Here is a 72,089-nt window from a genome sequence, read left to right on the forward strand (position 1 = left end):
TGTGGAACATGTCATAGATATTAAGCTTCATTATTTGTGAAACACATTCTTAGAGGTGGTGACCCCATACTACTGAAGCAGTTAGATAAATATCAAGCGAAAACGAAGTAACTTGTCAATGTAGTTTCATGTATAAGTCACACAACCTAGGCCCTATAACAGTTGATTACCTCCGCATCTCATTTCCCCATGAATCCACAGCATCTGTTGAATGCCTAATATGATCAAAATAGAGTAGGCTTATTTTGAAAGTACAACACAAGTACATTTTTGTGGAACTAACCCTGAAATGGAAAGCAAATCAATATAACCAATTGATTTGAAAACCGTTTGACTTATCAAAGAGCTACCCTCCCCCACGACCAGTAATCATTTTGTTCAGTTTTAACGGGACTCGTAAGTTTCAGATGAGCCCTAAAAAAGAAAACACTGTCTATTGTTCCAATAAAGCGCTTTGGACGGTGCAGTACCGCTGTTTCTGGTAGAGGGCACTGCTCGGCACTACGAGCTCGCGGCCTTACATCTTTTTGTCTGAGAACTGGATCCCGCTGCCGCTCTACAGTGTGTGCGATTGCTTGGAGCCGCGTCCGTAACACACTGTCAAACCACTCCAAACGAACACAATTGCGACCAAAAACTATTCATTTAACATCTATTACAATGGCACTTTTAGTTTGCCGTTAAAATCGGTCGTTATTCTTACTGTTTGTTTGAACTTACTGTGGGGTGAATCGGCTTGGTTTGTGTGTGCATCAGTCTTTATTAGCGAGCTGGCGCTCTTCTGGCTATCAGCTATTTCTTTAACTTTTTTAAACACTCAGCTTCGCGAATGACTGAGCGCAGGCGGAGTATGGGATCCTTGGTGTCTTAGGAAGCGAGTGAGTGGGGTTTTAACCGTTTTTACATGCAAAAACAATGGCAAATTCGACGGGAAAAAATTTACCAGATCAGCGAAGGAAAGGACTGGCTTTCCTGGACGAGCTGCGGCAATTTCACCAAAGCAGAGGGTGAGAATGGGGCGGCTTTATCCTTTAAAATATTACTTTAAACCTTCCTTATCTATGACTTATAACTATGTAAGGATATTATTGACACATTTATGTGTGTATTTCATGTTTTTTTTCTTCAGATCACCGTTCAAGAAGATTCCTATCGTGGGTGGGAAAGAGCTGGATCTTAATGCTCTCTATATCAGAGTCATTTCGTTAGGTGGATTTGCTAAGGTGAGTGGGACTGAAAGTGCATTTTCGCACTCTCTGTTTTCTGTGAAGTCTTCAGTGGACTGCCCGAGAACTCTGTTTCGGCATCCCAGAGAAGTATCTCATGCCAAAACGGTTGTAGGAAAGGTAGGATTGGGGTTGGCCTTGTGCTAGTTTGCCATCTATGCAATGTGGTGGCTTGTGTTGTGTATGGTTTGAATTGAAAGTCCGTACGTTAGCTGCACGGCTCGTAGTCTGAGTGCAGTTGGAGCGACTCAAAATTAGCGGCCACGTTTAACATCGATTATCGGCCCAGAGCAGGGCAAGGAAACACTTTGCTGCGGGAATTGTCTAGATTTAACGTTAATTTTGGGGAAGCTAGTTATTCGCCATAGCCATCTTAGCTTCATGGTTGAATACAAAATGTAGGCCTCACACAGGCCTATTTACTGAATACTGTAAATGTAAAAAATGACCCCTAAGACAAGTTGGTATCATTCACTCATATAGCATTGTTGAAGCGGGACATTAGTTGTGTCGAGCTTTGGTCCCACATTGGCTTGCCCGCTACTGGGCATGCTAAATAAGTCATGTTAGCTAGACTGCTAATATACAAGCCAATCCAGGGCAAACTGTTGTAGCTAGCTGGACTGTTGTTGCTTGCTATATGGCAAACATTAGTACAGGTAGATTCAATACAATTTTCACCTAGTTAATCAGGTAGTGAATGTCATAATTAGAGGCTTTGTTGCCATTTTCTAACCTCTTATTTTATTCCCCTACTTTTTTTACTACTGATATTGCCTAATTTATAATTCGCATATTGATTTGTATTGCAGGTTTCAGACAAGAATCAGTGGTCTGAACTTGGCGAAGATTTTAACTTTCCAAGAAGTTGTTCCAACGCTGCGTTTGTTTTAAAACAGTACTACCTTCGGTAAGTGGCATGGTCTCAGTAAGTCAGCATGCGGCAAATATTTACAAGTTGTAAAACGCTGTTAGCAGGATATGACCCATTCAGCAACTCAGCTTTGGTAACTGTTTTGAACTTATTGGTTTACTCTGATGTCAACCACAGAAGACACAAACACTATTCTGGACAGGCAATGCAATATCTTTCACTTGTAACAAAATCCTATGTATTAAGTAAGATAACATTTAGTCAAAACCTGGGATGAAATAGATCACAAAGGCAGTTTCATTATGTTTTGATGCAATGTGTTACCATGGGTTATTCTGTCATTTATAAGGCTTTTTAGCAGATTTAGAATAGAGTAGGCCACACTAAGAATGGGAAATACAAAATAAATGCTTTGAAATGAAAGGTTTTGGACTTCTGGTCACAGATCTTGCTACTTATTGAATGTTACTTGAACTAGTCTACCCAAACAATGTTGACATTGTAAATCAAGCCTCACCAGCAGTGCGTTTTTGTACACTGTCAGCTGGAGTCTCTTTCCCTCCGAAACGCCTCCATCATTACCACCTGTTTTATAAGGGATGGATTAATGCTCACTAACCAGGAATATGCCTGTGTGGTCTTCCCTGCTTGGTGGCTGCAGTGGCACATTTTTACAGTCCTGTTGCATGAATCAGGCCTATCTGTTAATCTCTGGAATGGTTCATAATGAAGCAAGAGGTCAATTTGAGTGTGTCTAGGCCCCAGCAGTCTGTCCTAACCAGTCAGGTGTACACAAATATATTGCATGTCTTTGGGTGTAGTGGATGACAAAACACAGGCACTGAAATTGTTGTGTTTCCAGAACTGTTATTCATGCATCTCCTTTCCAACTGGACCTGAATCTTTTTTACAGCTTCATTGGCTGTATTGTGTAAGAGAGTACATTTACTGTCTCTTTACCCAATCTAAATCGTTCAGTGTAAGTACAACATGTCAAATAAAAAATCCCAAACCATTTACTGTAGGCCTAGACAGCTCTCTGGCAGGCAGCGAGGGGACAACTCTGACTGGCATAGTAAGAGTGGAGCTGAATTTACTTTTCCATGTGCTCAAACTGCAGTTGTAAAGAGTGGAACTTATGTCATCCTCAATAGCACACACCTGTGAGGGTAGAGTCTTTGTTGCTGCAGAATGGTGAACAGACTCACAGTAAGACATCTCTCGCATCTCAGTACCAGAATGGCTGCTGTTTCTATGACAGGAAGAAGGTTACTTTATTGTACATTTTGGAGGGAAACGGAAATTGGTCTTTTTGCATACAATCCACCTGCCTTCGCCAAGTAACCTGTTGAGTAAAATGGTACTACAGTCATAGACGTTAGTAGCCCAGACAAATTCATCCAGTGCTTGATGCCCCATTTGAAGGTATGATTACAGCAGTTTTTCTAGTGCAACAATGACACCTCAACACATTTGGGTGTAGTGTCTGGACCTGCTGGTCTCCTCTTTATCGGCATTGGGGGAAGCAGTATTGTGGGTGCCTATGTAGGGCCTATTTACTTCCACCTGTCTAGTTGATGCCATTTGAGGTGAAGGAGACAGAGTTAATAAGGAACCCTCTTAAAACTATTTAGATGCAAACCATTATAGGCTATGATGTAACTTGCGAGAATAAGAGGCAGAGTAGCCTTACTGTTTGATTGTTGATAAGATGAGCCTTTTTCCTCCAAGTGCAGTCATTGTATTGAACAAGCAGCAGTTTCCTCATTCACACCTCTTGTTAGTAAGATCAGCTTTGGCACCTAAGCAAAGGTGAAATGCAGCCAGTGTTTCCAAACTTAGTCCTACCCCCCTGCCCCTGTCCTACCCCTGCCTCTCTGTGCTATGTCCCTGTGCTACCCCTATGCCCCTGTCCTGTGCTATGTCCCTGTCCTACCTCTGTCTCTCTGTGCTATGTCCCTTTGCTACCTCTGTCCCTGTGCTACCACTATGTCTCTGTGCTACCTTTATGTCTCTGATGCCAAATGGAGGGGGAAATGATGTAGGCCTACAACACTGATGTCAGTTAGCCATAGAGATTAGTCTGTAATTGAGATTAAGTGTTCTCCTGTTTATGCCATGTGCTGATAGAAGTTATTTGGATGAGAAATGATTCTACTTTCTAACGTTGTGGCTTGTACTGGTAAATGTCTGAATACTTAACTTTTTCATCCTTGGATGTGTTCAGTAGTCATCTGCTTTTATGAATGGAAAGTTCCCCTACCGACAGTGATGGGATGAATTGTAGAGAGGATGCTACGTATTATAGACGTAAGTCACATAGCATTTGCATTGGAGAAGGCTTGTTTTGATTCCCATTAACGATTAACGGCTGTGTTTCTAGTTGGCTTTCTCTTGTCCTTTCCCCTATGATTATTTCCTGATATGGCAAGACATGACAGGTGGAATGCAGTAGAAACCTATCTATCTATTCCTTTTATTGTCAGTGGTAATGAAGGAAAGGAGATGAGGAAAAGGGGATTGAAATTAAGACACATCCCTGCTGTTACATAGTTAGTATTTATGGTTCTTGTCATTGCTGACTGGAATATAGAAATGATAAAAAAATAATAATCAGTACCCTACCATAGCTGCTCAACAACTGTTTTCCCTGATATTGTTCACCAGGCAGTTCATGGTTGTACTACTGTTCTCCAAAGGCCTGTGCAGGAAACATTTGAAGTGTTTTTTAGGAATAGCTCTCTTCACTCCAAATCCTATTCCTAATCAACTAGGCTTATATGTTTTACCATTGTCAGGGATTTGATTCCTTCCACACATTTTAGACGTGGCCCACTTTGGCTATTGGACTTAGTTCAGAGCAGTGGTCTCAGCAGCAATCATTTATTTTTCCTCTATGAAGTAACAAGTGCTTTTTAATACACTGTAAAGGTCTACTTTTTTATATAAAAAGGTATTGTTCCCTACTTTGACACTAATTTTGTTTACTCTAAAAAGCAAAGTTATTTTAGTATTTCCAAAGCTACTAGCATAGCGACTGTCTTCTGAGGCTGTGTGTGGACATATTACCATATAATTGCTTTGAAGTTATGTTTTTCTATTTTATTTGAAGCTAAATTATGCTAGGGATGGGCATTTTAAATGTTTTGACTGTTCATGTACTTGCATGAGTTTTTTCAAGTACTCGTATTGAAAAAGAAAAGATAAACTGCAACTTTAACACCTGAGCTTAGTGGGAAGCACAGTGTGTTGAGCAGATAGACAAAGCGGAGATGAGGAAAAATCATTTGGTTCCCGCAATAAGCCAAACCATCAGCCAAATGAGTATCAAAATGTATCCAGATAACTCATTTGCTTTATTTTTTAGCCTAAGAGAAGCTACTAAAACTTCTAAACCAAATAAGAACAGGCACTAGTTAATGAGTTTAACTCACTAGTTAATGAGTTTAACTAGTTAGAAACACAACCAACTTTAGAGTAACAGCTGACTCTGTTGGGAGACAGGAGCAGCAAGGATGTGTGATCTGTGTGTGCACCCAGAGGCCGAGGGCAGAGGCATGACAGCAGAGAGGTGAGGAAAAGGTGTAGGCCTATTCAATACAGTGCTCTCTAAGTATTGGAAAGAGGAAACATGTTGTTTTTTAGCTCAATACTCTATACAGTTTGGAAATCAAACAATTACGTTGAGGTTAAAGTAGAGATTCTCAGCTTTAATTCAATATTTTCCTTTTTCAGATTGGTTTCACCATTTAAAAATTAAAACCCATTTTATACATAGCCCCCTATTTCAAGGCAACAAAAGTATTGGAAAATTGGCTTGACGGGTGTTTCTGGTTCGTCAGGTGTGTTCCGTCACATCATTTGTGCAATTGGTGTCTGTCAACTTAAGAACCAAAGAGTTGTCAATGAATGTCAGTTAAGCCCTTATGAGGCTGAAAAATCAATCAGAAACATTAGACATTAGACCGAAACCTTAGACTTACCAAAATAAAAAGTTTGTAACATCATTAAAAAAAGAAAGAAAACATGGGGGAGCTCAGCAAACAGGCTGGTAGGCCAAGGAAGACTCCTACAGTGGATGACTGAATAATGCTCACCACCTGGGAAACATGGTGGAGGGGGTGCTATGGTTTGGGCATGTATAGCTGCCACTCGAACTGGCTAACTTGTCTTAATTGATGATGTTACTGCTGACAGCAGCAGCAGAATGTATTCTGAAGTGTACAGAAACATCTTGTCTGCTCAAGTACAAGCAAACCCTAACCCTAAATTCAGTGGATGGCATTTAATACAGGAAGACAATGACCCCAAACATACTGCCATAGCAACTAGGGAGTATTCAGGGCCAAAAAGTGTAAAGGTCTTGACTGGCCAAGACAATATTCAGATTTAAATCCAATTGAACATGCATTTCATTTTCTGGTTATAAGATTTTAGGCAAAAAAGACCTCAAAACAAACAACTGAAGATGGCTGCAGTGCGGGCCTGGCATAGCATCACCAGAGAATATACCAGCGTCTGGTGGGGTCAATGGGTCGCAGACTTCAGGCAGTTATTGCATGCAAAGGATTGTTGACTAAATACTAAACATGAATACTTCTTTGAAAATTATATCATTTCTTTCCAATACTGGAGCCCTGAAATAGGGGAGTATGTTTAAAAAACATGTTGTATTTTCTAAATGATGAACCCAATCTGAAAAAAACCATTGAATTAAAGCTGAGAACCTCTACTTTGACCCCATACTAATTGTTTGATTTAAAATCCAAACTGTTGGAATATTGAGCTAAAATAAAACAAAATGCTTCCTCTTTCCAATACGTATGGAGGGGAATATATATTGAAGTATCAAGTCACTATTTATTGTAGAATGCGTTTAAAAAAAGAAAAATGATCTCCAAAGTAGTTTGATGTTGGCAGAAGTCATGCATGAAGCCAGAAGTTTTGGCTTCATGCATGACTTCTGCCAACATCAAACTACTTTGGAGAGTCTTGAGACTGTAGCTGATGAACGTGAGAGTCTCTGGGCGTCCTGAGAGTATCAGTGCTCAGAATGGTAAACATTGCATTCTATTTTCTTTGCCCCTCCTAAAACGATTTCCTACGTGCCGTATGACATTTCATACAGCTGCTTTCATAGTGCCCAGAGTCAAATGTAACCCTCCGACCCCCCTTCACCGACTTTTTTGCAACTGAGTCAAACTAACGTCACCACTCGGTGCTTCCTTTCTTGAGTATTTTTTTTAGCCAGCACTAGCAGCACAGTGTATTTAGTGACGACTGTTCTTAAAATAAATAAATAAAAAACACACTGACACACTTTCGATACCCAGGGATGTTTGGAAATTAAAATTAGAACAATGACATGGCCCCTTTTAACAACGAATTCTTATTTACTTAGTTTCTTGTATGTTTTCTTGCCCCAATAACTCGTGTTTGATTCATCTTAGTCCATTGAGTATTATACGATCTCAGGAATAAAGCACCTCTTTCCTGAGAATACCTTTTTTTTTTTTGTTTCACTGAGACCAAGGTCTCTGTTGTGGGTGTGCCAATAAGACATGATTACAAAACAGCACATTAAAAACACAACAAAATACACACATTAATGATTCAAAACAAGAACATATTTCTGTAAGCTGGTCCCTAACCAACGAGTTAAAAATAGTGTAAGGGACCAAGTCTTATTTAACCATGACAAAACACATTCCTAATCATAACTTTTTTTAGTTATCAAATATCAACTAGTTCACTATTGAAATCTGAAATCTGAAATTCTAATATGTTTTGGCGCACCTACTCTCGCTTAATCAGACTCTCGCTTACATTTTTTTTAAATAGAGTGTCTGACGGTGAACTGTAATGCCAATGGGGCTGGGAGACATTTATCCATCTGGTGAATTTCCAAGCACCAAGGTTTCGATGAATGGATTTGTGGAGCTGAAATGGAGGCAGGGATTTCAACCGTAATTTTCTTTCAAACAGGGAATTAAATGCATACTGCGCACCTGCAAAATGATGGCATCGAAAGCATCATTTCAAGCAATGCATGCAAGTCAGTTGTTAACAGAGGGCAGAGCAGAACGGGAGAGGCGTCGTCAACGGCTCAGCGAAAACTTTCTATCCCCAGTGTTTACTTCCTACGTCCCCAGAATCTCATTCGTTATTGGACCTCCACCAGAGTTTCCAGTAATGCCAGTAAGCCCAGTAATGGTTCACCAACTTTTGGGTCCTTGCATGCACTCATACTCCACCTCCGCTACATTGGGGGTGAGACGGCCAGTAGTGCACCACTTATTTGGATGATGGATTTTAAAGATTATTTTTGGTTAATTTTATTTCCTATTATTTAAGCAAATTATAGCTTAAGAAAAAGGTAGTATCTTCTCAAGTATCTCCCATGGTGAGAGGCCATGTGCCGCACTGAGCACACCTACCGGTTGCTGTCCACGTCCCACCTACCCGTCGCTGTCCACGTCCCAGTGCTGAAGCTCTGACATGTCGGACTTGGCCATCCATGGGCTTTCCGCTTCTAGGTGGTGCTGAAATTAGCATTTAGTGTTTAAATGGAGAAACGTTTTTTAGGGAGGGGGACATGGTTCTCTGACCTTGTGCTCCTCAGGCTACACTAAACGTCTAAACGTCTGTGTGTGTGTGTGTGTCTCCAGCAGGGGGAAACCCAATTCACACACTGAGGGACATCTTGGCAGAGAGTCACACTTGTGTCCTCTCTCCTGCTCTAGTTTGATCCGGTAGACCTTTCATGACATCAGTTATGAAATCATCCTTTTGCAGAGCTATCGCTTCAATGCATCGCATTCTAATAATCCTTGCATGTTTGTTTTTTACACTGATGGATGACATAAAGAGATGATGTCTTATGTCACCCTGATAAAAAATGAATGAAAAAGATATTATTTATTCTGTATTGTTTCTCTGTGACTCATTGTAAGCTGAGTACGTTAGATGGCAGGGGGAGCGATTAGCCTGCCATATATGAAAAGGGAAGTGCAGACCTGAGCAGCTGCAGCCCCCCCCTCCCTCTGCTGGTGCCCAGACAGTGTTTGATGACAGGGTGCGGGAGCCAGGGCCTTTCCAAACAGAGGCTTGGTGTATTTATAGTCCAGTGTGTCATGCGTCGCGGACGGGGGATTACCTTGGCCACGGCGAACCAGTGGGCCTCCATTCAGAAAGGGGTTCGCTCTGTGACTCACGGCAGCTCAGCCTCGATTAGCCGGGCCTTTCCACGCTACGACTGTTGAGGTATTTTCTTCTGCTGCTCCTGGTGTGTGTGCCTGTCTGTATGTAGCCTAGTATATGTGTTGTAGGGGTACACTAGCTGTTTTTAACATGCATTGGTCTGGTGATCCATAGTATTGTAATGCTATCCATGGCAGTCTCTGCTGTAAGACTGTCTAGAGCTTGTCTAGAAGTGTATTTGTGCAACACTGATTGAAATGACCTGATTGAAGGGTGCTTATTGTTTGAGTCCCACTACTTAAGTAGTAACTTCTTGGCTATTTCACTATACTCTTACAAATGTTTCTTCACACAACTCGACCTCAAGTGAACATCAGATTATAATCTTGTTTTTTGCTGCCTTAATTAAGAAAGGAAGTTTAGGCATGAGTTAAAGCTCTCCTTTTCTTCCCAAAATCATCTAGAATACATGATGGATCTAGAATACAGGAAAAAAACCCTGCTGTGGTTTCTATGCATACAAACAAAGTGAAAGATGATATCCTAACGTGCTTGTGTGATGTGTGTTAGAGACAGTGGTGCTAGTAGCAGGGGTAGGTATTAGAGTGTGATGTGCTGCTCCTGCCTCAGTGTGCGTGTGAAGGACAGCAATGATCGCTGCTGGTGACTCAATACATTATTTGCTGTACATTTTACTACACAACCAATCTCTTGCACTGTAAGTCCCCCTGGAATAATCCTGCCGACCTTGATGTACTGCAATCCAGTGTCCGGCACTGATGTTGTAATACAGCAGCCTCTAAGCTAGGCTTAGAGCATGGATGCAATGGTGAACAGAAGAAAAGGCTGGCTGACTTTTTCTCTGATACCTTATGATTCCTACCTGTTTGTTGAGGCTTTCTATCAACAATTGGGTCTCTGTGAGATGTGATATTACGAGGCTGCCTATCGTTGGTCCCCAAACTACCACAGCTTTATTGTCTAGGGGAATACACAGGCTAATTAAACTAGCCTTAGTGTGAATGCAGTATCACACATGATTGTTTGAATGCAGTATAGGGTAAAGTGGAAATGTATTAGTTTGGGTATCTGCCTCTGGTGAGGTACATGTCACTCTGGGGCTTGACAGATGTCTGTACTAGTAGTGTGCACCTTGATTCAGGCACCTCCCGCACTGAGTTGGTTCAATTGGTGGTTATATACAATACCTATGTCTTGAGGGAGACCATAATCAAAAGTCTGTGTAAGCAAGTCCATCCACTGAGGTCATAGGCCTAAAACAAGCATAGATAGAGTTTCTAGCCACAATCCAGGCTGTCCTAGTGACCCAGCAAGGGGGACGCCACTCAATGCTTTTCATATTGTAAACAAAGTGGGCCAGCAAATTCATAACTGCAGAAGGCACTTTTAAGGTAGCAAAACAGTTGTTCATAATCATTAATTTACACTTCTGGTCTATTGAGTAAAGTACTTGAAAATAAATGAATGTATTAAAATGGTTATGACGGTTATTGTTTTTTCTTCACTGTCATTGTCCACAACCATCCACGGTTATAGATTTACCTTGCCAGGCCTACTTATCTTATACATTAATTTGGGTTTGGGGAATATTGCCAGATCCATGGTGTAAGATGTGGACTTATCGACAATCGTGTAGGGACACTGCAGCACAGAAGTCCTCACATTGTGCTAGAGACTGAAGTAATTCATGGAAGCTTTAGCCTTTTTGTAATGTCAACAATGACCAGTACAATTGTTGGGTTTTAGGTTTTGAATGACAATTATTGCACATTGATACCAAAAGTGTGCAAAACTTATCCCTCAAAATGTATGAATTGTTTGTTACCACTGCCAAAGTGCTTACTGTGTGTTCGGCCTAGTTATGTACAAGTTATGGCAGTAGTGCTGTGAGTTTTGCTTCCTGAGATCAGATGGTTAATTATATTCTTTCTTTCTCTGCAGATATTTAGAGAAGTATGAAAAAGTCCATCACTTTGGCGAGGATGATGAAGAAGTGCAGCCTGGGAATCCTAAACCATCTCTTCCAATCGGTGCAATCCCCTGCTCTTACAACTACCAGCAACACACTGTATCAGGTACATCTATCCCTCCTACAACTACCAGCAACACACTGTATCAGGGAAATCTATCCCTCCTACAACTACCAGCAACACACTGTATCAGGTACATCTATCCCTCCTACAACTACCAGCAAAACACTGTATCAGGGAAATCTATCCCTCCTACAACTACCAGCAACACACTGTATCAGGTACATCTATCCCTCCTACAACTACCAGCAACACACTGTATCAGGGAAATCTGTCCCTCTCCTCACTCAGGCAATCTCACTGTATTGCTGATTTGCTTCAGTTACCTTTCCACAGGGCCATCCTCAGTTTTCACATGGTGACTTTTCTACCACAAAATGAATAAAATCATGCATTAAAACTTGAAACTGCATTTTAGTTTTTGTGGATGTAATAAGCACTTTTTACATGACAAACTGTTGCGATGAATTTGAACAATTGTGTAACCGTTCCATTTGGTGGGGGGAGTCTTGTGTGGTAATCACTCAGTCACCACCCTACATCACCTGAGTTAGCTTGTAGGGTGGTCACTGAGTGAGCTAGCAACATCAGCTGCGTTAGCTGGTTGCTAGCTATGCTATGTAGCTCCACTCATGGGGCTTAAACTGTTGCTTGTGACTAGCTACATTTTAGTAGTGGGCCATTTGAGGAATGTGGCGTGATTACTGATAGATGTTTAAATTGGACAGCAATAATAAACTTTGGACCACCTTGAGGGAAAGTCCTCTCAAATCTCATGGCTGTACTCACACACTCTGGTTGCTACTAATCTAGTTGATCATACAACCCCCAGTCTGCCTCTACAGGTGGTCTGCTTTGGGTTTCTGAGCTGTAAACTGCCCAAAAAAACATAAAGCAGAGGTCAAACAAGCTTTCTGAAACCGTCATTTTCATAACGTAGGCCATCCAAAAATCTGCGTTTTCAGTAATTTAATCTGCATTAGTCATCTTAATGAGTGGAATAGCGACATTTAAACAATTCATTCTACGTTTGTTTGAACTTCCATTTCAACATTAGTAGGTTTCATCTAACTTTGACTAGCTTTAATTTAACACATTCATGATGTTCAAATTCTAACTGGATGTTATTTTGTATTTGTGTCCAGACTATCTCCGCCAAAGCTATGGACTGTCCATGGAGTTTGCTCCACCGTGCGACTACAACAAACTGGTGCTCTCTCTCCTGTCGGGCCTGCCCAATGAAGTGGACTTTGCTATCAACGTTTGCACTCTCCTCTCCAATGAAAGCAAGCACGCCATGCAGCTGGAGAAGGACCCCAAGCTTGTCACATTGCTGCTGGCTCACGCAGGGGTCTTTGATGACTGTACGTCCGCAACACCTTTATGATCACAGTCCTGTCAGACCAGAATTAAACACAAATACGAAAGCAAGTCACCATTACTGTAGAGTTTCCAGTATTTGGTTGGTGCACTTCATTAAAGTTGGGTGTTAGTCTACAGAAGGGGAGGCTGGTGGAGGTCGAAATCGGAGGATGGGGTCATTATAATGCATGGAATGACGAATGGAGGGGGAGCTGTGCTGAAAATAATTATGTACTCTAATGGTATTCTATGTGACTTTACAGCACTTGGCAGCTTCTCGGCTGTATTTGGGATGGATTGGAAGGAGAAAACCTCCCGGGACTTCATGAAGGTAAAGATGACTCATGTCCTCCTGTATGTGTGGCGGTAGTGGGTCAGTAACCTGCCTGATGAGTGGTCTTGTCTGAGGATTTGGCTCTGTTGGCTTGTGGTGCACAGACCACCTGGGTTTAAACCTGTCATGTAGTATATGGCAGTTAGCTTTGTACACAGGGCATTGGCCCTTTTTATAATGTTATATATGCAACTGCATCTCTCCAGGAGAGGCAATTATATTAATCCATATGTGATTCCACAGTTCTGGAAGGATGTGGTAGAGGATGTTGAAGTCAGGGACCTCATTTTGGATAGGAGCAGTCCAGCACATGGTAAGCAATTATTGAAGCAAACATTTTATGTCTGTTGTCTATAGCCGAAGCATTGCTGAAACCAGCAAAAAAATAAAAAAATAATTCTTGCAGTGGGATCTCTCAAATGCTTTTGTGTCAGTGATGTTGTGAAGTAAACCGTTTGCATGTGATGCAATTGTGATCTGAGGTGTTTTAAACTTGTTGCATATTATATGCCCTTCTATCTGATTTGAAATATTATGGTTGTGTTTAAAATCTCCCTGATTTTGTGCACTAAGAAGGTTCTCCGAAATGGAATTGACCCAACCCTGCTCTTTGTTGTCATTGTCACAGATGGTACGTTGAGGGAAGAGCGTTTGCACACCCTCTTCCACCCTCCGCGTAACCTGGGCATCAGCGACATCGAGGGTCAGCGCGTCCTGCAGGTGGCCGTCATCCTCCGGAACCTCTCCTTCGAGGAGGCCAACGTCAAACTGCTGGCAACTAACCGCACATGCCTGAGGTTCCTCCTGCTGTGCGCCCACTGTAGCTTCATCTCCCTACGGCAGCTGGGACTGGACACACTGGGAAACGTGGCCGGAGAGGTGAGGAAGGCTGGAGACAGGCCTTATTGTTTTACTTCAATGTACTTTTTAAGTATGACATTATTTAAGGCAGAGGGGTATTGCACTACACTGATATGGACATTTCTGAGGGTTAGCTATTTCTCAGATCATGTCTAACAATATCCATAGCAATATGGAATTTTGGGGGAAAGCTGTACAAAAAATCTTTTGTAATTTGATCAAAAGTGAATATTGAAAAAACATTTTTTTGTTACAACTTTGATATGGACAAAAAGCCCTGTTCAACATTTATGGTCAACAACTTCAAATGAAGAATTGAATGATGAAATGGAAGAAATTAAACTTGAAAGTATCTTGTTTTTGCTCATATTTAACTTTACTGATGTCCAGGCAATATTTCATAATCAAATACCTTGTTGGTAGTGTAGTGTTATGACAGCTCCTCATAGGAAACTGGAGTCTTTTGAAGTAGCTTTTTATTAGTAAAGCCTGCTTAGTGTAATACAGAAGTTGTATGTGGTGCTTTTTTATCGGATTTGTGAGGAAAGGCAGTGATTTTCTTGTACACTAAATATTGCAAGGTCAATAGGTAATTGATATTGCATAATGGCTGCTCCAGACTCAAAGATGTGTGTTTATTTCTCTCCCCCTATAGCTTCAGTTAGATCCTGTTGATTTTCGAACAACCCACTTAATGTTTCATACCATCACCAAATGCTTGATGTCCAGAGACCGGTTCTTGAAGATGAGAGGTCAGTGTGTGTTTTGACTGGTTTCCCTTTCTGTTTCTGTTTAGACATTGAGACAACTTGCAACTGTAACTTAATTCCAACTTTACTGGAGTCACTAGAATGGAGCAATAGCTGGAACACTTAATTAGCAAAAACCAATGCATGTAGTGTAGTTGAATGAGGGGGTAGTGTAGAGGTGCGTGTACAGTACCTGACGTAAGTCTTTGGACTATGCCTTTTTTTTTTTCTTCTTCAGGCTCTAATCAGTCTGCATTTGAAATCAAACAATTAATGAGGTTTATGTACAGATTGCTTGCTTTTATTTGAGTGTATTTTTACAATTACGTTTCACCATTTGAAATCAACACTTTTTATACATAGTCCCCCTATTTCTGGAAACCATAAGTATTTGGACAGGTTAATATTATGTCCAAATTAAGCACTCATGTTTTGTATTTGGCCGCATACAGCTGCCTGTAGTCTGCGACCCATTGACCCCACCAGACGCTGGGTGTCTTCTCTGGTGATGCTCTGCCAGGCCTGTTTTGCAGCCATCTTCAGTTGTTTTTTTTGTTTTTTTTCAGCAAATGAAATGCATGTTCAATTGGATTTAAATCTTTTGTCAGTCGAAAACTTTCCACTTTTTTGCCCTGAAAAACTCCCTAGTTGCTATGGCAGTGTGTTTGGGATCATTGTCTTGCTGTATGATAAAACGCTGTCCAATGACTTTGGAGGCATTTGCTTGTACTTGAGCAGACAAGACTTAATTAATTCGCTGCTGCCGCCAACAGTAGAGCCCAACCGATACTGGATTTTTGGGTCCTATACTGATGCCACTTTATGGAGGGCAAATTCACAGATAAGCTATATACAGTACCTTTGGAAAGTATTCAGACCCCTTCACTTTCCCCACATTTTGTTGTGTTATAGACTCAATTTAAAATGGATTAAATTAAAAGAATTTGCCATCAATCCACACACAATGCCCCAGAATGATAAAGCAAAAACAGGTTTTTAGACATTTCAGTAAATGTATTAAAATTGAAATACAGAAATACATCATGGACATAAGTATTCAGACCCTTTGCTACGACACTCTTAAAATTAGCTAAAATGCAAAAATGTCATCAATAAATCACTCAATAAGTTGAATTGAGTCCATAATGAAAGGATAATAGTTCATGTAATTTTAGAATTAATGTCTTTTCATAGGGTCTCTGATTTGCATAGGAATCAATTACACACTGTGTAGATTAGGATGTCATTAACAACTCAGCAAATTTCATAATTTTCTCATGATCTTGACAAACTCCCCAGTCCCTGCCAGTGACAGACATACCCATTACTTGATGCAGCTACCACTATTCTTCACACGAGAGATGGTGCAGAAACTGCATTGCATGTGCTGGATTTGCACCAAACTTAATGCTTTGTAGTAAAACCAGATAAACACATTTACAGACACTTTCTTTGCTGCATCATTTAATTCATTGTTGCAAACACAATTATGGATATGAGAGATTATTTTCCATTAAGGGATTCTTTTTGGCCACTTGGTTTTCCTCTCCACCATTCAAATTTGTAGATGTTTGTATGTCTCCCCAGGCCTCAGGGTCTCATTCCTGAGCAGGTTTATTCCTCTCCATTTGCTCGGTTTGTAATGACAACCTGATCCACACAGTGTTCCTATGCAAATCAGAGACCCTATAAAAACAAAGAGATTAATTCCAAAATAACATGAACTATTATCCTTGGACTCAATTCAACTTACTGATTGATTTGTTGATGACATTTTTGCATTTTAGCTCATTTTAAGAGTGTCATAGCAAAGGGTCTGAATACTTATGTACATGAGCCATTTCTGTATTTCAATTTTAATAAATGTACTGAAATGTCTAAACCTGTTTTCGCTTTGTCATTCTGGGGTATTGTGTGTGGATTGATGGCAAATTCTTTTAATTTAATCCATTTTAAATTGAGTCAATTGAGTCAAACACAACAACATGTGGAAAAAGTGAAGGGGTCTGAATACTTTCTGAAGGCACTGTATCTGCCGAACATCTTTTTTTACAGAATTCCCTTTTAGCACAGTTTTAATAGGATTGTCAATGGCAAAAAGATGCTCTTAATGCTGATTGGGCAAAAATCTCAATTATGACCAGAAATGATCTCCATTGATGAACAGAACAACATTTATTTATTTTATGTGCAGTTACTTTTATGCCAAATGAGAATTTCACATTGACTGCATATTGATATCAGTGATTTGCTGTTCAATCTAACTTGTTGTGACACAGTTTGATCATCCACTGATTTTATCTTTGTTATACTATGTTTTATTAAAAAAAAAAAAAAAAAAAAAAGAACACATACAAAAATGTACTGTGTTTTCTTAAAACATAGTGTTAGAATACCCCCTGCACTTTCTATTTGCCAACCACTATAATTTCCAGTAATAGTTTATTCCAGCCCCCCCCCCCCCCAAGACAACCGTTATTAAATACTGCTCACTTCATGAGAGTAAACAAACCTGCGTCATGCAGTCTATACAGTTGATTGGAACTACGCTGCTTGTGACAAGTTAGCTAGAACGTCTGACTCTGAAATTCAGGGATCCTTGACTTTCATTGACACCTGGTCCTCATGTTGACAGATGCTAACAGCAGACTTCAAATGCAAAAACTAGAATCAATACTAGACATTGACAGTGCCCTGAAATAACGAACTAACAACTATGTATAAAAAGTGTTTGTTTTGGTGGTAAAACAATATCTATAGAAATGCCCTCAAATAAAAGTTAAAAGAAGAAAAGATACTTCACCGTCCAAATACTTAGCCCATATAACGTGCCCTCTGTGTCAGTTTTAGCCTTGCGGCTGAGATAGTACTGTAGTACCTCCAGCTTTTGGCTTGGTCCTGACCTGTGCTTGATGCCTGGGTGCCTACACTAACTATGATGTGTGTCAGTGCACTGTGTGTAAAGAAAAGCAAATTGATTTCAGAATTGAGACTCAAGCCATGAGTTGCTACAGAAAGAACATACACACGTACTCATGGCATGAATCCAAATTCAAGTAGTCACCTTCACAGACCCTTGTTTGAAATATTTACACAATGTTGGGCCTCTTGGCCAGGTCGTCCTTGGAAATGAGAATTGGTCTTCAGTTGACTTACCTGTGAAATAAAGGTTAAATTAAAATAATAGATAGATAACTTTGATAACCCCATGTCCCTCAGCCATGGAGATCCTGGGTAACCTGAGTAAGGCGGAAGACAACGGCGTGCTGATCTGCGAGTACGTGGACCAGGACTCGTACCGGGAGGTGATTGGCCTGCTGTCGCTGCCGGACCTCATGCTCCTCATGTCCTCCCTGGAGGTGCTCTACCTGCTGGCTGAGCTAGGAGAGATCCCCTGCAGCAAGATCGCCTCTGTGGACAGGAGTATAGGTAGGAACTGTGGACAGGAGTATCACATGTGAAAATAGGCATTGTGTACTTTAAATGTGTGTGTCTATGTAGTGGAGGGGGCATTTGAATAATGTCTGGGACAACAATTGTCGTTCTTGAAACATGAGGATGGGAAATGGATTTGGTGTGCAAAAGACCTGAGTTCAATCCCAGGTACCCAAAACCGGGCGGATCTCTGCTGCTCTGCTGAGGTCGAAGGGGATGTATCAGTAGTGATCTGGAATCAGGCTCTTGTGATGTGTTGCCCTTCTTCAGACTTGTAAACCCAAATGTTACTTTTGGCCCCTGAGGATCTCCTCTTGGTCTACAGGTAGAACCCAGCTGTACTAAGTTTCTGTCTTTTTCTCTCTCCATCGCTGGGCAGACCTGCTGGTGCGGCTGGTGTCAGTAGACCTGCACACGTTCGGGCCAGACGCTCTGACGGCTGTGAGGCTGATCGAGCACCAGAGTGCCGGGAGCAGCCAGGTTGCAGAGGTACGGCCACAGCTCGTGGAACAGCTGCCTACGCCACTGCAAGGAGCAACCTTACCTGGTGAGTGACTCATAATACCTGAGCCCTGATCTTCAGATACTCCATTCTGAATCACTTCAAAGCTAATGGAATGATCATAGTGCACATGCCAAGTATCGTCAGTCAACAGACACTTACATTCAAAACATTAATACCATATGACTATGGAAATTGAGTCGTCATATGGCAATACTGTTTTTAGATATGTTCGCACTAAAAGCTGAGAATTCCAGGGCTTTTCAGCCTCTGCTGTCCCAGAGGCAAAGAGCTCCCTTAAGCTTGGTTTACACTCAGTTTGACACAAGTTGCAACCATATCATGAACATTGTTGTTGTCTATGAATGTGAGAGTGATAACATTGCCTCAAACCTGACCCTCAGCTCAGCTTTATGTGGCGGGGCTGACATTTGTTTTGGAATTAGGGATTGTGGCTTCAAGGTTGTGTCTGAGTAAACCAGGCTTTAGCCCCATGTTTATGTGAGCCTGAGGGTGGCACTATCAGCATCTTATATGTTCTATTTCACTGCCATCTGGTGGACAAATTGGGATCAATACACTAAGCGCAACACACATTTGGGCTTTTTAAATTTAATTTAGTGAGTTGCCAGTTGTTTGTCACTCATGTTTTAAAGTCTACAGAAATACTGTATCAGCATTGAAAAAGGTCTCGAACTTCCAAAATATTTTAAGAAAAAGAAATTTCGAGAGACTGGAGAGTTTCAGGGTCGCAATGGTGAAGATTAAACTGTATTCTCTCTCTCTCCTCCCCCAGCTGCAAGAGTCCCTGTTCAATCCACTCCACCTGGTATTGTTGAACTAGATGGGGAGAAGTTTACAATGCAGTGGTGAGTCACACATATACAGTGTGTTTCTCCTCCTCTCCCTCCCTCTATCTCCCCTCTCCCTATTTCTCTATCACTTGTGTTCCCCCTCTTACACACAAGTGTTCCATGGTGTACCGGTGCTTCGATAGTACCACAATACCAGAATTTGAAATACGTTTTTAATTAGTACCGGTATTTTTTCAGTAGAGGTGCAACCGAACGCATCAAAGTGTCACTTAACTAAGTAAAAACTCCTGTCCACTTTGCACGCAAGACATTCCAACATTGTGACAAATGTTTTGCACATTCTCAAAGTTTGAAAAATTATTATACCATGGAGGTCAGTAAATGCCAAGCATTTTTATTGAACAATTTCAAATTTAACAACGCACATGCCGCTTTTCCATTCGAGCCCACTCCACAATTCTTTTGGGCCCAAGCACACACTTTTTTGGGTGTTGTGTTTCCACCAATCAGGGTGATTCCATTAATCTGTCAATAATTTGAATTTTTTTCCCCCCTTCAATTTCTTAGTAACATGACTTTGAAACTAGGAACGGAGTTGTGTGGTTGAATGTGAGGCATTCATTTAATTTGGAAATGTGCACAAAAAGCATATTTTTCAGTTAGCCAGCCAGATGAGCCAGTCACATTTCCCATGAAACTAAACGTGATTACCCTCAGCTGAGCAATCTTAATAGTGCATATAAATGCTTCTAAACTTGACTCCAAACCAAAGTAACTAATGGTTTATATCACTTCCACATGAAATGCTTGTGGCATGTGCATAGCCAATAATGTCAATGTTAATATCTAGGGCTGTGTACACCAAAAAAAAACGTGTAATGTTTGTTTGAGTACAAACATGCTGTCAGTTCCTCTTTATTTAGTCCTTTTGAAATGTGACTTTACATTGGGCTGGTAAGAGATGTGTTCATTGGCCAAATTGCATTTCCACCCGCTGGCCTATAGCGATGAGATGCAACCGTCGCTTCCAATGCATGGGGCTTGCTTTTTCTGGTAACGGGAACTGGTAACGTGATTGAAGTTCGAAATTCTGGTATCAGGATAACACTATTACACACAGACCCCAGCACATTTATTCTCTTACTCTGACATCTGTTAAGCTTTGCAGATAGTTTCTCCACAACCTGACAAGTCGAACGATAGGTCAAACAGTCTGTTAGTTAACACCATTGACCCCTGTGAGTTAGTCTACATCCTATCCTGTTTGTTTGTGTTGGACAGGCTGAACGCACACTTTGAGGCGAACCCCGAGGGCTCCGTGTCACGATCAGAGATGTACTCTGAGTACCTGGCCACCTGCAGCAAGATGGCACGGGGCGGCATTCTGACCTCCTCTGGCTTCTACAAATGCCTACGGTGAGTTGGCATATCCCCAGCAGCAGAAAACAAAGCATTGTCTCATGAGTTGAATCATGCATGGGGTCAGGAGAATCCTGGGTGTTGGGTTTGGGGTTTCTAAGTATTTGCATTTCAACCAATGTTCTCCCTGTAATGTAAGGTCATCAGTGGCACGCACATCTTTGGAAACTGGAAGTGATTCATTCATTTATTTGTATTTTGCGAATCTGAAATAGATGTTGGTTTGTTGTTTAATACACAAGGTTCAATAGTAAGGTCAGAATTTGAATTGAGGATTGGCTCCCATTTGACCAGTGTTAGTACGGACAGTGATCCTTCTCTCTGTGTTCTCTTGCAGCAGCATCTTCCCAAACCACACCGTTAAGCGGCAGGAGGACACCAAGCCCAACATGCAGGCACACATCCACGTGGTGGGGCTGAGACGGAGGGCCATCCCTCTGCCCATCCAGCTGTACTACCAGCAGCAGCAGCAGCCCAGCCCCACCCCAGGGCCCAGACCCGAGGGCCCCGTTGACCCACAGTCAACCCCTTCAGGTAAACACACTACACTCCCTGTAACAGGTCGTCTAGTGGCAGTGTTGGTGGAATAAATGTATTAGTAGTATTTGCTTCTGACCATTGGAGAGTGTGGTTTATGAATGATTTTATAATGAAACAATTTCACTTGCTTACCTGCAAATCATGCTTTGCGACATTTGCTTTATCCTGAAGGAAAATGCAGAGAACGTAATACATCCTGACACATGTTCTATCTCTATCTCTCGTCCTCCATCACTGTGTACAGGCCACGCCGGCCTCGGCCCCCAGTTCACTCGGCAGCTGGCTCCCAGCCTTGCTGCTAGTGCGGCAGCCCCACAGGTGGCCTTTAACACGCAGGAGCCGCCCCAAGCAGCTCAGCTTGCTCAGACTGTTCCTCGTCTCCTCCCGCACCACCAACAGCAGTTCCCCCTGAACCCCCTCGCTGCGCCCCAGCAGCAGGCCCGGCCCGGGGACATCCTCAAGACTGCCATGATCCAGAGCTCCATTCCCACCTCAGCCCCAGGGATCCATAACCACAGCCTCAGCCCAGCCCTGCCTCCTCCCCAGCATCAGCAGCCCTTGCTGGGCCAACACTCCCCTGTCCTCCCCCCTGGGACTCCCGTCACGCTGTTCCAGCAGGTGCAACAGGGCCACATCTTCACCGCCAGGGTGCAGGGTGTGTGTTCCCCTATATCCCAGCGTCCGCCCCTGCCCCAGACGACCCCCTCGGCCCCCCAGGGCGGCCTCCAGAACGAGGCCGCTGTTTTCTCTCCCCCTCAGCACTATGCCGGTGGCATGGCGGCCCCCTGCACCTCGTTACAGAACTTCCAGGTGGGCGGGGGCCAGGTGTTCACCATCGCAGGCGTGCCCAACACCCAGGGCTCTCGAGTCACCTTCCAGAACATCGCTCCCAAGCCAGCTCCATCCCAGGCCAGCGGGCCAGCGCCTGCAGCCACTCACAACCAGCAGCAGTCACAGCAATCCAGCGTAGTCATCGTCAGCCCCAACCCCCAGCAGAGCCAGGCCTACGCCCCGGCCATCCATCAGATCGTGCTAGCTAACCCCAATACCATGCCCGGCGCTCAGGCCATTCAGCTGGCAGGGCAATCTGGTGCCACCTCGCCCTGCCCTCCCTCTGCCTCCAACCTCCCCCAGGTGCTGCCCTCTCCCTCTAATGCCCAGGCCCAGGGCCCTCCCACCGTTAGCCAGATGCTCTCAGTCAAGCGACAACAGCAGCAGCTTCAGATTCACCCCCAGCCTCTGCCGGGGCCACCTCCTGCCCAGCCTACCTCCACAGAGTCCAGCCTGATCAAACAGTTACTGCTTCCAAAGCGAGGGCCCTCCACGCCGGGTGGCAAGCTGATCCTGCCTGCACCCCAGGTGCCCCCTCCCAGCACCCAGCGGGCCCCCAGCCCACAGGTGCTCTACCAGGTGGCCAACAGCCCCGGGGCAGGCTTCACTGCGCAGGGCCCTTCACAACCCCAGCAGCTCAACGTGCAGCTGGTGCCCAGCCCGCTGCAGGCCCAGGGCCCTCTCCAGACCATGCAGCTCCTGCCAGGCCAGCTCATCTCCACTAGCAGCCCTGCCACCATCATCCAGGGCCCAGCGCCTGGTGGCCAGGTCACCTTCACCGTGGTGCCCAACACCGGCTTCACCAGCTCCTCGGCGGCCGCAGCCATGAGCCAGGGCGCAGCAGCCCCAGGCCTGCCTCTGGTCCAGCCCGGCACTATGGCCCACGGCCCGGCGCCGCCGTTCAGGGGAGACAAGATCATCTGCCAGAAGGAGGAGGAGGCCAAGGACGCTACGGGGCTGCACATACACGAGCGTAAGATCGAGGTGATGGAGAACTCGTCCCTGGCCGAGGGGGGCGGTGCTGCCAAAACCAGCAACGGGGACCTGGCAGGGGCCGACACGCCGGGGGCCAAGCTGCTGAACGGGAGGATGAGCGTCGATTCAAGTCTACCTCCGTACCACTCAGGGAACAGCCAGGGGGCGGCCAATGGGCCCGCCAGCGAGGGCTGCCCCACCAATGGGAGGCAGGCAGCCACAGGCCAGGAGGGTCACGCCGACCCCAAAAAAACCCTGGTTAACGGGGTCTGTGACTTTGAGAGGGGGGACGCCGCTAATGTTGGCGCCCACTTAAGCAAAAACATTCCAAATCACATCGCTTCCAAACACTTGGGAAACGGGGAGGTGGGCCCCCCCCAGGACCCCTCCCACCCCCACCAGAGGGACACTGCCAAAGCCGAGCAGGCAGAGCGCCTGGCCAACGGGCCTCAGGCAGCCGGTGCCAGGGGTCCCATGGAGCTGGCCAACGGACCCCTGGGGCCCAGCCATGGCGTGCCTGCACTGAGGCAGCAGCAGCTTTTCCCTAACGCTTTCACTGTAAACTCCCAGAGTGCCACGGGGCACGAGAGCCTGTCGGCCAATGGAATGGACGAAGGCCGCGCACTTAAGAGGCCGGCGGAGGACGAGGATCGGGGAGCAGCGGCCTCGGGGATCCCCAGCAAGGTTGGGGTGAGGATCATCACCATCAGCGACCCCAACAACGCAGGCTGCAGCTCCACCATGGTGGCTGTCCCGGCTGGAGCCAACCCAAGCACAGTAGCCAAGGTAGCAATAGAGAACACCACGCATCAACGGAGCTGCTCTCCCATGCAGACTGCTGGATCCACGGTGAGTGATGACACCTGATTCAGCATGTAGTGTGCCGATTTTGTGTAGCTTACACACTGTCCTAATACAAGACTGTACTAAAGACAAAGACTGTTTATTGGCCATGCAATCAATTCTCATCAATTGTTGGAATGTAATTTTTTGCACCCCCCCCCCAGACAACACACAGGCACTGCACACACACCCCCCGGGACAACACACAAGACAACAGGGGTCAACCATATTCCAGCGCCCCTGGAGCAGTTCGTTTTCATTAGTCAATAGTAAACTCAATCAACAATATCTCGCTTTGATCAGACCTGATGTTCCAAATTGCCCATTTGAGTCAAGTCCTACAACTCTCAAGATTCTCCTCCCCCTCCCTCCCATGCAAGGTCCTTCTGTTGAACAGTGCAAGAGCTAGAGCGTGCTGCTGGTTTAGTAGAGCAGGTTCACAGTGCAAAAACTCTCGTCTGACACACATTAATGCGGTTTTAAGTAGTAAACACAGACCTTGTGTTTTGATAGCTGTGATGCAGCTGCAGGAGTAATGATGACAGTTGGGGGTGGTACAGTATGCATCATGGATTGACCAGAAATACACACAAATATGGTTTTCTGGTGGTTATAGGCTCTTGTAATATCAAGGCTCTTGAATTAATTTGGTTTCCATTCTGATGAATATACTTTTTGTTTTGTTTTACATGCTGCATTTGATAACTGAGAAGGCTCATTCGAATGCTATTTGGTCTTGATTATTTGGATCAGATCCTTGACTTTCCTGTCCAACAGAATAAATATGTGGCTGGCCTACTCACTTCCTCCTGCAGTCTGTTCCTTTAGAAAGGTACTGGCCATAAGTAGGGCCCAGAGACCACCTGACCTGACCTCATTAACATCTATTTCAAAGCTTATCGTCAAGGCACCTCCACAGTTCCACTGTTTTCCTTCCGTGCACACAGTAACAAAAACACCCCTCTGTAATATTGTAAAAAGACTGGACACAACAATTATTCAAAATGAGTTTGGACTACAGGTCTGGGACTGTACCACCAGCAACAGATTTTCACAGTGGTAATTTAAAGTTTGCATACCGGATCGCCATCTTTCCATGGACATTGTTATAAGAGAAGTTTATTTACATCACGGTTGTAATATATAATAGCGAGGACCCTCAACACACGCTGGGTCTGTTGGTGGACAGAACTACCTGAGAAAAAACAAGACACATTTTTTCAGGCGTCAGACACAACCAAAATATGTTTTAACCTCACTTTAAGAAAAAAAACTAAATTGTAGCTGTTAATAATTTTGAGGTACAGACAATTGCAATTGAATTGAAAGTAGCTCTTTTTCAGATCCTCTCCCTGGAAATAATGTTTTACCTGATATTTTTGTGGTATTTTGGTCGACTAATCATTCCTTGCCTCTTCTCCCTCAGCCTGCTTTGACACCTTCTCCACCCCCAGTGACCCAGACAGGCAACCCCAGCCCCAACAACCCTCTCCCCAGGCCGCAGGCCCCGGCGGCAGCCCTGGAGACCAGGAAAGTGGGACAGAACTTCAAGTGTCTGTGGCAGTCTTGTAAACGGTGAGCTAAATGCTCTTCCTCCAGTCCATTGATAGAGAAAATGTGTTTGAAATGTATGTATAAACTACACTCACCGGCCACTTTATTAGGTACACCTTGCTAGTACCGGGTTGGACCCCCTTTTGCCTTCAGAACTGCCTTAATTCTTTGTGGCATAGATTCAATATAAGGTGCTGGAAACATTCCTCAGAGATTTTGGTCCATATTAACATGATAGCATCACGCAGTTGCTGCAGATTTGTCTGCTGTACATCCATGATGCGAATCTCCCGTCTGGTCTGGTGACTGTGGAGGCCATTGGAGTACAGTAAACTCATTGTCATGTTCAAGAAACCAGTTTGAGATGATTTGAGCTTTGTGACATGGCACATTATCCTGCTGGAAGTAGCCATCAGAAGATGGGTACACTATGGTCATAAAGGGATGGACATGGTCAGCAACAATACTCAGGTAGGCTGTGGCGTTTAAACGATGCTCAATTGGTACTAAGGGGCCCAAAGTGTGCCAAGAAAATATCCCCCACACCATTACACCACCACCGCCACCCTGAACCGTTGATACAAGGCCGGATGGATCCATGCTTTCATGTTTTTGACGCCAGATTCTGACCCTACCGTCTGAATGTCGAGACTCATCAGACCAGGCAACGTTTTTCCAATCTTCTATTGTTCAATTTTGGTGAGCCCGTGCAAATTGTAGCCTCAGTTTCCTGTTCTTATCTGACAGGAGTGGCACCCGGTGTGGTCTTCTGCTGCTGTAGCCCATCTGCTTCAACGTGTTGTGCGTTGTGCATTCACAGATGGTCTTCTGCATACCTTGGTTGTAACGAGTGGTTATTTGAGTTACTGTTGCCTTTCTATCATCTCGAACCAGTCTGGTCATTCTCCTCTGACCTCTGGCATCAACAAGGCATTTTCGCCCAGAGAACTGCCACTCACTGGATATTCTCTTTTTTGGACCATTCTCTGTAAACCCTAGAGATGGTTGTGTGTGAAAATCCCAGTAGATCAGCAGTTTCTGAAATACTCAGACCAGCCCGTCTGGCACCAACAACCATGCCACGTTCAAAGTCACTTAAATCACCTTTCTTCCCCATTCTGATGCTCGGTTTGAACTTCAGCAGGTCGTCTTGACCATGTCTATATGCCTAAATTCGTTGAATTGCTGCCATGTGATTGGCTGATTAGATATTTGCGCTAACGAGCAGTTGAACAGGTGTACCTAATAAAGTGGCCGGTGAGTGTACATCCTGCATAACAGAACAGATTTGACCTGCCATGCAGATTATGCCAAATAATCTGAGTGAGTTTCCAGTTAGTGCTTCTAGTGAAAGTTTCTAGTTGCACCATTTGTTAAAAGCCCACTAAAGTGACTTTGATTTCCATATTAAATAATTTACTGGGTAAATGGTTACATTCTTTAATTGTTCCAAAAGAAGCGAGAAATAGCTTCTCCTCTTTGCTTATCACAATTTTTCAAGCCAGCAGACTACGTGATTGACAGGGTGTGACGCTCACGAGTTTGATTGACAGTTTGTCTCGTGAGCCGTTCCCAATAAAACATTTTTAGCTGGCTGTAATGTTGACCAATTCATTAGCAGCCTACAGTGTCTATGTGGATTTATGCAGAATTTCTCTTTGCAGTTGGATGCTATTAAATTTTTGGCAAATTACTTTGAAGCTAGCTGTGTAAAATTGTTAGCAACACTACTAAGATAAGTTAGTATAAGCAGTAATAAGCAAACAGGTTGTTCTTCTAACTTGCAAAATGCAACACTGTGCTATCTCAACAACAAGATAACTTCAGTTACATAATTTTCTTACCTTTTGTATTCTGAACAGTTCTGCTGCATTTAATCACAACATTCTAAATGGCCAGTTTCATCTGGTCTGTTATCTGTACCTGATGTGAGCTGACAATGTATGTACTGCTATTGCTGGCTAAAATGGGAGGGATGTAAAATGCAAACAAATTATATAATTGGTTTATTTGATTGAGTTTTACTACACAGAGCATGCATCCTATTGGAGTAAAACATAAGCAGGTCATGGTGACGGAAAACGACAAATTTAATTTTCATATTTGGTTGGTGTTAATTTGATCTGGTGATGCCAACATTTAGACCAAAACACTGGAAATGACAATTTTCACTTTAGTAGGCCTTTAAGCGTTTCTCCATAGCATGACTACGTAACCATCTCCAAGGCAATGTTGTTGGTTGTCTTATCCAGAACTGTTTGGAGAGAGCAGCATGCTCATGGGTTAAAGTCTCCATTGTTGTTTTTCCCACCAGGTGGTTTGAGACTCCGTCTCAGGTGTTCTACCATGCAGCCACGCAGCATGGCAGTAAGGAGGTGTACCCTGGCCAGTGCCTCTGGGAGGGCTGTGAACCGTTCCCCAGACAGAGACTGTCCTTCATCACCCACCTACAGGCAAGACCAGACCCCACATGAATGCACCATGTACACACTCACTCACTGAGACACTGGCAGGATAAATGCCTTTTGCATCTCAATATTGTTTATGGGTAATCACAGTGATTCAGTAAAGCATTTTGAAACCATGTGTGGTCTATATATATATATATATATATATATATATATATATATATATATATATATATATATATATATATATATATATAATATTTATTATTTTTTATTATTTTTATTTTTTTCAAATGTTTTAATGGAGAACAAAAATAGATTTCATAGATATTTTGTAGATATGCTCCATTTTGTAACCCTAACCCACAACACATGAGACAGTAACATACAATAAACCACAAAAGTTATTTTTAATACCTGAAATGTATCAGGAAAGGAGATCCATGGTATGCGTCCATCCGTCTGAGCATGCTAATAATTCCGTCTGCTCTGCTTGCAGGATAAGCACTGTTCTCGGGATGCCCTGTTGGCCGGACTGAAACTTGAGGAGCAGACGCAAGACGCCAATCAGAAAACTTCCAAGTACGTACCTCTGTAGTGTGTTGTTATATATGGTCACCAGTTCTGAATCTACAACCAATAGTTAAATATGTGTGAACAGAAACATTTGTTACATCCAGTCTGCTCTGGTTTTTGGCACCGACCAATGTGACCTGCAACATTTCCATTTACCGGACATTTGAGAAATGTACCAGACATCCATATGCATTGGGTGCGTAGCTAATTAGGGCGTCTACCCGCGGTGCTCAGAATGACAGGAGTCAGATTTAGATTATGGTAATTGATCTACAGAATGGATTTAGATTATGGTAATTCATCTAAAGAATATATTTAAATTATGGTAATTCATCTAAACAATAGATTTAGAATCAACCTGTAAAGTAAAGGTGAACGATATTACAAAAACATTGCAGCCTGCCCGTTGGGTCTTCATTAGGGATGTACCTGCATCCGAAAACGGTATTCGGATATGCACGAACAATGAGACTTAAACGGATATGAGCCGAATATAAACTTAATTATTCCGAATTTTTGAGTAGTTTTGTCTGGAAACTGATCACATGGAAAGCGAGAGGTAAAAAGGGACACACACACACACATCATCATGGGAGGAGTGGAGAGAGATCTGGGGGGGGGGGGGGGCTCCAAAGTAAAATAACACACAACTACCCTTTAGTGACGTAAGGTGGAGGCTGGTAATGTGAATTGGTAGTTGGCATGAATCATTAATGCAAGTAGCTAGGCATAAACCACAGCAAAGGACACAAGCTGACCTCCACGCTATATGAAATCTAGGCAAGTCACCTTTGGGATGAGATGCATTTGAATGCCTGTTATAGGAAGTGGAACTTGTATTAGCTTTATGAATAGGAGTAAGATGAATCACTATGCATGTCCAGTACCTTAGGTGGGGGTGATGACCTAACTTGTTTCCCTGTGTTGTCCTGTAGGCCTCAGCCAGTGGCGAGCAGCACCCCTGCACCGCGAGCACAGAAAGCTATCGTCAATCATCCGAGTGCCGCCCTCATGGCCCTGCGCAGAGGCTCACGGAACCTGGTGTTCAGGGACTTCACTGTGAGTATGACTGCTAGGGCCTGACCATATGGAGCCTGGCAGTATGCAGCCTGGTGATGTGGAGCCTGACAATGTTATTGTTTTATTTTATCCACATGGCCAAAAAAAGTTAACACCAGTAGAAACGGGTTTATGTGAAGAACTATAGTCTTATGGGGAGAAGTTACTGATTGCATCCATTGTATGACAGTAAACATGTCATGTAGACTATTGGATCAGAACAACTGCAGTTGGTGCGCCGCACAGGCTGCAATGGTATACCACAACTAGTGATGTTTATAGCGGTTATACCTACTGGTAAATGGAGGGTAGGGTGAAGGATTGGAGAGAATTCTAATTAAACGTAAGCAATTCAAACAGTTTAGTCTATGGCATGAGTGTTGGTGTGTTGTGGTTAAACTGGGCCTATGTTAACCCTCATTGCGTAATTGGTGATTTATAGGCCTACACACACAGTTTTGGAAAGTTCCTGTTTCTGTCGATTCTGTTATGTAGCCCATTAGGCCTACTTATTTTATTGTATTTCCTTGCGGGGAATAGCCTATGCAGCCTTCTATGAACAATTCATGGGTAGGTTCCTGTGTAGCCAAAGCAAAATAATCCAAATATATGTTGTTGTTTTTTTCAATAAAAAACAACATTAACAACTTTTATTCACTGCAACAGTTACTTGTGCTTACTCTTTGAGCCACACTGAAACAATTCAACACTTGCTCAATGTGTATCTTGTGTGTGTGACACTGCTTGAAATATGCACCATTGTTACATGGCACTAATTGATGCAGATTAGCAGAGGGATTTGCCAGTGTTGTGGCTCGGAAGCAAGCAAACTACTGCTTAAAAATGCTGCTTTAACCATGTAGGATTGCATGAAATGTGCTTATAGAAGTCCACATTTTCCTGGGAGAGGACCGCCCAATTTTTTCTGCAATGATTCTGCCATACCCTAGTTTTAGCTGAAACAATGCCACTGTAGTGCCTCTTCATTGACTTGAACACAAGCCTATTAGTATGTCTTGGTGAAGGATATAAAGTCTTGGTTAAGTAGTAAAGAAAAAGGAGGGTCAATATTGGCATCCATGTTCTACACATGAGATACCAACTGAGGCTGTGTGGCAGCCAGCCATTGATAGTAATTGTGTGTTTAGCCACTCAGTGAGTAATATCTCCCAATTATTTATCGTGAAATGTCCTGGAAAATGATTTGATGAAGAGAGTGGGAACCCTGAATGTAGGGTTTCCAAAGTGTCCATCCTTTTATTACTAGAGATTCATCATATTAAGGGTATATGGAAATCTTGTAATGAACATTATCTCTTTCCTTATAGGATGAAAAAGAGGGACCAATGACCAAACACATAAGACTAACTGCTGCCTTAACGCTGAAGAACATCGCCAAGTATTCAGACTGCGGTCGGAAGTAAGTCTAGGTCATTCACAACCACAATGGGGTCAATCTTTTTCTGTTTAGAAAGTCATAATACATTGACGACAGCTACGTCATTCTAGCGTTGCAAATCGTGGAAACAACCTATGAAAATTCTATTACACTGTTGCCTCCTATAGCGACTGGCTACTTTAAGAGGTATTTATATGCAGTGTTTGGTATACACAGTTGTATGGTTAGCACCCGTTTGAGAGTTATTAGAGAGATCAGACTCTGTTGGAAGACAAGAGGCTGGTGAAGTAGAATGTCATTCTCTGTTTTGGAGACACAGACAGGCATGCAGCGCTCTAACACTGGCAGCCAAATATCACAATTTTCATGTCAAACTCACTCCCATTGTAATACAATTGAAGTGTTCATTATTTCACTTTCCCCATCCTCCCCGAAACGGAGATAGTAGGAATTTGATTACGCTCAACAAACAAGCTTGATTCTCGATATAAACTAGTCTCCTATGGACATTCCAAAGCTTTGCTTTGCTTGTCTCCAGACGGCTGGTTGATATTTTTGTTGTCATGGTTATGATGCAATCACTTCACCAGCATATTACCACTAAGACATCAGACATCAGACATTCCAAATGGTACAGCCAAGATGGCAGAGGCCCTGTGATGTCATGGATCATAGAACATTATCTGTCATTGTATATGTAACATCTGGTCCTGTGTGGCTCCATTGGTAGAGCATGGTATTGGTAACGCTTATATTGTGAGTTTGATTCCTGCAGGGACCATGCATACAACAATGTATTGACTCACTTTGAATAAAAGCGTCATGCCAAATGTGTATATGTGTTATCCATTTCTCATTCTATTGTTTATTTTCAGTGATATGATGTGGAGGGGGTGTTTGTAACAGGAGTCTGTCTCTTCCTCCTCAGGTTGATGAAGAGGCATGAGAGCCACCTGTCTGTGCTGGCGCTCAGTAACATGGAGGTCTCCACCACGCTCGCCAAATGCCTTTTTGAACTGACGCGCTCTCTCCAGGCTTGAGCCCAGCAGGACACCCCCCACCACCTCCCCCCACCCCCCCAATAAGAGGTAGAACCACCCATAAAGAGGTGTCCTCTTGGCAATGGGGCACATAGGAGGGCAGCAGCTGACATTTACCGCAACTATGCCCCTCTAACTCCCCTCCCCCCTCCTGTGCTCCAACCCCCCCCCTGTCCTTTCCATACAACAAACTGCCACGGGGTCTTCCACCAGCCGCCCAACAGGGGGAGCTCTTTAGACTGCTGCCCTAAGGGACTCTACTAATGAAACCCCACCTACGAGCACACTTTTTGTAATACTGGGACTGTTCACAGAGAACTGACATGAGTTGGAGTGGTGGCAGGCTGAAGGTCTGGGGGTGGTGCTGAGGGAGGGAGGGGCTGGGGAGGGAGGAGCAGTGGATGACTGGCTCGATTGTTTTTCTTTAGAACTTGGTAGCTTGGTTTTCTTACTTGAGTCGATATATTTTCACTTATTTATTATTGAAATGAATACCATTACAATTAATGAAAATAATCTTGTAAATATTTGTGAATATATATAAAGAAAATCCTCTTTCATGCTGATACAGCCACTGGAGAACTTGCTCTGTGGAGTAATAGAAGCATTACTTTGGTAGGATTGAATAGGATGTTTTTTTTGTTTGTTTGCTTTTTTTAAATGATCCCTGGTTACTTGTATCTAATGTGATTCTATACTCAGCAGTGGATGAATGTACTTAAAACCTGTAAATACTTCTGCAAAGGTACTGATGCTGTAAAGTTTAGGGAGGGGGAAAAACAGTTTTTTTGTGAACTGTGACTTTTTTTTGTATTATAATACCTTGTAGAACTCATTTTGCTGGCTGAAAGAGTATGGAATAATATATCTCATGTCATTTTGTAGAAGAAAAAATATTGAAGGTATTTGCTCCCCCCCCACACCCCTAACATTTATCCACTGTAAACGTTTGTCATTGTACGAGCACAGTGCGCGTACCAAATTTTTTTGTATTTGTAAATTGGTTTAAATACATGGAGTTTTATACAGGTTTTCTCCTGTGTTCTTTGCTTTATGTGCAGGTATGATATTTTCTTCACTACGTTTTTCTATCTTAATATAGTGTGGAGTTTTATTGTACTATTTTTTCATTCTTAATACCATGCCACATTCCGGCTCACGTCCTCAGACTGTCCTCTACGGTGTGTTGTGTAACATTTATGACTGCCTGTTGTGTTAGCATCCAAGCGGGGCAACCCACCCATCCTCATTTCTGCGGTGTCAGTAGGATGTGAGATTATACATAGACCTAACAGTCTGTTAGAGATTGGCTTTATTTACTTTGGTGACTGTTTATAGTTTTTAAATAAAAGACTGAACATTTTTTGTCTTTGCTTTGGGGCCTCTTTTTTTTTTCTTTTTCTTTTTTTCTTTTTGTTGCTGTGTGTGACTTCCAATGTGTGGCTCTACTTGTGTTCCATAATATTAAATGGCTGTTGCCATAAATTAAAAAAAAAAAAATGTATATAATGCTAAATTTTATCATTTGTATTCCATACTAAAAAATAAAGTAGAGGATGAGCTTTAAGTAATCAGTGTTCCAGAAACAGTCCCGTCCTAAAACAATCGCTTCTTTCAGTAGTTTTTTACAGGCAAACATTTTAACATGTTATTGAATATGAATATAGAGACAAAGTGGTTGTCAAAATGTAGTCTGTGAATTTACTTCAGGATTTTCAAATATCCAATATAAGCATTGTTACACACAGGCGTACAGTTTCTTGTACTTTGTTTTTCTTCAGTTCATTAGTTTGGTTCTGGTAACTGTTCTAGTAATTTTGTCTTTATGTATGAAGTACTGCAGGCGAAGCGTCCAAATGTGAACAAAAGCTCAAAAAATGGCAAAATACAACCACTGTATATATACAGTGCCCTCCATGAGTATTTGAAAGAGGAAGCATTTTGTCGTCTTGTCATTCTATATTCCAACCTCACCTACTATGATGTTAAAATAGATTCTCAGCTTTAATTCAATGTTTTATTTTTTCAGGTTAGTTTCACCATTTAAAAATTACAGCTCTTTTTATACATAGTCCCCCTATTTCAGGGAGTATTGGAAAATTGGCTTGACAGGTGTTTCTGGTTAGTCAGGTGTGTTCCGGCACATAATTTGTGCAGGCTTAAGAGTCAATGTCTAGTACTGCTTCTAGCCTTTACGTTTTCCTTTGGAGTCTGCTATTGTTGTCTGTCAACATGAAGACCAAAGAGTTATCACTGCAAGTCAAGGAAGCCATTATTGGCCTGAGAAATCAGAAAGAAATGTAAGAATCATAAACATATCCAAAACCTTAGGCTTGCCAACCGTTTGAAACATCATCCAAGAAATGAAAAACACTGGTGAGCTCAGCAATCGCAAAGGGCCTGGTAGGCCAAGGAAGACTTCTACAGTGGATGACTGAAGAATGCTCACCATAACTAAGAAAAACTCCAAAACTACTGTCCCACAGATCAGGAACACTCTCGAGGAGGTAGACATTAATGTGTCAGAGACTACCATCTGCAGAAGACTTCACCAGCAGAAATGGTGTAACCACTAGTTAGCAACAGAAACAGGATGGCCAGATTACAGTTTGCTATAAAGAGCCTGCAGAGTTCTGGAAAAAGGTCTTGTTTACAGATGAGACAAAGATTAAGATGTACCAGAGTGATGTAAAGTGTGGAGAAAAAAAACAACTGCCAAAAATCCCTGGCATACTACTTTATCTGAGAAATATGGTGGAGGGGGGGTGTTATGGCTTTGGTGTGTAAGGCTGCCACTGCAACTACTGGCTCACTTGTCTTCATTGATGATGTAACTGCTGATGGCAGCAGCAGGATGAATTCTGAAGTGTACATAAAGTACAATGTACTTTATGTACACTTCAGTGATTGGACGACACCTCAAAATACAGCAAGACAATGACCCCAAACATACTGCCATAGCAAATAGGGAGTTTTTCAGGGCCAAAAAGTGGAAAGTTCTAGAGTGGCCAAGTCAATCTCCAGATTTAAATCCAATTGAACATGCATTAAGGCAAAAAGCCTCAAAACAAACATCTGAAGATGGCTGCAGTACAGGCCTGGTAGAGCATCACCAGAGAATGTACCCAGCTTCTGGTGGGGTTAATGGGTTGCAGACTTCAGGCAGTTATTGCATGCAAAGGATTGTCAACCACATACTAAACATTAGTGCTTTATTTGGAGATTATATTATTTTTTCCAAAACTATTGGAGCTCTGAAATAGTTATAGAAATTGTTTACAAAATGTTGCACTTTCTAAATGGTGAAACCAATCTGAAAGAAACAGCATTGAATTATGTAGAGAATCTCTACTTTGACTGCATAGTAATTGTTTGATTTCGAATCCAAACTGTTGGAGTATACAGCTGAAATAAGAAAAAATGAGGACAAACCAGAAACACCTGTCAAGCCAATTGTCCCGTCACAGTACCTTGAAATAGGGGGACTATGCGTAAAAGTGTTGTAATTTCTGAATGGTGAAACCAATATGTACACAAATACCATCAAATAAAAGCAGAGAATATCTACTTTAACCTCATAGTAATTGTTTAATTTCAAATCCAAACATATGGAGAGTCGAGCCAAAAGAAGAAGAAATGCTTCACTGTCCCATTACTTACACTGGGCATTGTATATATAAGAGTGATCCAAACTTTTTCTGCGAAGTTATATTCCATTTTGTTTCCTCCGTATTGAGTCCCACAAAATGGAATATAACAACGCAGAAAAGGTTTGGATTGCCACAATTTCATATATACAACTGTATACATCTATATACAATATATACATCTGAGGACCTGCATCAATACTGAGAGCTTTAGAATTTCAAAAAGGACGTATTTGGCTTTTTGGATCCTTTGTTCCTGTTTGGACGATTGCCTGCAGTACTTCCACTGTAGCCCGATGAGCGTATTGCATGGTGCCAGGAAGTTTCTCAAAATCAAGTGAAATCACAAAAAAAGTGTCTGTACCCTTCTACATCAGAAATACAGATTTTGTCAAAACTCAATTTATCCTTGTCCTAAATTGTGATTTTAAAATAGTTAAAAGTTGGAAATCTCAAAGTTGAATGGGCAGAATAGATGAAACAAGCAGTAAAAACTCAAGCTTGGCTGAGGTCTCAAGTAATAATAATAATAATTATTATTATTATTTATTACATTTATAAAGCACTTTTCATTATACAACAATAATCTCAAAGTGCATAAAAAATATATACTATAGAAATGACCAAATACTAAAATATTAATACCAAAGAAAGTATTGAAAAAAACAAAGCAAAACAAATGACCATGTACATCCCTTCATGACCACAATTTACCCATCTTCTAATGGCTACTTCCAGCATGATAATGCACCATGCCACAAAGCAAAAGTCGTCTCAAACTGGTTTCATGAACATGACAATGAGTTCAGTGTTCTTCAGTGGCCTTCCCAGTCACTGGATCTGAATACAATAGAACACCTTTGGGATGTGGTAGAACGGGAGATTCACAACTTGAAAGTGCACCTGAAAAATCTGCAGGAATTGCGTGATGCAATCATGTCATCATGGACCAGATGTTTCCAACATCTTGTGGAGTCAATGCCACGAAGAATTGAGGCTGTTTTGAGAGCAAAGGGAGGCCCTACCCAATATTAGTATAGTGTTCCTAATAATGTGTTCAGTGAGTGTATAGAACCATATCTTAAAAGCAGCAATCAAAGTCTAGGAGGAAGGGTATGGTGGGCCTGCCGATAAAGATGCGATTGTGTGATTTCCTCGGTCATTGTCTATCATGTCAGAGAAAGTGGAGTGGGCTGCTTTTAGTGCTTTGAAATAGGAGGCCTGGTGGTCTTCATAAACCAGTAGGTGGACAGTTAGGCCAGTGCTTCTCCACAGATGCTCTAAACTGCGGTGATGGGTCTTCATGTTGCACATGTTTAAGGTGTTGCTGAGAGTGCTATTATACAGATCAATCATCTCATCAAGGGTGGACTCATGGCAGGCAGCTTGTAGGGCAGGGTGAACAGACTCCTGGAAGAGGGACGTGTCAAGGGACTTCATGTTTCTGAATTTAATAGTGTGATTAGGGCGGAGCTGAAGTGCAAGAGTACTTACAGACATTGTCACAGCCCTATGGTCAGATACACCTCTCATGTACATCCAGGTCTGAGGCAGGGACTCATTTTCAACATTTTCAATGTCTTTGTGGAAGAGATGTTTCATTGACTAGGTAGAAATCACAATTTCTGTGCTATGTTTCTGTCAAGCATATTAGTCCCAGGTCGTTGTCACTGATAAACTCTTGTACAAGTAGAGACTTCTTTCTTAGAGATTGTGCATTAAACAGTGTCAGTCTTAACGGGGCCTGAGTGAGATACATGGACTTTTTCAACAGGTCACAGAGACTGAATTGGCTTAGGGTGGGTGATGTCAATTGCCTGAGGGTCAGCCTGCAGAACTGGCACATGATCTTTGCAGTCCAACTCTGGGGTGCATATTGTTTTGCTCACATTGCGAGTGCACACAATAGATTTTAATTTGATGATCAGTTTCCTATCGCCTCATCGTCTGCATCTTTTCCGTAGGATCCTGTAATGCATAAGACTCCTTGCACAGGGCTGAATTAATCTGTTAAATACTTTTGAGTGCATCCTTGTGTGTAGTGGAAGAAGGTTTCTGCCATTTCTTCATTATCTTTGGTCCAGCTTTCAGTCCAGGAGATGAGATGAGAGGAAGATCTAGGCTAGTATTTGAATCCAAACAATTATCTAGTTCATTGGAGAAGTATGGTTGTAACACTCTCAATATCTTTTTCAGTCAGATTCACAGATGTGAAACACGTGTACATGTGTCCTCCAGGAGTGCACCCACATCTCACCTGGCATAGTTGTAACGTTACATTGTGTTACATCTCACCCCAACCTTAGCAGCCATTACATCGCTCCATGTTGCAGGTTAATGCTCCAACTTTAGCATTGACAACTAGCATCAAAGATATCTCCAACAGCTGGTGATACACCTGATATAAGTTTGGTAATGCAAAAGTACAACGCAGCCAGTGCCATAAAAAAAAACAAATTCCAAACTTTTCCACCGAAAAAACCCTGATTTTTTCAGACACCTCCCTGCTTGCATGTGAGTTCAGGACACTTAGGCCCAAGTGTGTCACATGATTCTAACTTGTTCCTGATTAGGATATTGAGAGTGTTACGACTATCCTGTTTTACAATCATCCCATGTCTCCCCCTGTAAAACAGAGACAACCAGATTGCCTTAGTAAAACCTTTATGAATAAACATCTTGCTTCATTCACAGGCTTCATTCCATCACTCTCCTTTTATAGAGGGGGCGCTACATCATTCATGGGGGACTGTTTACTGTACACTTGTTGTATTTGATTCAAAAATTTGTTTCAACTATTGTGGGAAACCTTAGAAATGAAATAATGAAATAAAGAAGCCACTTATTGGTTATTTAACTTATTTCAGCCTACAAGAACTGAAGGCCGACATGAACCTTCTAACTCCTCTGTAGGGCAAGCCTCCATAAATCGCGCACTGACATATTGCGACATGGCTCCCAAATGTATTACTGTATTTTTTACCCAACCGCAAATTCAATTATATTTTATAATGATAAGTTTGAGCCGCGGTAACCGCCTTTAACCTACAAGACAAGACTAGCGGTTTCCAATGCCGACTTGTCCTGCTGTAGTGACAGCACACACGCGTACAGTGTAGTGAAAGTTCCATCCCAAACAAATTATGCGGTTTCTTCCAGCAAAGCAAATTGAGAAATCTAATTTGAAAACATGAAAGATAGCTCTTTTTCCAGTTTTCGTTACTTCCTGTTTTGTACCTGCTTGTTCTTGTTAGCGTCAGCTCTCTCTGCTGGCCATTATGTTCACGTTTTCTTAATGATGAGATGAGACTGACAAAACGCGTAATGTAATGTTGTGTTTTAGAGTTGTAAAACAAGATGTGTATGTAATATCAAAGGCGTAATTGTTCATCCGTAATCGTAACAGGGCTTGTATTTGCAGAAACTAGATTACAAAGCAGTTTTTATGTTTACAGTGCTGATTTTGCATTTGCGCGTCATGTTTTACGTGGAATTACTTATGTACGATTACTTATGTACGATCTTAACATTACGATCGTTCAACCTTTTGGCAGCTATCTAACTCCATAGGACACGCCAAAGTTATGCCAATGTGCATTTATAGCCTACTGCTTAGTCAATTTTAACGCAGATTACTCATTGCTAATCAGGAGACTCTTTAGTCGCTATGGATTGTCATTGCAATCAGTTCAGGGGAACCTGGTTAAAATCAATCAACCAATCAATCACATTTTATTTATTTCGTACATAACTGCTTCACAAAAAGATAAAAAACAGTTAAAATAAGATCAAGTTTAAAATATTATAGACATACAGAGTACAAACCAAAGTTTAGACTGAGAATAGAAGACTGATAGTTGGACACATTATCAGGTGATAATGGTGGGCTGAGAGACTAATGCAATAGAATTCAATTAGATTCAAGATCAAGATTCAAGATTCTTTATTTGTCATGTGCATACAAGTATACAGTGAAATGCAAAAGTGACAGTGCCACAGAGTAGTGCAACAATAAGTTTTAAAATAGAATAAAATAAAATAGAAGTAATAAAAAAATATAAACAGTATAAGCAGTATAAACAGCAGTGAAGCAATGTACGCAATGGAATGGCAATATACAATGGCAATGACAGGTTGACAGTACAGATAATTACAGTGGAGGATGAGTCTGCAATGGATAATTATGTGTGTGCAAATGGGTTATGATATCAGTGAGTGTGTGAGTGACTTGAGGGGGGCACTGGTGGGGTCATCGTTGATGATCCTGATGGCATGGGGGAAGAAACTCAGTCTTAGTATGAGTAGATGAGTATGCTGGAGGTGTGTCTACCCATCCTGACCACCTGTGGCCTGGCCGTCAGGAAGTCCAGGATCCAGGCACACAGGGGAATGTTCAGTCCTAATCCAATCATCTTTTCAGCCAGTCTGGTGGGGACTATGGTATTGAACGCTGAGCTGTAATCTATAAACAGCATTCTCACATAGCCCCCCTTCTGACTGTCAATTTGAGAGAGAGTGGTGTGGAGGACCTGGGAGACTGCATCGTCCGTGTATCTATTTGGTCTGTATGCGAACTGCAGTGGGACAGGTGGGAACTACAGAATTAGCCAGTGATAGGTTGAATATGGTAGTGAACACAGGAGCTAGCTGGTTAGCACAATTAAATGGACAGATGGATAAAAGAAAAAGAGTGACAAATTGGGAGTACAAAGCTCAATTAGACCTACAAGCAAGGTTAAAGAGGTATGTTTTAAGCTTTCTTTTGAAAATATACAGTTTCTGCTGCCCACAGATCCTCTCGTAGGCTGTTCCAGCGGTTGGGGCCATCCAAAAAAAGAAGCTTTCCCTGGTGAATTCACCCAAGTTTTGATCACCACTGTTCACATCTATCCAAGAGCAAATACTGATAATGCAGTCAACATAATTTTTAATGTCACTCATGAACTTGATGCACCCAAATTCATAATGGGTGATTTTAATAGCTGCGCTCTCAAGTGGACTCAGCACTGTAAGTGACCGCAGTGATTTGTCTTTCTCAGACCAATCAAAAGACAACAACTAAAAAGGGAGATGGTGGTGGAAAAACAAATCCAGGTTTGGGATCATGACAGTGTTGCTAAACTACAAGCATGCTTTGAATGCAATACCTGGAATCAGCTGACCTGAACAAAACAACGTAATATCTAGTTACATAGAATTCTGTGTCGATTCAGTGATCCCAACCAAGATCTATAAGATATACCCAAATAACACGCCATGGGTAACCAAGGATCTGAAGGAGATGCATGCTTGGATGAGTTAGGATTGATATACTGACAAATATTTACCGGTGACCCGATCATTTCATGCTTTTCGCTCACACTAACCACTACATTATTCTCCCATCAACCGGAATGTGATCAAGAACATCAGTGTTAAATAAAAATCAAATAACAGCACAAACCAGCACATTGTGTCAAGTTACTGGCCATTGTTAACAAATGGGTGGGGGAAGGCTCTGCTTACAAGAAGCTTAAATCGCTTCCGATTAACAAACAAAAGTGTGACAATTTCCTTGGTGATCCTGGACAACCACTTATCCTGTGTGGCGAACATCACAGCGACAGCACGCTCCTGTAGATTCTTCCTCTACAACATCAAAAGGATATGTCCATTCCTCACCAGAGAAGCAGCACAACTTTTGGTCCAAACACTTGTGATCTCTCCCCTTGACTACTGCAACGCACTCTTGGCCGGTCTCCCCGCCTCCACCATCAGACCTCTGCAGCTCATCCAGAACGCTGCCGCCCATCTGGTGTTCAATCTCCCCAAATTCTCCCATGTCACTCCCCTCCTCCGCACCCATAACTGGCTCCTGGTAGCAGCTCGCATCAGATTGAAGACCCTGGTGCTCGCCTACCGGGCAGCAAAGGGAACAGCCCCTCCCTACTCAGCCCCTCTCTAGTCAGCCCCCAAACCCCTGCCCAATCACTCCGCTCTTCCACCTCGGCTGGCCGCCTGGCACCGCCGCTTTTATGTGGATGCAGCAGCCACACTACTCGGTCACGGCTTTTCACTGTCCTGGTGCCCCACTGGTGGAATGAGCTTCTCTCTGTTGTCATGACTGCAGAGTCACTACCAATCTTCCACCGTAGATTGAAGACCCATCTCTTCAGGCTACATCTTAACAGTCCCTCCTAAAGACCTCTTCACCCCCACTACCCCCCTGTACAAGTTTCTGTCCTGTTAATAAAAATTTTTTTTTAAAAGACTAACTTATGATGACTGATGGATAGATGATTCACTTACATAAACAAATGTATTTGTTATAAGTCGCTTTGGATAAAGGCATCTGCTAAATGCCATAAATGTAAATGTAACAATTTATCCAGCATGCTCTTGTAGACGGATTTGGTGGCTCCAGCTATTGGATTTAAATGTGGCCCATGGCCACCGGTCTCCTGTGTTGTCCTTAAAGACATTAAATGTATGGTTAAACTTACAGTAACATGTTGCTTTGAAACTGTTAAATTGGTTAATTTGTTGATACTCTATTTTCATTCTTCCTATGTGCATTAATGTGATGTTGTGCGCTATATAAAGGTTCTCTTAATACAGCACAACATAATCGTGTCCAGGTTCTCCCATGTAATGTCTAATGTTCACACGCATCGTTAATGACACAGAGTTGACTCAACAACTTCAGATATTGGCTTGAGCGTAAACTCCTCGCGATTTATCTTAACTTGATGGCATTGTAAAATAGCATTTTGGGTATTCTTAATGGAATCTAGGATGCGATATGATCGTCTGTCTGTCGCACAGGGATGAACAAAGCATTATCAATCATTATTAATCATGAAATGTCTTTTGACATCATATATAACGTCATGTTAACTTGTGTTAGTTGATTATGTGACCCCTTGAGTTCGATTTGTCATGTCCATAACAGTTTAAAGTTGTACTTGGGAATAAATTTGTGTTTTTATTCTTAACCCGTCCTCTATTCTTCAGTGTTTTTATTTCCAATTCTTCACACTCCCCTTTCAAACAATCCCTCAAAAAGCACTATACAAAATAAATGCATTATTATTATTACTACATTGTGTGAACGAGAGAAAGATGCCTTGCTGAAAATGTGGACATTCTCACCTTATTATGATGGTTTTAATGATATCAACTGTAGGCTACTTTTCTTTCCAGCCTCAATCCCACTGAAACCCAACATCCTACATACGGCATGAAAATTCCTAACTTCATTCTGTAATCAATACGTTACATTATTAAAGCTGATTTATCCAACCATTACTTTTCATCTATCAGACCATTCCACCTTCATTCATCTTGTAATAAAAAGTGTGATTGTGGATTGTTTTGTTTTTATCATCATCATATACACCTCATCATTGCCTCCCTTTCTCATGTAATCCACATAACATGATAGAGATGTGAGGTGCAGGGTTCGATTCTGCCACTCAATCGATAAAATAAAGGGAGAAAGGGAGGCTACAAGTGTATATGATGATCTGTCATGATGTGGAAATCCAACTCGGTGTGTTAATTTACTGATAAATGATTGAGTTGAACAGCACTTTTGGCTGCCTAATGTTTAATTGGATAAATACTGTAGTGACTCTCTACATTACATAAAGCTAGCTTGATACAAACGCATATTAGCTAAATTACACCTAATTTACGATCCATAAATACAGTGCATTCGGAAAGTATTCAGACCCCTTCACTTTTTCCACATTTTGTTATGTTATAGCCTTATTCTAAAATTGATTAAATTCATTTTTTTCTTCACCAATCTACACACAATACCCCATAATGATGAAGTGAAAACAGGTTTTTAGGGACATCACAGTGGGAAGAACCCAATGGTCACTCTGACAGAGCTCCAGAGTTCCTTTGTGAAGATGGGAGAACCTTCCAGAAGGACAACCATCTCTGCAGCACTCCAAGAATCAGGCCTTTATGGTAGAGTGGCCAGACGGAAGCCACTCCTCAGTAAAAAGCACATGACAGCAGCTTGGAGTTTGCCAAAAGGCACCTAAAGGACTCTCAGACCATGAGAAACAAGATTCTCTGGTCTGGTGAAACCAAGATTGAACTCTTTGGCCTGAATGCCAAGCATCACGTCTGAAGGAAACCAGGCACCGCTCATCACCTGGCCAATACCATCCCTATGGTGAAGCAGCATCATGCTGTGGGGATGTTTTTCACCAGCAGGGACTGGGAGACTAGTCAGGATCGAGGGAAAGATGAACTGAGCAAAGTACAAAGATCCTTGATGAAAACCTACTCCAGAGCGCTCAGGACCTCAGACTGGGGCGAAGGTTCACCTTCCAACAGGACAACACCCTAAGCACACAGCCAAGACAATGCAGGAGTGGCTTCGGGACAAGTCTCCTTGAGTGGCCCAGCCAGAGCCCAGACTTGAACCACTTGAATGGGAGAAACTCCTCAAATACAGGTGTGACAAACTTGTAGCGTCATACCCAAGAAGACTTGAGGCTGTAATCGCTGCCAACGGTGCTTCAACAAAGTACTGAGTAAAGGATCTGAATACTTATGTAAATGTGACAAAATATTTCATTTTTTTATTTTTAATAAATTATCAAACATTTCTAAAAAACTGTTTTTGGCTTTGTCATTATGGGGTATTGTGTGTAGACTGATGAGGGGGAAATGAATTTAGAATAAGGCTGTAACATAACAAAATGTGGAAAAAGTGAAGGGGTCTGAATACTTTCCGAATGCACTGTACAAACGCATATTAGCTAAATTACACCCGAACAAATCCATTAAATACATAATACTGATTATTGCGCAATATACAGAAATGACAACAAAGGCAGCATCTGAGCATCTGAGTCCCCGAACGGTACCCGAGTCTGCTGCGTACCCGAGTCGGATTTAAATGCCATAAATGTAATAAATGTATTTAGCAGGACACCGGACTAACATGATTCAGGAAGTCCAATACGATTTTAGTCCTACAATTCAATAGATACTTACGTGACGAGTGACGTTTCACAGCTCCCTACGAGGGTATGGAAGTGTGGTTTCCAATGGGTTTTCAGTGGGGTACAATCATGACACCCCAAACTCATGAAGTGAACGCTATTTATAGTGAGGGTCAATGAGGAAACTTGAATTCCGTACCCCAGTAGAGGGGCGTGGCTTCAGATTTCAGGGATTTTAACGCTTCTGGCGTGAGTACCTATGGAGCAGGTAGGGGGGCGGGCAGTAGCGAAATTGGACCAATTATGAACAACATGGTTGAGCCACAGATGACTGTTTCTCAGTACGAATGAGGTGTAGTGTGTTGAAATTGGTCGCTTAGTGCATATTTACTAAACAGTAGGTTCTAAATAGTATGTAGGTTAATAGTACATACTTTTAGTGAACGGAAGGCAATATGAGGTTTCACATCTCTTTCACTTTGAAATATCATTACAGCGACACCATGCGGTGCCGTACAAGTGTGTACTACTACACATTCCACAAGTCTCGGACAGGCATCGAGACATGTGGCCGAGACGTTATCAAACTTGTAACGAGTTTTTAGTGCTTCCTACCTGGGAACATTCCGTTTCTCTTCTTGTAACGGAGACAAAGAAATACCCCAAACAAGTTGGACAGTCAACAAAGATAATTCAACCCTAGTTTGCTAGCTATAGCTACCGTTTGGGGTAAGTAAACAAATAAAGCTAGCTAGCTTACCTAACTTAGCTAAGTAAGCTAGCCGTTAGCAATCCAAATACATTAGATAGCTGGCTATTTATCCCCTACCCTTGAAGCTAGTCAGATAACGTGTGCAGCAACATAGCAGTTTCGGCAAACATATTTATTAGCAAGCCAACTAGCTATCACTTCGCTGATGATTGTAGCGCAAACGCTTGTAGCTAGCTAACGGTTCGTGTAGCGAGCTAGCAAGTAGCCTAGTAGTGTGCAGCCTTGCAGAGTACTGTAACTTGGCAGGCCATGGAAGTGATACAGCTGTATTAGCTACCTTGCTATCTAGCATTGGCCACCAGATAGCTGGCTCAGCAATAACCCCCATCTGGCTCACCGCAAATCAGGCTGTGTTGTGATAACCAGGTAGTTTTCAAGTTACCCAATTTGCTAGCTATGATCTTCGCTAACAGCTGGTTACTTGTTGACCTTGCAAAGGCAACGCAGTTAGCTTTGTTAGCTAACTGAGTAAGAAGTTAAAGCTAGTTACAGGGAACTTGTGGTTGTATAATGGCTGGATAAAGGAGTTGTCTAGCAAAAAGGGTTGTGTGCCACCAATCAAAGTTTAACTAGCTAGCTGCCCTAGCTAGCTAGTTGTTGGTTAGCCAACGTCGTCACCAGTGTTCCAGAACTGGCAGCAGGCTTGTCTCAAGAGTGCTATCATTTTCATAAGCTTATCATTTGGTGTCACTTAATAACTTGTTATGATGCCTTTTCTAATTTGATTGGCCAAACAAGTACTCCTGCCTTTGATTGTAACTTAATTGCTATTAAGCTAGACTAGAGGAACGGTTGGCCAATGAATAGCAACCTGATGTATTCAAATATGAATGCTTTGTTGCCATTTGGCCTGTTGTGACACATCCATGGCCTATTAAGACTTCTACCATTACAATGTTTTTAAACCTGTTTCCCCTGCCTGTCCCAGGAATTAGAAATTGTACAGGGTGGGTTCCTCCATTAGAGGTGGTATGTTATGGGCAGCTGAATGACCCTGGGACTCAATTTGTTACTTTCAATCAGATGCCAAAAAAACTACCGTGATAGCAAAGTTGAACAAATTGTACAACTCTATGCACTTCTAACAATTCCAACTGGAAAAACACATTGACTTTAAAGGCCCACTAAAGTGACTTTGTTTTACACATTTTTGATTTACACATGATTTCTGGGTGAATGTTAGGTTACATACTTCAATTGATTGTTTTTTGCTGATCACGACTTCTCAAGCCAGCAGACTACATGATTGACGGGGTGGGACGTTTACAAGTTGAATTGACAGTTTGGCTCGTGACCCCCTTCCCAATGTTTTTTTAGCTGGCTATAATGTTGACCAATTTGTTAGCAGCTACAGTGTCTCTTATGTGGATTTATGCACCATTTATGTTTGCAGTTGGATGCTATTACATTTTTGGTGAGTTACTTTGAAGCTTGCTTTGTACAGTTGTTAGTAAATCTACTAAGATAAGTTAGCAAACAGGGTTTTTTCCTTGCAAAATGCAACACTGGTATCTCAAACAACAAGATAACTTCAGCTACATCGTTTTCTTACCTTTGTATTCTGAACAGTCTTGCTGCATTTTACCACAGCATTCTAAATGGCCAGTTCCATCTAGTCTCGGCTGTTATCTGCACCTGCTGGGAGCTGACAATGTGTGCACTGCTAGGGCTGGCTAAAATGGTTGGGATGTAAAATGAAAATCAGGAAAGCGTGAGTGGGCAGTCGTTACAGTCAGCTGGAGGAGGCAGGAGAAGTGTTGTCACAAATGTTCAATCGATGGTGACAGTAATTGCGGATCGCACCAGTTTCATTTTTAAATTGAAGCATATATTTGCGAAACTTTGTTGGCTACCCGCCAAAGTGGCTGGTAAGATGGTTCGTAAGATTTACAGATTTACCTGCCAATGCCAAAATCTACCCGCATTTGGCAGGTGGTGGGTGTTAATTTTTTGCCCTGTGTAATTACAACAATCAGCCACCAAATATTGCTAAGAGTGTTCATTAGGATCTCATGTTCAAGGCAGTACTTTCCTTTTGTGAATTGATCACGTACGCACATTTTACCAGGTGTTTAAATACATTGTTGCCTATATGCAACACCAGGCAGGTAAAGGGTTAAGTTGTGAATTAGCACTGAGAACAATTAATTTTGTTTGCACTATTTCACCTAATAACAGGGACAGTGCAACCTAGTGGACAGAATCTGGTACTATCACACTGTATAATGGGACATTAGACTCACAGCTTCAGTGATTCATACCTTTGGACAGGGCAACCTCCAGATAACCAGATGTAGATTACAGCTTCATATTGCTTGTCAGACATAGAGAACTGATATTCTGTACTGCCTGATCAAATGTTCTAAGGAGGGGTTTGAGGGTTCATGGGTGAATTGACTGTTTTGGATTTCTCATGTCTTAATCATTATCAGGTAGGACATTTTAAACTATATATACCATTGCCGAACAATCTGAGATGGTGGGTGTTGAAATCCTCTTTTTTTTCCATTGATTTCACATGGAATGACCTCTGGTCAATAAGGAAGGAGATATTTAGTGGAATTATATAGTGTAATTCCTGTTCTTTTTAGTGTTTCCTTTTTACTATGTGTTAGTTGCTAATTGATGGTGAATACAAGTAGGCCTAAATTACTCTAGCTGGCAGACTTAGTTAAGCTAACTCCCAGTCAGACCCACTTTTGCTGTCAAACGAAAAGCTGGCACCTGTCTTCAGTTATATTTATATTCTGCAGGTTATGATTTTGGCCTATGGACAAAAATTGTGTATTGTCCGGCAAATAGAAATGTTGCTGGTCACGGGTGACGACAAATTTGAATTGTTACAAAATTTGGGAGGTGCGTGGCACTTCCTGCAGACCCAATTCTATGTTTGCCATGCAGACACTCCGCTCCGCCAGATCAAGCATAAATTGGCCTTTAGGCCATACAAACTTGATTAAACAAGCTGTTTAATGAATGCCCCGCTTCACTATACATTGGGAAAAAAAAAGCATGAGGCGAAGTGGCCCCCAAATTAAATTATTTATTTAGAGTTATTATTTTCACCAGGTATGAACCACAAATTTGGGCTCTTGCTTAGCAAGATAGGCACTCTGGGGTCTTAAAGGGGCAGTGTTGTATTTTTAGGAAAGACAGAAGTGCAAGTTAATTCATCATTAGGCTACAGTGGGCTTGAATATGCTTTATAGGTTTCAGGTCAAACATGGCTGATGTTTAAATAGCAGCATTTTCATTAAAGCCACAGTCTGTAATTTTCCCAGTAATTTCAAATAATGTATACTATATAGGCCTATCCATTGATTTTGATAACTCATAATGAGGTAATTACAACTGTCTCACCTTTTCATAACCAAAACACCAATAACTTAAGCTAAGCAGGGACCCCAAACTCATTAATATTAATGTATTTAATACTCAGACTGAATGTAGCATAATATTTCTCAGACTTTTCATGTTTATTTTTATTTGTCTCCTGTTGTACCTCTTCATCCATCTAAGATGGATATTCCTACACTTTAATACTGTCATTTTTTTTTCTTTGTCACCTCACATTTCTGAAAATTAAATCTGTTAAACAATGAATCAACCCTTTTCCCAAAATAGGCATCATAGGCATGTATTCCTTAATAGTGATTTTTGTTCTATCTCTTTATTCTATTTTTCACAGGTCACTGGGTCATCAGGGACAACGCATCACTGTGCCAAAGATGCCTGGGGGATCAGGAAATGGTGAGTGTCTGCCTTGTTAGAGTGTCAGTCTAGAAATAACTTGGCACATGTGTAGATCTGAAAGGATGGGATTAGCAACACGGTGGAAATTCCACCTTGTCTATCAGAGGGCAGAGATGGAACTACTACCATCTATCATTTGTTCTTCCTTTGACTCTATACTCCAAAAGTTTGGATTTACCCTAACCCTAAATCAGACAATTACCATGAGGTTAACATGCACATTCTCAGCTTTTATTTGAGGGTATTTGTATATTGGTTTCACCATTTATACCATTTCATGGTACCAAAAGTATTGGGACAGGTGTGTTCTGTCACACAATTTTTGCAGGTATAAGAGAGCTGTCAATGTCTAGTCTTGATTCCAGGCTTTGCGTTTGCCTTTGGAGTCTGCTATTGGTGTCTGTCAACATGAGGACCAAAGAGGTGTCACTAAAAGTCAAGGAAACCATTATGAGGCTGAAAAATCTGAAAAAACCATCGCCTACAGATCGTTTGTAAATGTTGTATCATTTAATAGTTTTTTTTGACCAAATACTGAGTCAAGATAGCAACACGAGAGAGCTTGCACATCTAGTATGAATGTCAAACTTATGTATTTTTCTCTTAAAAATAAGAGTACTGCCCTATAAATGGTTTAAATACTAGTCATGCTGAATTGTAACCAGATAACTTGCTGTAACAGACAGAGTGACCTCATTGTGTCCCAGTAGCAGCCATTAAATCCAAACCTACAGACCTTGACCATCATTGCTTCAGACTATTACGCTATGCTAAGAGTCATTGTGGTAATTGTAGGATAGCGGGATAGAGTACATTAATTAAGAGTAATTAGGCCCATAATCACACAAATCAGTTGTAAAAATTAGCAAATACAATTTCCCAACTGTGCAACCACTAAACAACAATTCCAAATAATGTTGCATTATTTCACATAAGGGTTAGTTTTCGAAGCATTTGTATGTGCATTTCTCTAGCATTAATAACTGGCTCCTTATTGCAAGCTCCCTATTTGGCAAGCACCAAGTGAATATCGATCAATCTAAACTAATGACATAACTGTTTGTAAATGGTTTCTAATTAATAAGTTAAGTGATTTATTAACTAATTATAAAGCATTTATAAGCCTGTGGGGGGACATGCAGCGTTCGGCCTGTTGAGGGAGCTACAGGACCGTGGCCAGGGTTGTGTCGGCGAGGCTTCGTTGCACACCTGTTGCAAATAAAGCCTCGTTGACTAGTGCTTAAGATGTGTGTGCCTCTGCTTTTTCAGTAGGTGGGCTGGGAACGGCAAAGAAGGAGACTGACGGCTGGAAAGTCGCTAAAACGGGCTGAAAAGCTAAAACTGTATGAGTGTGCAAATAAACGGGACCAAATCCCTCAATAAGATACTGCGTCTGCCTCTGTGTACGAACGAACATTGTTACATTTCAAGCGGTAAAGAGGGCTACCGGGGTGCGTACACAGAGGCAGACGCAGTATCTTATTGAGGGATTTGGTCCCGTTTATTTGCACACTCATACAGCCGTCAGTCTCCTTCTTTGCCGTTCCCAGCCCACCTACTGAAAAAGCAGAGGCACACACATCTTAAGCACCAGTCAACGAGGCTTTATTTGCAACAAGTGTGCAACGAAGCCTCGCCGACACAACCCTGGCCACGGTCCTGTAACTCCCTCTACAGGCCGAACGCTGCATGTCCCCCCACAAAGCCCTTCACGAATATGACCTTAATGTAAAGTGATACCCAAATTACATTACTTCAGTATTTAAAGTGTTCATACGTTTTGTGGGGGTGCTTTTTTTTGGGGGGGGGGGGGGGTTCATATTATATGCATTTCTACACATTTTATTATATACTACCTACCCTTTAAATGAGAAGTGGATGTGCCTTGTCTCTCTGGGTGTCAGGTGGGCAGGCTCCAGAGGATGGTACAGACACTGAAGAGGCGGAGCGGTGTCCTATCTGCCTGGGCGTCTTGGGCCGTGGTGATCTTGCCATGCCTGAAAGCTGCTGCCATGTCTTCTGCCTCAGCTGCCTCCTCAGATGGGCAGAGGTAAGCTTCACATCCACCCTATCATCCCAGAAACATCAGCATTGGTGACAACAGTAGATGTTGCAAGTAGCCTGTTGTAATATGCCATGGTCTTGCATTATTCTTAAAGGGCTTATTTAAGATTTGCATGTCATTTTTCACATAACTTATGCATTGAGATATTTTCATCAACATGTCGGTGTCACAAGCGAGAAATGTGGATACTGCCTTAACTGTGTCTTTAAGTTGCAGACAGTTCCATCCTGCCCAGTGGACAGACGGCCTTTTGATGTTGTCTACAAACGGGACACAGTGTTAGGATGTGTTAAGGTTAGCAGTGGTTTCTATTTCTATTTGTATAGCACTGTTTAAAAACACAGTTTTATCACAAAGTGCTTTACAATATGGCTGGATTTTTTTTTTGTTCTGGAAAATGACAGAAACCACAATGTTTGTATTTGGGTGATGCTAATTTAATCTGGTGAGGCCCAAATTTACTTGCTATGATGTGATTGTCAGGTTCCGGTGAAGAAGAAAGTCAGCCAATCAGAGCCTGAGAGATGTGGCTGCACAGACATGGAATCCACCGGCTGTTTGTTAAAGTGAGTGCACTGTGGTCCACATTGCATCAGCAGAATTAGTTAAGGCTTTCACATTATTTGCAGTTGTGTAGTATTTCCCTTTTATGACAGATGTAAAAAAACATTTTTTTCAGAAACAAGCAAGAAGGAAGATTGCAACGACAGAAGATGGAGAAGACATCAGATGCGAAAGTGAAAGGCCTCATTAGGAAATGTGTGTGCTTGCTTATCCATGTCACGTAAACACTACTGTTTCCCTAATTTACACAACATGCATAGTTAACAACATTAATTGTAACCCTCAGGCAACGACGATGACCCTTTTGCGATGAGCAAGAAAAAGGTTTGTAATTTCAAAACCCTGCAATAACTATTTCATAATCCCCAACCGTAAAAGGTCCATGTTAGGGCAGCTGTGATGATTTAAATGCAGATTTAGACAGCAACTGTATGGATATGTTATGCATGCGAACAATTCTGTTTTGGTTGATTCAGACCTAATTTTCTGAAATTACCAGTTGTAAGTCAAATTAGTAGTAACAGCTCTGTACCCTGTCCTCTTGGAATTGATTTGTGAAGGTCAAGCCTAATTTTTAGCTTGTCTTACCTGTTCAGGTGAGAGGCGCTCTCTGTGGCCCCTGGTCCCTATCCACGGCAGACTCCACTCTGGGCACTCTGACACAGGGCATGTGAGTAGGCCACCCCTAAGTCAACCTCATAAGCAGGTCACTGATAGACAATGTGTTATTTAAAGGGGAACAGATTTGTAACCCCAAATGCATTATCTCTAGCACCATACCAGTGTCTACATATGTGAAAACGATTTTCTACATTTCGTAGTAAAAAAAAAAGAAAAAAGATAACATCCTAATACAACAGGTTTCCAGCCAGGCTTTTGCAGCTGTAGACCAGAAAATGTTTGTCATGTTTTAGCTGACGCGCACACGCTACTAATTTTTTCCAAATTATATGAAAGTTTTCTCTTGACTGTCATAGATTTACCAAATCAAATTGTTGTTTGAAAAAGTTAAGTCCTTGACACATCCATCCACCCAACTACTGACCACTGAATATGTATGTACCATCGGTAGATGATTGAACAGACTAGTTCTGTTCTTGATGCACCAAGGATCACCATCCTGCTGCTACCTACCAGTCTGCTCTGAGTCCTATATAAGCAAATCATGAGAATGGCTGGGATTAATCTTTCGCAGGAGTGCCCTCTTCATTCACAACACTTTTTATGCATAGTCCCCCTATTTCAGCGTACCCAAAGGTGATGGGACATTATCAAATGTCCAAATGATGCACTCGTGTTCAAATAATTACTATGAGGTTAAAGTAGATCTTTTATTTGATGCTATTTGTGTACATATTGGTTTCACCACTTAGAAATTACACCACTTTTTATGCAGTCCCCCTATTTCTGGGTAGCCAAAAGTAATGGGACAGATTTATTAAATGTCCAAATTAAGTACTTATGTTTAGTATTAGGTCGACAATCCTTTACATGCAATAAATGCCTGAAGTCTGCGACCTATTGACCCCAACAGACGCTGGGCATACTCTCTGGTGATGCTCTGCCAGGCCTGTACTGTAAGTTGTTTGTTTTGAGGACGATTTGCCTCAAGTCTCCTCTTCAGCAAATTCAGTAGGATTTAAATCTGGAGATTGACTTGGCCAGTCAAGAACTTTGAACTCCCTAGTTGCTATGGCAGTATGTTTTAGGTCATTGTCCTACTGTATTTTGAGGCGCCATCCAATGAGTTTTGAGGCATTTGCTTGTACTTTCTGTACACTTCAGAATTCATCCAGCTGCTGCCATCAGCAGTTACATCATCAATGAAGACAAGTGAGCCAGTTCCAATGGAAACCATACATGCCCAAGCCATAACACCCCCTCCACCATATTTCGAAGATGAGGTGGTATGCTGTGAATGTTGTGCAGTTCCTTTTTTTCGCCACACTTTACTCTTGCCGTCACTCTTTTCGGTACTTTTTAGCAAACCATAACCTGGCTTTTGTGGCTAACTTTGCACCTTGCACTGTAGCCTCTGTAGTTCTGCTGATGAAGTCTTCTGCAGATGGTAGTCTCTGACACATTCAAACACTCTACCTCCTAGAGAGTGTTTCAGATCTGTGTGATGGTTGTTTTGGAGTTTTTCTTAATTATGGTGGTTGGTCCTCTTCCTTGGCCCACCAGGCCGTTTGCGATTTCTGAGCTCACCAGTGCTTTCTTTCCTTTTAATATATAATGTTCCAAACTGTTCATTTGTGTAGGTTTATGGTTTTGGCTATGTTTCTGATTTACATTTTTGTGATATTTTTGCCTCATAACGGCTTCCCTGATTTTCATTGAAGTCTGTTTGGTCCTTGTATTGACAGACACCAATAGCAGACTCCAAAGGCAAATGCAAAGCCTAGAATCAATACTAGATATTGAGAGCGCTCTCATGATTGCTCAAATGATGTGACAGAACACACCTGACGAACCAAAAACACCTGTCATGCCAATTGTCCCATCATTTTTGGGTACCCTGACATAGGCGGACTATGCATAAAAAGTGTTGTAAGTTCTGAATGGTGAAACCAATATGGACACAAATACCATCCAATAAAATGCATTGCTGCAGTACTAAACTGAAAAAGAACAGTGGAGTCATTTTTGCTCTTCATTTTAATGAGGAACTGTTAACAGAACTGAATCATTAAGAAGAACCCAAATTGGTACCGACATCGATTAAATCCTAATGATATCCAACCCATAATACACTCAATACTTTAACCAGAATGCCTATAAACAATGTATCAATTACTGTGTATATATTGAGTGCTTTGTCTACTTTGCAGTGCAGAGCCCCTTTGGGTGGCTGAGGAAGAACCTTTTGAGGCTAGCTGTAAACAGTGCAGTCGCCAGGCACAAGTTTGTCCATGGCTGTCCGTAGCTGTGCCCATTGCGGCCAGAGGCAACTCAAGGTGAGAGTGGTACTCTGGGACTTCTGGTGAAGTTAATGTTTATTTTACGCCTTCTGAATTTTAACTGCTCATGCCTACTGCTTATGTGAACCCTTGTTATGTGATTGGTGAGTATGCAACTGATAAGATCCAGGTATGAATATGCATATGTTAGTTGAAATGAGGCCGTACCAGAGTGTGGTCAACATTTGTGCAAAGCTCTGATCTAATGTTGCTCCCGCAGACATTGTCTCAACCCCCCTGAGTGGAGTAGCAGCCCCTTTCCTCTGCGACCCCTCTCTACCTCTGCCTCATCCCTCGGCCCGGGGCACTTTGGTGAGTCCCACTATATACTCCTCTTCAAAGTAGGCTTATACCGGTATCAGAATTCTCAAACCTGTATACCTTTGCCAAAATACCTGCTACACTGGTAATACCTTTAAAAAATAAAAACATTTCGACCAAGTGTAGCAGCACACGTTGCATAATGCATAATAATAATGCATAACGAGTGCACCCAGACTCTGAGCGCACCAGGTGACAGCAGAAGTTTTCCTTGCGTATTTTACTGCATGTTCTGCAAGCTAAATCTAGTGGCCTATTCAATTAACAAAAGTAACGAGGTAGTACTCTGTCATGTGCTTGGCAGTTAATGTTTAATGATGTTTTGAAAAGCTTTTTTTTTACCTACATTGTTAACATTCGCTATTTAGCTACACACATAAAGCCAGCTCCTGGTGCACAACACACTCACCCACTGAAAATTAAAGATATCTTATCCATGCAACTGTTAATGGGTGTTTCAGTTTAATGTGCGGGTGTCGATTAGTTCCCATTTTTGGCCGTCATCATTTTCATGCAAGTCTTGCAAATAACCTTGTCCAAATCTGCAGGCTCTCCTTTGTCATTGGGTCAGAGCACGAAATGCTGCCATGTAGCAGCAATGGCATTTTTTTATAGTCAAGTCATTAGCGCTAGTCATCTTTTTTTCTCCTTCTCTAGCCTTAAGTGGAAGAGGTCATGTGCAACACCCTAAAAGTTACATTTGTAATTCTTTATGCAACCCCGCTGGCAGTTGCGCTGTTACACATTGTGAATTGACAAACAGCACTTAATTTGGCAGTTTGATAGATAATGGAGCAGAAATTTCATGACTGTATTGAAAAGCATACCGTGGGCATTTTCAAATCCTGCGAGATTACCGCTATACCGCCCACCCTAGATCAAACCCTGCATTCTTTGTGTTATATGCTATGCTTTTGTCAAAACCCTCACCTGATATTATTCATGATGCCCCTCCAACAGTCTTTCAAGGAAGAGTTTGTGCAGTCACCTGCCCCAAAGGAGGGGAGAAGAAGGGTACCGGGGCATCAGGCTCTAGAGCCCCCACCAAACAGTCACTGACTAGCAGACGCTCTGGCCGAAACAGCAGGGCCCAGGAACCAGCTACGACGCAAGACCCTGTATCATCACAATCCCAGTCCTCAGACTCAGACTCATCCACAAACCAGCCCACAAAAGCAGGCAAAGCATCCTCAGCGACTGGCAAAAGGAAGGGCAAGCAGGCAGCTAATCGTAAGTCCAGTGGCAAGAGGAAAGCCCCAGCTAGGAGAAAGGCCTCTCCCAGAGTCCTCAGTAGCCCAACAGGAAGTGAGGAGGAAGAGGAAAGCAAGGGGGAAGATGAAAAGGAGGAGAAGCACAGTAAAGGGGGAGAGCAAAAGGAGAACAGCTTGGAATTGCAGCACTCAGACGGGGAAGGGAGCCCACAAGCGGGGAACCCCAGCTCCAGCCATGCCGATGAGGAACACAGTTCAGAACCTTCTATAAGCGATTTGGGTCAGGAGCAGGAGAAAACTGAGATTCAACCGGGCAAAAATGAAAACAGTGTCTCAAAGGAACAGGAGGATGAGGAGGGAGAGGATCAGAAGTCGCCGTCATCAGATGCAGCTCTGAATAGTTCTGGACTGTCTGATGACAAGGACCAGGAGGCAGTGGAGGAACATGGGGGCCCAGTTTCTGATGGAGACATGGAAGACCTAGAAAAAAGCAACTCGCCCTATCCTTCCAACTCTCCATTTGAGAGCCCGCAGTCTTTACAATCAGGCCAACTTGTGGAGGAAGATGCAGATGCCTTGGAGCCCACTGCAGATCCAGCAAAGGGGAAACTGGAAGATGACTCTTCAATGAAGGTGTCTCCCAGCCCCACCAGAGAGCAGGAATCTAGAAGTAGCTCTCTGCTCTGTGACTCCCCAGATAGAAGCATGTCCCAGCAAGCTCAAGGCACCTCAGAAGAGAAAGCTTCAGAAGACGCTGAGATGCGTCAGCTACATGATGGCACAAACAAGAGGAGCAAAGACGACAATCTATCGGAGGATGACACAGATGCTATACCAATGGACTGCGATTCACCTAGCAGTGAGCACAGCAACAACCTGACCCCTGATCCAACAGGGGAAAGTGAAAGTCCAGATCATACAGCACCTGTGTCCACTAGCCAAGCTGTTGAGGAGAGGAACAGCAGAGAACAGGAGTGCTCAGTTGCAGAAGAGAGGGGCCAGGAAAGGAGGAATGGGAAGCAGCGCAGGTCTCGATTCCACTCCTCTGCCACCACCTGGTCTCCCAATAGAGAATCTAGACGAGACTCATCAAGGAGGTCACGGTCATGCTCTCAAGAGCGCATTAAGGAGCGAGAGGGCAGCCCACCTTCCAGCCGCTCTTCCAGACCCCACAGCAGGGAGAGGGACGGGGAGAGAGACATATCCAGGAAGGAGCGCAGCCGTGAGAGGAAGAGCAGGAAGCGGTCAAGAAGCCGGTCCAGATCCAAATCTCGATCCCCCTCTAGATCTCGGACCAGACCCTACAGGCGAGGGGCATCCCCGGACCGACCAGATTCAGGGGGGCAGTCACCCCGAAGGAGGGACCGCTCAGCTGGGGATGGGTGGAGGGCTGGGCAGGGTAGTGACTCCCGGAGAAATCCCTTGGGTAATTTTCCTTCTAGAGAGACAGGCCGCTCTGAAAACGGAGGATTCATGGATTCTTCCCCAGACCGAGTCCAGTCGGACAATCCTGACTGGGTCACAGAGAAGACCCGGGCTGATGCAGAGACCAGGAGCCGTGAGATTGGTGGCCGTTGGGAACAGCAGCGTAGTGGAGGGTCAGCAGACTCTGGGGCCCGCTGCGGGGCTCAGGGTGGCTGGGGCGGTTCAGAGCACGGCCGAGGAGCAGGGAGGGGAGGCTACCGCACCGGCAACCAGCAGGGGGAGCCTGTGGAAAACCGCTGGCAGCCCAGAAACACGTTCTCGGGGACAGTGAACAATTCAGGGAGTGACTCATACAGCCGCTTCAACGAGAACTGGGGTGGCCGTAGGAAAGAGCCGGAGATGGGCGAGTCTGCGCTGGACAGATCTGGTTGGTCGTCAGCCTCCAGCTGGGCAGTGAGGAGGACGCTTCCGGCCGACGTGCAGAACTATTACTCCAGGAGAGAGCGAGGAGCAGGTGCAGGGGGAGGTGGCTGGAACAGGCAAGAGGAGGAGCAGCCGACAGCAGCAGGTCAGAACTTCTCCCACATGGCACGTCCAATATTGACAAATCAGTTGAACGGAATATTCAGTTTACAATTGCATGCAATTTCTGACTTACCCTGGCTGTTGTCAAGTTCCCCAGACAATTTCACCCCACGTTTTGCTTACTTGGGAACTTAAGTCGTGAATCAACTGCCATTATGGCTATAAGAACCCAATAATTTAAAATTAATCAACATACAGTTGTTTTCTTAGGACCTTTTTACTACAAAATGTAGAAAAATGACCGTTCAGATACAGTATGTAGGTCACTGGGATGGTGCTGGAGATAATGAATGAGGTTAAAAAAAAATAACTATCTACAGATATGATGGTGATGTATTCATTCAGTTTTGTGTTTCCAGAGCCCCCTAAAAATGAGTCCAATGCCCAGGTCCCGGGCGAAGCTCCAGCTCTCCTGAATGTGGTGCCCCCCCAGATGAACGTCCTGCACTACCCACGAGGCCTGCCAGTCAGTCTGCAGCCAACCCCGTATGGGATGCCCCCTCGAGTCCCCGTGCACCTCTACCCTGCAGTGCCTCTCCAACAAGTTCCTGCTGTGGCCACCCAGGGCCTCCCTCCTCCTCCCCCACCACCTCCCCCGATGCAGCAGGGCAGTCTGTCAGCTGCACAGCCTGATAGCCGTGCCACACAGGTAGGGGCAACCTGGGTAGTGTGGGACTGAGGATTCAGATTTTTTGGCAGAAAAGGGGGATTCAATGTAACTTTTGTAGTGGTGCTTATTGGTATGTATGTTTTTCTCTAGATCCTGATATTGATTACAATGATCTGCATATACGTACCTGGGCATTCGGATTCATGATAAACTGTCTTTTAAATGCAAGTTAAAAAAGCTTAGTTAAACTTGGTTTTCTGTATAGATTCCTCCTTCATCTTTGAGAATAGGATTGTCCAGGTGATGCCTCCTCCCTGTCCTCAATTATGGTGACACAATTCACATGCACACGGCAGCCTCAGTTCTCAAACCTTAGACTCGGTTTATCAATCTGTGATTCATTTCTAGAGAGTGTTTCCGTACCCACCATTGTCTTTTATATCAGTCTGTGGGTTGGGAGTATTTGACTTCAAGAAGGACATACCATTGAATTTGATTTGTGTATAAAGCAGTTCTTTTAAAATATTCATTTTACCTTACATTGTTGCTTTTATGGCAGACACGCTCTCCAGAGTAGCAAACCAGGTCCCAAGCTTGGTTAACCCACAAAGCGTTTTGTGTGAACTAGGCAAATCAGCCTTTAGTTTCCAAGTACATGGAACGACCTTCAAAACAAACTAAAATTAGATTATCTTGTCATTAGGTCAGTTTAAAACCTTGACTAATGGTCTGTCATCCAATGTATATGTTTTAATTGATTATATTGTGTACATTGACTTGTAATTTGTATGGAATTAATTAACCATATTATGTTTGTAATATTGAATGTAGTCTACATTTAGGATTGTTTTATGTTTGTAAGCAGGGGTCCTCTGCAAAAGTGACCTTGTTCTCTCAGTAGGACTCCCTGCCTAAATAACAGTTTAATAATATATAGTGCACTCCAAGTATTGGAAAGAAGAATCATTTTGTCTTCTTTTAGCTCTATACTCCCAACAGTTTGGATTTGAATTCAAACAATGGGGTACTATGTGGTCAAAGTAGGGATTCTCAGCTTTAATTCAATGTTTTTTTCTTTGATTGGTTTCACCATTCAGAAAGTACAGCAAACATACTCCCCCTGTTTCAGGGCTCCAGAAGTATTGGAAAAATCATATAATATCAAAATAAAGCTCTCATCTTTAGTATTTGGTCGACAATCCTTTGCACTGCCTGAAGTCTGTGACCCATTGACCCTACCTGACGCTGGGTATATTCTCTGGTGATGCTCAGCCAGGCCTGTCTGAAGTTGTTGTTTGTTTTGAGGTATTTTTGCCTTGAGTTCCCTCTTCAGCAAATGAAATGCATGTTCAATTGGATTTAAATTTGGATTGACTTGGCCACTTTAGAACTTTCCTCTTTTGGGCCTGAAAAACTCTGTAGTTGCTATGGCAGTATGTTTGGGGTCATTGTCTTGCTGTTTGATGAAGGGCAGTCCAATGAGATTAGAAGCATTTGCTGCAGCAGACAAGATACTTCCAAGATGTTTCTGTACACTTCAGAATTCATTCTGCTGCTGCTGTCAGCAGTTACATAATCAATGAAGATAAGTGAGAGAGTTCCAGTGGCAGCCAAGCCATAACATTCGCTCCACCATATTTCACAGATGAGGTGGTATAACACAGATTTTTGGCAGTTCCTTTTTTTTCTCCACACTTTACATTTGCCATCACTCTGGTACATGTTAGTCTCATTTGTCCACAAGATCTTTTTCCAGAACTCTGCAGGCTCTTTTTGGTACTTTTTAGCAAACTAATCTAGCCATCCAGTTTCTGTTGCTAACTAGTGGTTTACAGCCCATGTCCAGGCCCTGCCATCTTCCTCCACCCAGCATGGCCTGCACAGCAAGGCCCAGGCAGATAGCTCCAAGAAGGAAAAGTTCACCGCCAGTGATATGAATCTCAACATTCATCCTAAAAGTTGCCCTCAATACTCTCCGTAAAAGGCACATGTATATAGGGGTGTGCCTCTTTGACTCTCAAGGCAATTCAATACGCAAGTCAATATGCAATTAAATTGTTACATTTAGAATAGACAAAAATAATAAGGAATCTGCAGAACTTAAGAAATGTGTAATTTTCCACAGACCCCTAAATGGCTGAAGTGCGCAATTTCATTCGTCTTCCTTTTCATCTGCTTGATTTATTTACTACTTGATTTATTTATTAAAATGCCAGGTTAAAGCAGTTTGGAGGCTACCCACCAGAGGGCAGTTTCTGAAGATCAGTGTGAATAATGAGAGAGGGAGAGAGAGACCTACCTACCTACCTGCTGGGTGCCTGACCATAGATAGTGGCATAAGACAACTCCTATCACAAGATTGCGTAGAGGTAATTATCATTGTATTAGATCATTTGGAGCCGTTATGAATGTTCTCTTCTCTATTTCCACTGTAGAAACAACAGGTTCAGGAGAGGGCTATTAATGAAGTGAAGACGGCAATGAAACCGTACTACCAAAAGAAGGACATCACCAAGGAGGAGTACAAAGAGATTGTCCGCAAAGCGGTTGAAAAGGTGAGTGGAGATTATTCAGAAACATTTTGACATGAATTTGAACACAGGAAACAAGCATGTGGTGCGATATTTCCATCATATTGAAGAGCATCGTGAAGGCATACAGGTATACTGTTAAAGAAAACAAAATTTCATTAGCTTGTTCTTTTTGTGACTCAAACAGTAATTTTAATTATTCTTAACTGCTGCTAAGGGACAAATGTGGTGTTTAAAGTACAGTCAGTGTTTTGATTTTTGAAATATTTCTGACAAGATTTTAACACCAAGCAAAAGTTCAGTGAAAAATGTATAATGATTTGGAGGTGAATAAAAGAATTTGAGGTGCAAAAACAAAAGTTTTGTTCATGTTCCAGACCTGGTGAGCTGTAACTCTCCTCACACCCTCCTGTGTTATTACTATATTTTTTTTAGGACAACCTTATTACAGTTTTTTCTAGAAAATCTTTACTATGTTATTATTATTTTGTTAGTAATATAAAAGTCATCAAACAGGTGTCCAACAGCATCTGGTCTTAATTTTGATAAGTTGTCACTTCTTTTTCTTTTCTTTTTTTTAGATCTGCCATAGCAAGAGTGGAGAGGTGAACTCTGGGAAAGTGGCAAACCTGGTGAAGGCCTATGTGGACAAATACAAACACGCCCGCAAGAAATAGACAACTGCTGAGCAGGATGCTCTTAGCCCATCATCTGCTTAAGTGCAATTTTTACCAGCTGTATAAATCAGCTGTATACCTCCATGCTGAAACAAACTGGAGTGTGACCTTTTGATATCTCTTACCTTGAATGAAGATTTTTCTATAGATTTCATATTTTGTTAAAAAAAAAATCCAGTTGGAAATAGTAGTGCAAGAGCCCTTTATTTTACGTAGATCTTGTGGCTTGGGAACTGCTATAAGAAACCCAGAGTGTGTGTGTGGGGGGGGGGGTTGTGTGTGAGGTAAGCACGTTTTCTCTGGTGAGTGGCCCTTTCTCAACTGTTAACAACTTGATTCCCTGTGTCCTTTCCTTCGTCCTCCACTTGCTTATTCTCAAAAAGCATTGGAAAAGAATATCTTGGGGGGAGGAACCTAGGTCTTCTCCTCCAATGCATTTTGAGTATGATGCGAGTGGAGGACAAAGGAGAGGATGCAAGCAATCAAGTTTCTAACAGTTGAGTAAGGGCCATGGACATGGCGTTACGGGTAGTACAGAGGAGAGCGCCCTCTTGTGGAGCCAGCTGGTACAATTCATTTCTTCCAGTCTCCACAAGGACCTCTTGATTACTTAGCTTACAAATAATGTCATTGGTTCTCATTTGTTTGTTTTTTAATAAATATTCTACAATTATAATTCAGATTGAAGCCTAGGTAAATGTGCATTGCCTTTATGACTCTTTGTTGCCACAGCTCAAAGCTGTGTGCTGAAAACGTCTGAGTGTCATTGTCAGGGACCTGATTGGTTGGGAGTAAGTGGTCTTTTGGCCAATCAGCAGTGAGTATGTAATGTAAGGAATGGGTTTGGCAGATCAGGTAAAAAAGGCTCTGGCCCTTACTTGTATTAAATGTGCTGCGTGAACATTGTATGAAATACCCAGAAAGCAATGAAATAAATTAGCTGCTTCCTGAGTCTGATTCTGTGTGGTGAGTTTGGTGTGTCACCTCGTAGAGAAGTGATGGTGGTGATTTCACCATCCAGTTGATTTCACCCTCAGAATTAGTAGGAATTAAGTCCTTCATTTCAATTTCATAATTTGAACCCATACCAATGGTTACTTATTTTACATATTCAACAGCAGTCACAACAATGAGATGTAGTAGTTATTGCGGTAGAGTTCTTCTGCTACAGGGATCCTCTGCTTTACAGGCCGAATCGTATGTGTGGAAAAGTTGAGGGCTCATGATAATTTTCTTTCCACAGCATTGGACTGTTAATGTTGACGATCTGAGTACCAGATGCCACACCGAGGCGGTGTAGACTTGAGTCACAACACTGGACATGGAAATGGAGGGAAACAAATGTCACTTTTAAAGCTGACATAAACTGATACCAAGTTATTTATTTAGTTATTAAAAAGAACTAAAAATGACTTTTCACAGTTATGGAAGAATTGACAGCCATTCAAAGAAAGAAAAACATGGTGACTATGGGGTCTATTCATGTTCACTATAGGCTCTATTATTTGTATTTATAGGCTCTATTATTTGTATTTTTACCCTTAATTCTAAAAGCTTATTAGATTACATATTAAATGCTATATAATAGAAGAATGCTTAGAATGTTGTAAGCTTTGCATAAGATTCTACATTCAGGCACTACTTAGTCTCACAGGGCCAGATGTGTTGCGTATGCTCCCATCATACCGCCTGGAGGCTTCTATAGATGGTTGGGAGGGACATGCACGCGCCAGAAATCCGCCCATCGTTATTCGTCTTACAAATCTATCATCAACCCCAACACAAAATGAGTCGCTAACTTCTAGAGGCTTGTCAGCTGTCTGCATTAGCTATACAGATTTATGGAGTCCACAATTTCCATCTTCATTCTCAGCCACCCACCTACCCGTGATTTGTCGGTAGAGGAGTTTGTCTGTCGAAGACCCTCCCCAGAACATTTTTTTTCTCCCTTCTGAGTTCTCAAAAGCAGGATCCATTATTTCCAGATGTATTGCATTTGCTGGTACGGATGGCTCGATAATAAGGACAATAAGGCTATGTCTTAGAATGGCTCCTGGTAACACTTTACAATAAGGGTACATTCATTAATGGCATAATAAACAGGACTTAATACATTCACAAAGCGTTGTTCATGTTTAATAAAGGCAGTAACAAATGGTTTATTACAGTTATTCATGTTAATACATGCGGCGAAATCTCAAGTCATCAATAATGACCATTAGTATGTGGAAACTACGCCTACGTTAACCCTAATAGCATAAAGTTTGGTGATTTATAGGCCTACACACATCATTTTGGAAAGTCCCTCCTTCTATCAGTTATGTTATGTAGCCCATTAGGCCTACTTATTTTATTGTATTTCCTTGCGGGGAATAGCCTATGCAGCCTTCTATGAACAATTCATGGTTAGGTTCCTGTGTCGTCAAAGCAAAAATAATCAAAAGATAACATGGTCATTATTTTTTGGGAAAAACAACATTAACAACGTTTATTTCATTTGTGCAACAGTGCCTATATGCTTTCTTTGAGGCACATGAGAAACAATTCAACACTTGTTCAATGTGAATCTTGTGCACGGGACACTGATTGAAATATGCGCCATTGTTATTATGGCACTAATTGATGCAGGATAGCGGAGGGATTTGCCAGTGTTGTGGCTCGAAAGCAAGCAAACTGTTGCTTAAAAATGCTGCTTTAACCATGCATGATTGCATGAAATGCGTTTACAGAAGTCCACATTTTCCTTGGAGAGGACTCCCAGACCCTCCACCCAATTTATGATCAAGAATTTTTGCTGCAATGATTCTGCCATACCCTAGTTTTAGCTGAAACAATGCCACTGTAGTGCTTCTTCATTGACTTGAACACACGTCCTTGGTAAGCCTTGGTTAAGGACATTGAAGTAGTAAATATTGCTGTTTGAAAATGAGTTAATTGATTAGGTTTACAGATTGATTAGCATGCTGGGGTATAGGGACAGACCATAGCCTGGAGATCAGGAGGAGCTGTTCCCTTTGTTGCCCTGTATACAGGCACCAGGGTCTTGAATATGATTGAAGGCCAGTAGAGAGGGCAGAGGAGGTTTTTGGAGGTCTGGAGAATTTTATATTAGCCGATCTGACTTGGATTGAACTGGACGGAGCGATGGGAGAATGAGCTTGCAATTTCATTGGACGTTACATTCCAAGAATCCTCCCCCCACATGCCAGTAGAATGGTTGTTTGTTGTTATGTCTGTTTCTTTTCTGACCGGGTGAGACTATTTCGACTATTTTGAGAGTTGTTGCCTATGCTAGCTTGCAACATTGTAGAAAATGTAAGGAAACCTGAAGGAAAAACGTAACTGTTTTTCTGGAACTCCGCCCAAGCAAGGTATTTCATTGCTCTGACGGATGGTGGGGCGTCACTCATTTCAAACGAGTTTCCACCCTTTTGTAGCTACTTTCTGCAAAGGTAGGCTTTCCGAACCCTGGGAGGGCTGGCGAGTAATCACTTAATTGTACTGTCATACTCTCCTGTATCCCAGTGCATACAGTAATAAGACAATATGAACTGTATGTGTTATGTTATTCTTGGACCGGATTCCCTCCATCAGCGAGACCGTTCTTTCTAATTGGTAAGCAAAATTGACAATACATTTTAAATTATATACATTTAGGCTATTCAATAAAAACTGATCCTGGGTAGGCTAAATGACCGAGAGTGCAGTGCTAAAAAGAGAAACATACTACCACAGATAAGGGTTGCAGTGCTATTTGCTTTTTCAATGCTGCTACATACACTCACCTGCCACTTTATTAGGTACACCTGTTCAACTGCTCGGTAACTAATCAGCCAATCACATGGCAGCAACTCAATGCATTTATGCATGTAGACATGGTCAAGACGACCTGCTGAAGTTCAAACCGAGCATCAGAATGGGGAAGAAAGGTGATTTAAGTGACTTTGAACGTGGCATGGTTGTTGGTGCCAGACGGACTGGTCTGAGTATTTCAGAAACTGCTGATCTACTGGGATTTTCACGCACAACCATCTCTAGGGTTTACAGAGAATGGTCCGAAAAAGAGAAAATATCCAGTGAGCGGCAGTTCTCTGGGCGAAAATGCCTTGTTGATGCCAGAGATCAGAGGAGAATGGCCAGACTGGTTCGAGATGATAGAAAGGCAACAGTAACTCGAATAACCACTCCTTACAACCAAGGTATGCAGAAGACCATCTCTGAAGGCACAACACGTCGAACCTTGAAGCAGATGGGCTACAGAAGGGGGTCCAATCCAGTACTAGCAAGGTGTACCTAATAAAGTGTGTATGGTGTATATGGTATTCAAGTCTTTCCAGTGTCACTTCAACAAATGGCCATGACGTGAGCAATGTTACATTACCTGATTAGCCTATTGAGTTATCCATAAAATACGGATAGGAAAAGCTACTATATCGAAGTCTTCCAATAGTGTTGCTGGACTTGATGCAAGCTCTCCAGTGCGCAGGGAACATGGCGTTTTTGCACATGAAATATCAGATGAGAATGCGCGTATCTATGATATTCATGAGATACAACCCACAAATATGAGTTTCTCTGCCCCAAACACGCAGTTGGCGCAATGGTTTGTACTAGGCTGACATCAGAATACGCACTGGAGCTCCGCATTCGACGCGTAAAGCACAGAACCGTGCGCGTACGGTGGTGCACGAGGAAATGAGAATAGACCCCTATATCATTTGCAAGTATATTTCGCTGATGTGCTTATTCTTACCAGTAGGGAGAGCCATTGTCAAATTAATCTAACCACAGACTAAAAAACCTCCCACCATGATTTCAAAGATACAAGTCTATTATTTTAGCACCTTCCATGAGCAGCAAGCTTAAAGCCCTGCCACATAAAGCTGAGGGATGGGTTTGTTACCACTCTCAAATTCATTGACAGAACTCTGGATGCAAGCACTGCCTATCAAATGATATATAACATTTACAAATGTATGGGTAGGCTATGGCCAGCTGCTGCCTCAAAGGTGATGCTACTAACTAGCTACGTAAGCAATTCAATGTATTTGTGCAGTCTTAAGTTGGACAATGAAGTGCAATTCTGACTGCATGGCTTGAAAACATGGCGGTGACAACATGACGGCTATGAAATCCTCCATAAACTGTTCCATAAATTATATTTGAATAATCACCACATAACACAACCATCAACTGATGATATGTGCAATCAAAAGATATCTCAAATACCATAATAATTGGTATCCTACCACAGTCTACACATCACAACATATAGGGCTCGTATACGGTACACATGTCAAGAAAACATTCATGATTGGTCATGAAAAGTGCCTTCCAATATGAAGAGAGAAGTGACTGCGGGGCTTCACACTCTAAAAACTGTGTGAGCATTGCGTGATCTCTTTATCCCCATCATGCAACAGGTATTGAAAGGGCAACTGCTCATAACTGATCCTCTCAAACAGTCTTTTACTCCAGCAATGCATGATTATAATGGGGCAATGTTATGCCCAAATTCAGATTGAAAGTCACATGATAGGAGGTAGTGCCTTTATTTTCCTGTGACTGAACAACTGCTCTGTCAAGAATGGATAAACCCTCCTACTTTAACTTCTATGATGAAAGAAGCAGTGGAGAAACACACGTGTTTGATATAATCCTTCATTCCATTCCAAGCATTACAATGAGCCCGTCCTCCGATTTCTATCTCCACCAGCCTCCTCTGGAAGGTTGTCATGACCAACTGCCAATAACTTCGATGTGTGGAGCAAACGGTGGCATCCAGGACAGATTTATGAGCTTTAAGAATATTTGGAGAGGACCATTTCTAACATGGCATATCCATGGATATTAGTAGTAGTAGTTTATTTAAAGGGACCATCTGCAATTTAAAACATACATTTCAGACGTCCGCAGTCCCTAACTAAACATAACCAAATACATTAACATAGCTCAATACACATACGCATCACTCATACAGTAGTATAGTAGGATATAACAGATTGAAACAAATACAGGAAACATACAAGACAACATACTACAAGAAATACAATTTCCTGATGCCTGTGATGGAGAATGCTGACTGTCAAAAGGTGTTTTTTTCTTTTAGGAATGACACAGTCTCCTCTTGTGACTGCTGTTTTGTTCAGAGCTCAAAACACTAACACAGCAATCAGCAAGATCCAATCCATTAAAAATATTTTTTTATTTTATTCTGCTAATGTCTTTTGTAGGTACTGTATGTGAGGTGTGTGTGTGTGTAGGTAGGAAGAAAGCTAGGTAGGTGGGTATGTACTGTATGTGAAAGGTAAGAGGTATGTACAGTATGGTAAGTAAGTGGTTGTCTGTCTGTCTGTGTCTGTGTGTGTGTGAAGGTGGGTAGCTGGGTATGTGGTATTGTACTGTAGGTAGGTAGGAAGGGAGGTAGGTAGTTATGTTTATGTGTATGTCCATATGTGTGTAGATTTGGTAATAATTGTGCTTAGTTTTTTGGTAATGCTTAAAAAAGTAGATAGGTGGGGTTGGGAGGGAAGTAGATGAGTGGATAGGTGTCCATTAGTCTTTGCAGGTGTCCATTACAATTTACGCAGCAGCCACCAGATAATCCTGTAATCAGAAATAAATACTTCTTTCTCAATCTCCTCATTGTTTATTGTCTCCTGCTGCTGTTCCTTCTATTTCTTCACTCACTTTTTCCCTGCGTTCTTTTTCTTTTTGCCTTTCACTTCCTGAATGACAAGAGCAGAGGACAATACAAGCTTTATATGACTGTAACTCTCTGACTTATTGAGCTGAAAATGACTTTCATTGTAAATGCTAAGTGGAATGCTTTTGACAGTCTGGCTCTGTCACCCCATTGAAGTTAAGATTTAAAACCGTTAGGTAAGGGTTATGGTTAAGTTTAGATGGTTTAGGGTAGGGTCGTCCCAAGGATCCCATTTAGCATAATAAATAATTTCACTAACCTGTGGGGCCGAGGCCATGCCCACGAAGGTACAAAAACCTTCTGCGTATTTAGGCACCATCAACACGCTCCATTTTCGATTTCTCGGGAGAAACAGCAGGGTGGAGACAAATTCATATGAATGTCTTCTACATCCCCACATCTGCTGTCTATCTACTATCTCTATGTTTTATTTGAAGCCTACATGAAATAAAAATGTCACTTGTCACTGATTGTGACGTTGTTCATAATGACTTCAACCTAAGACGTTGTTACGACCTGAATATTCAATACAATATAAAAACGTTAGTTTCCCCGTGAAGGAACTTATTGTCACCCACAATGAAATCGGGAATAGGACTATGGATCGGCTTCTGTCCATTCGTATGTCACAAAATTCTGAAAAGTCACACGTTTTATCTCTAACACCACTGGGACAATGATGCGTCTTGCCATACAGATGCGGCATTTACAAAATGACACTGTTTGGACCAATTTTCACTCAATTTGAATGATGCGTCTTGCCCTAGAGATTGTTAGAAGTTTGGAGGTGACGCCATCATCTCTTGATGGTGCGGTGAGGCTAAAGTCTGAGGAGGAGAGCAGAGCGCACCTCAGAGCGCACGCACCTTTTGGACTATTGACTGTTTTACAAAAATACGGTAAAATTCTTGGAAATTAATAAAATAAGCACTACAAGTTCCAGTAACGTTTCAGCCTACATTAAATCCGTGGACTGCCTTCAAATAAATGCAAAGCTGTAAGAAGCAAGACTGATAATGAATAAAATAAGCACTACACCGTCCGGTAACTTTTCAGTCATACGTCTGAATAATTGTCACCAATTCACACATGGAGGGGCGCTACATCATTACAACATGACAACATGTTTACTGTCCACTTGTTTGATTTTGTGGTGGTGGGCAACAAAGAAATGTCAACACTAATCCACACCACCTGTCGTGCCAAGAAAACAATTAACAGGCAAGTAGGCCTAAAAGACAGTAGACTAATTTGCTATGAGACTATATATTTTAAATATATACATTGTCTTCCTAAATAAGGTCTATACAGTCACTAAAAGAGATGTAATTTAACGTGAACGAGGACAAGTTTATATTCTCTGCGGAAAGTTTTATTATATCTTAATACAAATTATTGAAGTCTGCACCCAAATACAACGTTTTTTTGTTTACTTTAAGTAGAATATATTTGAAAGTCCTTGAAATTAATTGATGATAAGAATAACCAATTATTAGGCTATTATAGTACAAGCTGATGAAAACAACGTGTATTTCATTTAAGATGATGGAGCAAAACTACCTATGGCGGGGTAGAACGATTTCGATTGAATAGCCTACATTGATTTAGCCATATGGTTTTTGACAACCGCCTTACAAGTAGGCTGTACAATAGAGAGCAACAATACAATACAATCTCAATACGGTATAAAGCAAAAATTCACAGACGAACAAACGGTATTTCAAACCAGTACTTTTAGGATATTAGCGGATAATGAATGACAACTTCATTGGACAGTTTTCATAAAGCAGTGGCTGTATAACAATCACAAGGCCTAGGTGCGGAGTAAAATATGTCTTTACAGTCCAATACCCAAAATGCTGATGTTAAATAAACCTATTTGAGTAGACTTAATTAACGACACTTCAATTTCTCAAATAAATCATGAAGCATTTTTGTGTCACTTAGGCTACTGCAAGAATAATCTACAAAGGTCTATATCACCGACCAATAAAGCCTACAGAAGTTATCAATCTTCCACCGTAGTTGAATCAAATAGTTTTTAGCTATTTTCAGAGCCTATGTCCACTCGCTTGTCCAGATTATGGTAACCTGTCACTCAGCTATCTGGATAATGTTTGGTCGTCTTTTATGATGTCATGTGCATACATGTCACGTCATGTGTTACACTTTACATTAAGGTCACATTTCATCAGTTAGAATGTTGATAACTCATTAATAAATATTGGTAAGTCATTCATAAATGATCAACGGTGTTACACTTTACATTAAGGTCACATTTCATAAGTTGGACATATTGGTAAGCCATTAATAAATGTTGGTAAGTCATTAATAAATGGTTAACAGTGTGACATTTCATCAGTTAGAATATTAATAACTCATTAATTAATGTTGGTAACTCATTAATTCATGTTTAACGGTGTTACACTTTACATTAAGGCCACATTTCATCAGTTAAACATATTGGTAACCCATTAATAAATATTGGTAAGTCATTAATAAATGGTTAACAGTGTGACATTAACCTAAAATATAAAACATATTCTGGTTTGTTTAACACTTTTTTGTTTACTACATAATTCCATATGTGTTCCTTCATAGTTTTGATGTCTTCAATATTAATCTATAATGTAGAAAATAATAAAAAATAAAGAAAAACCATTGAATGAGAAGGTGTGTCCAAACTTTTGACTGGTACTGTACATGTTGGTACCTCTTATATGGTCAGAGGTTTTCTCCATAAGTACACAGGATAGAAGAGTACTCATGTGGCTTAATTATCAATGTGGTCTACTGTACTCATTGATATACCCAAACTAGCTCAGAGCACTAACCACACATCGGTGAACACAGAGAAGGGGTACAACAAATAAAATCTGTGAACCTGCATTGTGGACATGTTTAATTGAGGAACGTGTTGATAAGGACATCAGGATTTCAAGGGCCATGGTTAAAAAAAACATGGTGACAGCTGTACTGTACTTTGGGAGATCTTAACATTGTACTGTATGTAAAGATGTGTTGAATCGGTTTGGTGCCAGTTGAATAATCCCCACAATTCAGGATGTAACTTTCCCAACTGTGCAACCATTGCAAATAATTTTGCATGATTTCACATCAAGGTTAGTTTTTAGTTATATGTGCATTAATAAAGAATTAATAACAAGCTCCCTATTTGGCAAGCACCAAGTGAATATTGAACAATCTAAACTGATGAGTTATAACTGTTTTAGATGGTTTATAATTGAATAGTAAACAGGT

General features: G+C 42.0%; 2 protein-coding genes across 3 annotated transcripts; both read left to right on the forward strand.

Annotated features, from left to right (window-relative positions):
* The first annotated feature begins 573 nt into the window (after window positions 1–573).
* arid2 (AT-rich interactive domain 2) lies at window positions 574–32,408 on the forward strand. Of its 2 annotated transcripts, none has more exons than XM_083691971.1 (21): window positions 574–1,007; window positions 1,130–1,223; window positions 2,039–2,136; window positions 11,263–11,396; window positions 12,497–12,715; window positions 12,977–13,044; window positions 13,291–13,360; window positions 13,676–13,926; window positions 14,564–14,660; window positions 17,877–18,086; window positions 18,472–18,639; window positions 19,391–19,463; window positions 20,691–20,825; window positions 21,166–21,362; window positions 21,613–24,023; window positions 25,444–25,592; window positions 27,886–28,024; window positions 28,479–28,561; window positions 29,491–29,614; window positions 30,943–31,034; window positions 31,942–32,408. In XM_083691971.1, the coding sequence occupies exons 1-21, from the start codon at window positions 916–918 to the stop codon at window positions 32,051–32,053; spliced, it is 5,016 nt and encodes a 1,671-aa protein (XP_083548097.1). In that variant the 5' UTR covers window positions 574–915; the 3' UTR covers window positions 32,054–32,408. The 2 variants fall into 2 exon arrangements, with proteins under 2 accessions (XP_083548097.1, XP_083548098.1); XM_083691972.1 differs by having other exon boundaries at window positions 21,169–21,362.
* A 12,769-nt stretch (window positions 32,409–45,177) lies between these two features.
* scaf11 (SR-related CTD-associated factor 11) lies at window positions 45,178–62,544 on the forward strand. Its single transcript, XM_083691973.1, has 14 exons — window positions 45,178–45,377; window positions 49,109–49,170; window positions 51,078–51,223; window positions 51,449–51,532; window positions 51,722–51,804; window positions 51,918–51,997; window positions 52,089–52,126; window positions 52,399–52,472; window positions 54,634–54,759; window positions 54,983–55,074; window positions 56,044–58,287; window positions 58,664–58,953; window positions 61,350–61,469; window positions 62,027–62,544. The coding sequence occupies exons 2-14, from the start codon at window positions 49,149–49,151 to the stop codon at window positions 62,120–62,122; spliced, it is 3,495 nt and encodes a 1,164-aa protein (XP_083548099.1). The 5' UTR covers window positions 45,178–45,377; window positions 49,109–49,148; the 3' UTR covers window positions 62,123–62,544.
* Window positions 62,545–72,089: the final 9,545 nt, after the last annotated feature.

Source organism: Argentina silus, assembly GCF_951799395.1.
Source record: "Argentina silus genome assembly, chromosome: 20".
Taxonomy (NCBI): Eukaryota; Metazoa; Chordata; class Actinopteri; order Argentiniformes; family Argentinidae; genus Argentina; species Argentina silus.

Excerpts from the sequence above, each read along its gene's own strand:
- arid2 (XM_083691971.1), top strand. The coding sequence starts at position 916 with ATGGCAAATTCGACGGGAAAAAATTTACCAGATCAGCGAAGGAAAGGA. Across the intron at positions 13,045-13,290 it reads CCTCCCGGGACTTCATGAAG|TTCTGGAAGGATGTGGTAGA; the intron begins GTAAAGATGACT and ends GTGATTCCACAG. Across the intron at positions 24,024-25,443 it reads TGCAGACTGCTGGATCCACG|CCTGCTTTGACACCTTCTCC; the intron begins GTGAGTGATGAC and ends CTTCTCCCTCAG.
- scaf11 (XM_083691973.1), top strand. The coding sequence starts at position 49,149 with ATGCCTGGGGGATCAGGAAATG. Across the intron at positions 51,224-51,448 it reads GCCTCCTCAGATGGGCAGAG|TTGCAGACAGTTCCATCCTG; the intron begins GTAAGCTTCACA and ends TGTGTCTTTAAG. Across the intron at positions 61,470-62,026 it reads TCCGCAAAGCGGTTGAAAAG|ATCTGCCATAGCAAGAGTGG; the intron begins GTGAGTGGAGAT and ends TCTTTTTTTTAG.